At 49.6% G+C, this 72,089-nt stretch overlaps 1 protein-coding gene across 1 annotated transcript; it reads right to left on the minus strand.

Moving 5' to 3' along the window:
* Window positions 1–1,114: 1,114 nt before the first annotated feature.
* Window positions 1,115–37,359, minus strand: LOC116981272 (solute carrier family 2, facilitated glucose transporter member 5-like). Its single transcript, XM_033034170.1, has 12 exons — window positions 37,151–37,359; window positions 31,230–31,328; window positions 30,485–30,645; window positions 28,083–28,207; window positions 26,979–27,124; window positions 26,345–26,477; window positions 22,323–22,516; window positions 19,631–19,741; window positions 13,654–13,788; window positions 12,695–12,764; window positions 5,033–5,160; window positions 1,115–1,616 (listed from the first exon to the last, which is right to left on the minus strand). Exons 1-12 carry the CDS (start codon window positions 37,196–37,198, stop codon window positions 1,374–1,376), a joined length of 1,593 nt encoding a protein of 530 aa, XP_032890061.1. The 5' UTR covers window positions 37,199–37,359; the 3' UTR covers window positions 1,115–1,373.
* Between the last annotated feature and the right edge of the window lie 34,730 nt (window positions 37,360–72,089).

The following is a 72,089-nucleotide window of genomic DNA, read 5'->3' on the forward strand; positions in this document are numbered from 1 at the left end:
CACAACAATATTTTGTTAAAACTCCAGAAATCCTTTATGTAAAAGCAAAAGCCTTGCATTTATTGAGAAGCTTCCAACACCTCTGGATTGTCCAAGCATTAAACAGCTGGCACAGCTGTACAGCAGAGAGAGATCTGTGTCTCCAGGTGCGCTAAACGTGGCGAGTCTGGTGGACAGGGCGGTGAAGAACTCTTGTAACCATGTCGGTGCCAGAAACGTGACAACTCTTGTGTACTGCCTGGGTGAGGTCTGTATATGATTTTACCGAGTTGTATGCAAAACAAAGCATTTCACTGTACCTAGGTACATGTGATAATGCAGTATATTTGAATCCTTAAATTGAATAATTGAATCAATGATTGGGGAAGGAAGCGAGGGGGGTCTTGTCAAAATTACGTTTCATTGAGGGGGGACCTCATTGAAACGTACCGAATAGTGAAAGACTTGGATAGAGTGGATGTGGAGAGGATGTTTCCACTAGTGAGAGAGTCTAGGACTTGAGGTCAGAGCCTCAGAATTAAAGGACGTTCCTTTAGGAAGGAGATAAGAATGAATTTCTTTAGTCAGAGGGTGGTGAATCTGTGGAATTCTTTGCCACGCAAGGCTGTGGAGGCAAAGCCAATAGGTTTTTTTTAAGGCAGAGATAGATAGATTCTTGATTAGTACGGGTGCCAGGAGTTATGGGGAGAAGGCAGGAGAGTGGGGTTATGAGGGAGGGATATGTAAGAAGGAACTGCAGATGCTGGTTTAAACCAAAGATAGACACAAAAAGCTGGAGTAACTCAGCGGGACAGGCAGCAAATCTGGAGGGAAGGAATGGGTGATGTTTCGGGTCGAGACCCTTCTTCAGACTGGTTAAGGATAAGGGAAACGAGAGATATAGAGGTGATGTCGAGAGATAAAGAACAATGAATGAAAGATATGCAAAAAAATAACGATGAGAAAGGAAACGGGCTGTTTCTAGGGTGAAAATGAGAAGCTAGTGCGACTTGGGTGGGGGAGGGATAGAGAGAGAGGGGATACTGGGGCTACCTGGTGAGAGAAATCAAGATTCATATCACTGGGCTGTAAGCTGCCCAAGCGGAATATGAGATGCTGTTCCTCCAATTTAGGGTTAGCCTCACTCTGACAATGGAGGAGACTGAGGGCAGTAAGGTCTGTGTAGGAATGGGAAGGAGAATTAGAGTGTCCAGCTACCAGCAGGTCTGGTTGGTTCATGCGGACTGAGCTATGAGAGGGAGAGATCGGTCAGCCATGGCCTAATTCTGCTCCTATTACTTATGACCTTATGAAATTAACACCTCAACGACACGAAACAGAACAGCAGATGTGACCTGTCACAGTGCGTCCAATCTGCCCGTGGACGCCGCTTGCTAGAAAAACATGGAACTCTCGACAAGTGAAGAACTAGGTTCCAACGTTCCGTATCCATTGAACCTCTTCAGCTGCAGCTCATTGGGAGACCACTCAGGCACGGCGGGGAGTTCGGGGGAGAACATGTGGCTGATCTCCATGAAGGTCTTGTTCTTGGTTTCAGGAATGACCACGTACACGTAGATAGAGACGAGCCAGCAGATCCCGCAGAAGACCAGATAGCAGTAGGCACCCGCCGACATCTGGAACACAGAGGGGGATGCTGGGTCAGGAGTGGTACTGAAGGGGGAGTGGTACTGAGGGAGGGGGGGTGGGACTGAGGAGGGGTGGGTGGGACTGAGGAGGGGTGGGTGGGACTGAGGAGGGGGGTGGTACTGAGGGAGGGGGGGTGGGACTGGGGAAGGGGTGGGACAGGAGGTGGGGTGGTACTGAGGAGGGGGGTGGTACTGAGGAGGGGGGTGGTACTGAGGGTGGGGTGGTACTGAAGGGGGGTGGGACTGAGGGGGGGTGGGACTAAAGGGGGGTGGTACTGAAGGGGGGGTGGTACTGAAGAGGGGGGTGGTACTGAGGGAGGAGGGGTGGGACTGAGGGAGGGGTGGGTGGTACTGAAGAGTAGGACTGAGGGGGGGTGGGACTGAGGGAGGGGTGGGACTGAGGGGGGGTGGGACTGATGGGGGGTGGGACTGATGGGGGGTGGGACTGATGGGGGGGGTGGGACTGAGGGAGGGGTGGGTGGTACTGAAGAGTAGGACTGAGGGGGGGTGGGACTGAGGGAGGGGTGGGACTGAGGGGGGGTGGGACTGATGGGGGGGGTGGGACTGAGGAGGGGTGGGACTGGTGGGGGGGGGTGAGGAACTGAGTGAGCGCCACACTGTGGGAGGGGCAATACTAAGGGAGCGCCACACTGTGGGAGGGGCAGTACTGAGGGAGCAGTGTGCTGTGGGGGGGGGGGGGGGGTATGTGGGTTGAGAGCATAAAACACATCAGACCACAGGGCGCAACAAATAATGTAACAAAGATAATGTAACAAAACAGTGTAACCAGATATAATGATGTAGATGTAGACACGGAACTGCACTCAGACCATAACCCTCCATTCCTTTCCCATCCATATACCTATCCAATTTATTTTTAAATGATAAAATCGAACCTGCCTCCACCACTTCCACTGGGAGCTCATTCCACACAGCTACCACTCTCTGAGTAAAGAAGTTCCCCCTCATGTTACCCCTAAACTTCTGTCCATTAATTCTGAAATCATGTCCTCTTGTTTGAAACTTCCCTACTCTCAATGGGAAAAGCTTATCCACGTCAACTCTGTCTATCCCTCTCATCATTTTAAAGACCTCTATCAAGTCCCCCCTTAACCTACTGCGCTCCAAAGAATAAAGACCTAACTTATTCAACCTTTCTCTGTAACTTAGTTGCTGAAACCCAGGCAACATTCTAGTAAATCTCCTCTGTACTCTCTCTATTTTGTTGACATCCTTCCTATAATTGGGCGACCAAAATTGTACACCATACTCCAGAATTGGCCTCACCAATGCCTTGTACAATTTTAACATTACATCCCAACTTCTATACTCAGATTGATTGAATGGCAGAATAGATTGAAGGGCCGAATAGCCGAATTCTGTTCCTATAACACAAATTTATGAACATAATCTGGCCTCGAAATTGCCCCGAGTGTGTAGGGAATGGATGAGAAAGTGGGATTACATCGAACTAGTGTGAACGGGTGATCGATGGTCGGTGTGGACTTTGTGCCAAAGTGCCTGTTTCATGCTGTATCGCTAAACTAAAACTAAAAATGAACTAAAAAACACCGACACACCTGTATATATTATAAATGGAACTCTAGAAGTATAATCATAAGGTCATAAGGAATAGGAGTAGAATTAGACCATTCGACCCATCAAGTCCGCCAATCAATCATGGCTGATCTATCTCTCCCTCCTCACCCCATTCTCCTGCCAACTCTCCATGACCTCTGACACCTGTACTAATCAAGAATCTATCTATCTCTGCCTTAAAAATATCCACTGGCGGGCCTCCACAGCCTTCTGTGGCAAAGATTCGACATTCACCACCCTCTGACTAAGGGAATTTCTCCTCATCTCTTTCCTAAAAGAACGTCCTTTAAGAGGCTATGATCCTGTGGAATTCTGTGTCATTAGAAGGAAGACACATGTCCTATCAAACCTCTCCCTAGAACGTGTCTGTGAGTCCAGCTAACATCCTAGTAAATCTCTTCTGCGCCCTTTCCAACTTAATCACTGTAAAGGGGTGACCATAAGTGTACACAGAACTCCAAGTGTGGTCTCACTGACGACTTGTACAGTTGCATCATGATGTCCCAACATCTGTACTCAACACCCTTCACAATGAAGGCGAGCGTGCCAAACGCCTTCTTCACCACCCTGTCCACCTGACTCGCCACGTACAGGGAACCGTCAACCTAGACTCCCAGAGCAACATCTCCGGGCTGCGGGTCTGCGGAGCGGAGAGGCGGCGCCGACTTTAACATCGGGAGCCTGGGAACTCCAAACCGGCGCGGCCTTGTTCGGCTCCGGAAGCCGCGGTCTCCAACCAGGAAGCGGCCGTTCCAGGTGGCCCAGCCGCCGAGAGGACTCTCCCGACGCCGGGGCAAGACCACCCGGTGAGAATGGCCAGGAACATCGGGCCTCCGTAGAGGCAATTGCGGTGGCCCCAATAGGCCTGACTTTGGGGTGAACTTGGGGTGGGGACTGGACTTTGTGCCTTCCCCCACAGTGGTATCCATTGTGGGGGGATGATTTTTTTGTCTAATGTAATCCTGTAAGTCTGTGTCCAAGATGGCTGCCGTGAAGAGAGAGTGGACGCTGGCGCGCTTTGGCTGCCGCTGCTCTCTCTTCACATTGTGTTTTTGATTTTCTGTTTTTGGACTGAATTCTGTTTTTAATTTGTGTCTCTGTGATGTCTTTATTACTTATTTTATTCTGATTATATGTTTTTATTTCTATTAATCTATGTAAGGTGTCCTTGAGATGTCTGAAAAGCGCCCATTAAATAAAATGTATTATTATTATTATTATCTGTCCGTTCCTTCAACACTGTCCAGGGCCCGACTGTTCAATGTGCAAGTCATGGCCTGAGTTACAGGGAGAGGTTGGATAGGCTGGGAGTTTTTCTTCTGTAGACGTAGGAGGCTGGGGGGGGGGGGGGGGGGGGGGGGGGTGACCTTACTGAGGTGTACAAGATCATGAGGGGCACGGATAAAGTGAACACTCACAGTCTATTCCCCAGGGTAGAGCATTCTAAAACTAGAGGGCGCAGGCTTAAGGTGCGAGGGATGTGCGAGATTTAAGAGGGATCTCAGGGGGCACCTTTTTTCCACTCAGCGGGCAGTCCATATCTGGAACGAGCTGCAAGAGGAAGCTATAGAAGTGGATACAATCACAATGTTTAAAATACATTGGGACGGGTCCATGGATAGGAAGAGATTAGAGGGATATGGGTCAAGTGTAGGAAATGGGTCGAACCCAATATGTCAACTTGGTTAGCATGGGCTGTTAAAGCATGTAACAGTGCCGTACCCAACACGTGACCATGGCCAGGTCACGCGTGGGCCATGGACCGTGTGCTGCCCTGTGTCCCAGCCTGACACACCCATACACACCTGTAAAAACGGGAAGACAAAACCAATGGTGAAGTTGGAGAGCCAGTTGAGGGAACCTCCAACAATGTACGCGGCCGGTCGGTGGGACTGCATGAAGAGCTCTGCCATCATGAGGAAGGGAACACCCGCTGGAGGAGAGGGAAGGTGGGGAGAGAGAGGGGAGGTTGAGAGGGGAGGGGAGAGAGGGGGAGGGGAGAGAGGGGGAGGGGGAGGGTGGAGAGAGAGGGGAGAGAGGGGAGGGAGAGGGGGAAGGAGAGGGGGAAGGAGAGGGGGGGGAGGAGAGAGGGGGGGGAGGAGAGAGGGGGGGAGGAGAGAGGAGGGGGAGGAGAGAGGAGGGGGGAGAGAGGAGTGGGGAGAGAGGAGGGGGAGAGAGGAGTGGGGAGAGAGGAGGGGGGAGAGAGGAGGGGGGGAGAGAGGAGTGGGAATGAGGGAGGGTGGAGAGAGAGAGGGGAGAGAGAAAGGGAAGGGGAGAGAGGGGAGAGAGAAAGGGAAGACAGGGAAGACAGGGGAGAGAGGGGAGAGAGGGGAGAGAGGGGAGAGAGGGGAGAGAGGGGAGAGACAGGGGAGGACAGGGGAGGACAGGGGAGGACAGGGGAGGACAGGGGAGGACAGGGGAGGACAGGGGAGGACAGGAGAGGGGGAGAGAGGGGGAGAGAGGAGGGGGAGAGAAGGGGAGAGAGGAGGGGAGAGAGAGGAGGGGGAGAGAGTGAGGAGGGGGGAGAGGGGAGAGAGGGGAGAGAGGGGAGAGGAGGGGAGAGGAGGGGAGAGGGAGAGAAGGGCAGGTATTAAGGTTAATCAAAGTACGGCACAGGGTGATGTTTGAGGAGGCAGTTGGAGGGGATGGAGGGCCGGAGATGGCGAGGGTGGGGCAGAGAGGGATGTGGGAGGGGGAGGAGGGGACGAGAGAGCGAGGGTTGCAGGGGAGAGTGGACGGTCCTTGTGTGACCTTCTCACACAGCCCACAGGGCGGACACCAGAACAGCCGACCTCACACTGCAAACGTCACTCCCTCTACAGTATCCGGCCCTCACCAACCCCACAGAGTAGTACAGCACAGGGACAGGCCCTTCGGCCCACAATGTCCATGCCCAACATGATGCCAAGGCCAAATCTTATCTGCCTGCACAAGAGCCTCTTAAACGCCACTGTCGTGTCTGCCAGCGAGTAGTTGCTCCCAGCATCCAGCATGGTGGGCAGGGAGGGGGTTTACGGAAAGGAGATTGGAGTCCCCTCACACCCACTCCTCACTCGAGCATTCCTGAGAGGGGGAGAGAAAGAGAGAGAGGGGAAAGAAAGAGAGCGCGCAAGAGAGAGTGTGAGAGAGCGTGGGAGAGAGAGCAAGGGGAGAGAGAGCAAGGGGAGAGGGGGGGGAGAGCGAGAGGGGGGAGAGACAGTGAGAGGGAGAGAGAGGGAGAGAGCACGAGAGGGAGAGAGAGAGAGAGAGAGAGGGGGAGTGAGAGGAAGGGGGGGGGGGGGGGGGGGAGCAATGAGAGAGACAGAACCAGAGACACAGAGAGAGCAGGGTGAAAACACGAACTGTCCTCTGCATACATTGCTCCATCATTTGGCTCCCTCCCCATCGTCTGCAACCGCGATGGAGCCAGAGATGTGATCCAATACACAGAGGATGCGTTTAGCAACAATTTAGTCCAAATCTGCATCATTTTTGCATAATGACATGGCAGAAGCTAATGTGATAAAATGGAAGTACACCCAATGTTGAACGCGATTGTTCATTAAGAATAAAAGAGAGGATAGATACATCATTGTTTATAAACAATGATCCATGGAAAGGACTAATTAAAGATGTAATTACACTGAATACTTTCTCAATTGTAAATGTAATATATTCTTCATGGACAGCAGCAATACATCAAATACCTAAGACGCCAACATCCACATTTATCATCCTGAGGTGCTGCTGCTAATTTGCCTTCTCTGCTGCTTCCAGCGTTCAACTCCAGAGTTTAAGGGGATGTTGCCTGGACTGAGCTGCAGGGAGAGGTTGGGCAGGCTAGGTCCCTATTCCTTGGAGCACAGGAGGATGAGAGGTGATCTAGTGGAGGTGTATGAAATCATGAGGGGTACAGAAAACTAAGTGCACAGCCTTTTCCCCAGAGTGGGGGAATCTAGAACCAAAGCTCGTGGGTTTAAGGTGAGGGGGGAAAGATTTAATCGGAACACGATGGGGCAACTTTTACTCTCAGAGGGGGGTGGATGTATGAAACGAGCTGCCAGAGGAGGTATTCAAAAGGGAACTGCAGATGCTGGAATATCGAAGGTACACAAAATTGCTGGGGAAACTCAGCGGGTGCAGCAGCATCTATGGAGCGAAGGAAATAGGCGACGTGTTTGGGTTTCGGCCGGAACACGGGGGCCCCTATTCCTTTGCTCCATAGATGCTGCTGCACCCGCTGAGTTTCCCCAGCAATTTTGTGTACCTTTGCCAGAGGAGGTAGATGTGGCAGGTACTTTTAAAGGACATTTGGACAGGTACATGGATAAGAAAGGTTTAGAGGGATATGGGCCAAACCGGGCAGATGGGACTAGTATAGATGGGACATGGTGGCCGGCATGGACAAGCTGGGCCGAAGGGCCTGTTTCTGTACTGTTTCACACACAGAGGGTGGTGGGTGTATGGAACCAGATGCCAGAAGAGGTAGTTGAGGCAGGTACTATAGCAACAAGTAAAAGACATTTGATACACAAAAAGCTGGAGTAACTCAGCAGTTCTGGCAGCATCTCTGGAGAGAAGAAATGGGTGACGTTTTGGGTCAAGACCCTTCTTCAGACTTCTCTTCAAGACATTTGGACAGGCACATGAGAGGGTTGTGTTGAGCTTCTGCTGTTGGAATAACTTAAATAACACGCACTGTGATTAAGATCCAAAGCGTTTATCAGCGTTACAGCACAGGTAACTTCATCTTAGCACACAACTCCAAAGTGAGGGAGAAAGGGCAGAGAAGCTTTCTGTTAAACTAGTGGGCGTGGCTACAAAGTATGACTCACAACATGAGTGACACTGATCTACATCCTCCCTCTTAAAGAATTCAATGTCAGTACAAAACCATTGACTAAATAAGGCAAGCATAACAATTGATAATAAGCTGCAGGAAAGTCAAACATAACCCGGGTACTTCACGGTGGACTTGCAAACACGACCAGCACGACCAGCACATGTGCGATAAAGACCATCTCCGTTTTTCCCCACTGTGGATAGAGCCGGTGGCTTCATGGGTGACGGAGACTGAACCAGCATTCCCGGTGTTGAAACATGTGACTGCAGCGCAGGCGGAGGGGGCGTCACCACTGGCAAAGCAGCCGTTGCTGAAGCGGGTTATTGTGCTGGTGTAGGCGGATCAATTATGCTGGGCACGGACGACAGTACACTTGTACGGTCTGGATAATACGGAGGTGGAGTCGACTCATTCACAGACAGGATATGTTGTCCGTTACGCCTGTATGGGCTGCCATCGGCAACGACCAGATAAGAGCGTGGCTCAGAAGCAGTTCCAGAAATTACACCAATATGGTCATGGCCTTTGTCAGTCTGCAAACGAACCACCTGCCCCTTGGTTAATGGTGGCAGCAGCCTACTTGTTTTGTCATACCACCCGGACTGGACTTCCGATGGTGGAACTACCTGTGGGATCAATGCCCGATCCGCCACAGGCACCGTGGCTCGGGTCTGCCTCGACAATAAATGTTGAGCAGGTGAACCCAACATGGAGTCGCGGGAGAAGTTGTGTAAGTTGAGTAGATCCAGGAACACGTCGGAATTAGCTCTGTATGAATGTTCCATGAGCTGTCTGGCACTTTTGACAGCCCGCTCAGCCAGTCCATTCGACTGTGGATATTCAGGGCTGGTGGTGATGTGGCGAAAATCTCAGCGTGCAGCAAACTCCTTGAAGTGTTGACTGGTAAATTGACTGCCGTTATCAGGTAACAGTATGCACGGAGCTCTGTGGTCTGTAAAATGGTGAGCAAGCTTCGAAACTACCCTGCGAGAAGTGGGGCTGCTAAGAAAATCAATGTCAAACCATCCAGAATACGAATCGACAAGTACCAGGTATTGCTTGCCATGCCAATCAAATATGTCAGTTGCCACTGTAGACCACGGGAGGGCAGGAGCCGGATGTGGAAGAAGTGGTTGCTTTTGTTGATGAGGTGCCAGGCCAGTAAAACATGTTTCTTGCCCGTAGGACGGTGGCTTCAGTGCCTGGGTGCCCTGCGTGGACAGCATCAAAATACTTGCTGTGCAGTGAAACAGGGACCACAGCCTTGTGTCCTTTTACAATAATGATATCCTGCAGTACTAGCTCATCGCGGGCGGCAAAGAAAGGCCGAACTGGCAGCGGAACATTGTAATGACGGAGGCGAGTGACCGTAAAGTACTATCAGCAGCAGTGTGGGCAACCAAATCCTCCACACAGGACGAGGGAATAAAATACAATACAATACAATACGGTTTTATTCGTCACATTGCACATAAAGTGCAAGTGAAATGAATTTGCCAGCAGCGGTACAATGATAAAGAACACACAATACACAATAAAAATTTAACACCAACATCCACCACAGCATTCATCACTGTGGTGGAAGGCACAACATTTGGCCAGTCCTCCTCCATTTTCCTCCATCCTCCTCCAAAAGACACAGTCATTACGATAAAGTCATCATCCGGCGAGGACGGACCCTCATTGGTCTTCTGGGGAGTGTCGGCTGGGTGCATGTCCTTACCACATTTGTAGGTCAGAACAATGTGGTATTTTTGAAGCTGCAGCAACATCCACTGTAGGCGGGCTGGAGAGGCCTGAATCGGTTTGTTAAAGATGCTGACCAGAGGTTGGTGGTCAGTTTCAATCGTGACCGTATGTCCGAAGATAAAGTCGTTAAATTTCTTGCAGGCGAAAACAGCCGCCAACAGCTCTTTCTCCATTTGGGCATAGCATTGTTCTGTGTCAGGCATGGTGCGTGAGGCATAGGCAACAGGCTTATTGCCGCTACCGTCATTTTGAAGACATGTTGCGCCCAGTCCGTGTTGTGAAGCGTCACAAGTCAGTGTGACTGGTCGTTTAGGATCAAAATAAGCGAGAGTAGGAGCGCAAGACATCTGCTGATTAAGAGTGTCGAACGCCTTCTGCTGTTGCTCGTGCCAGGTCCAAGCAGCGTCTTTGTGTGTAAGCTGGCGTAATGGGGACGATCTGGAATAGATTTGCTCAAGTAGTTCACCATGCCAAGGAATCTCTGCAGACAGAGCACATCTGTGGGCTCGTTGATGGCACTGGTTTTCGCCGAATCAGTTTTTAGGCCATCCTTAGTGAACACATGGCCTATGTATTTCATCTCACTTACCCTGAATTTGCATTTTTTAGGGTTTAGCTTGAGGTTGATGGCCTTGGCGCGATCCAGGACCTTTGTCAGATTGGCATTGTGTTCTTCGACAGTTCGTCCAGCAACGAGGATGTCATCCATGACAATGGAGCATGGGTAACCTGCAAACAACTGCTCCATAGCTTGTTGCAATACTTCACTAGCAGAGCTTATGCCAAAGGGCATGCGAAGAAATCTGTAATGCCCGAACGGTGTGCTGAAGGTTGGAGGTTGTAGTTCCAGCAAAATCTGCCAGAATGAACTCTTGGCATCTAGAACAGTGAATACCGTTGCCTCAGCCAACTGCGCTGTAATATAGTCCACAGTGCGCATGGGATAGTGAGGTCGTTTAATGGCCGTGTTTAAGTCCTTAGGATTGATACAAATCCGTATTTCGTCCTTATTCTTCTTTGTTGCCACGACCATGGTGGAAACCCAATCCGAGGGGTCAGCGACGGGAGCAATCACATCGAGGGACACCATTCTGTTGAGTTCACTTTGAACACGGTCCCACATAGCATGGGGAATCTTGTGAACTGGACGGACAACTGGAATTACCTCAGGGTTAATAGTAATTGTGTATTTAACAGGCAACCTGCCCAGCTTGTCGTCAAACAAAGTTTTATATTGTGTCAGGATTTGTTGGCTAAAGTCACAGGTTGTAGTCAGATGACAAACAGAAGGGCTGAAAGAGACAAGCCCTAGATCGTGACATGGGTTGGCACCCAGCAGAGACGGCACATCCTCACGAACGACATAGGTTGTAGACACGTGAATTAAGACAGCAGCGTAGCTCAACTTGACCGATGGGTGCACTGGACCTCCTGCAAATGGGAGAAGGGAGGCAGCCGTAGGAGAGACAGTCTCTGTTTATCGCAACTTTTTGAACACAGCTAGACAAGTCACGTTACAACTGGCGCCCGTGTCAACTTTCAGATAAAAGTTCTTGCCATTAACGAGCAAAGCGACTTTGGGGTCTAGTTGTTTGTGCATTAAATCAGACAAGGAATGCACATCGATGTCAAAACCTTTGCTAGCAGCCTGCAAATCAGTGGGAGCTGGTTGAGAGCGTTCCGAGAGTAAGTTCTCATGGCCAAGTGAATTAACGGATTGCCTTGTTTGAAATCTGTTGCTACGCGAACGACAGCATCTGAAGAAATGATTCAGTTTGTTACAAAATCGACATAATTTTCTATACGCAGGGCAACGGTCGCGAGCAGCAGCAATGGAACCCCCACAGTTAAAACAATTGTCTATTAGTCTCACTTGAGGCGAACGGCGAGAGATTTGATAAGACATGCCGGCAACATTAATTTCACGACCAGCAGAGTGCCCTAAAACTTTTGTATGAGCGTCAGCCATTTCAGCAATGCGACAGTGGTTTTCAGCAGTCTCTAGAGTAAGCTCAGCATCCCGCAGTAACTCGTCGCGTAATTTATCATTGCGGGCACCATAGACCAAACGGTCACGGACTATGCTATCACATATATCCCTGAAATCGCATCGATTGGCAATGTGCTTCAACGCACTGACATACATCTCCACAGGTTCTCCCTGTCTCTGGCTTCGGGAAAAGAATAAATGCCTCTTCATGACCAAGTTAGTACGTAACTCACATAACTGTCGGAATTTTTGTAGTAGGCAGTCAGGGTCTCGGATAGACTGAGCGGGAGCGATCTAGATACCGGCCGGGTCAAATCTAGTCGATTCATAATGAAATCTCAAGGCACGTCGAGCAGCTTCTGTGCCTGCTAGACTAAGAAGAATTGACGCTCGAACACCGGGAGCAGCAGTAGAGTGAGCCGCTTCAATGTAAATTGAGAAGTCTTCTTCAAATACGCACCACAGTTCTGCGAGGTCCTCGTCAAAGACCAGGATCTCTGGTTTTCTGAGAGCGGAAGCCATAGTAATATATACCGGAGAAAACAACAAACTAAAATAAAAGCAATATCATTGAGCAAGGAGTGAGTCCGTTCACTCTGACACCATGTCAAACTTCTGCAGTTGGAATAACTTAAGTAACGTACAATGATTCAGATCCAAATACTTTATTGGCGTTACAGCGAAGGTAACTTCATCTTTGCACATAACTCCAAAGTGAGGGAGAAAGGGCAGAGAAGCTTTCTGTTGCATTAGTGGGCGTGGCTACAAAGTATGACTCATAACATGAGTGACACTGATCTATGGAGGGGGGGGGGGGGTCTAGCGGTGGGTGGGGGCTGCAGGCTGTGATGGGTTTGGGGTGGGACAGTGGCAGAGGCCAGGCCTTGTGCCCACAGCATTGCCTACCTGGTCCGATGCAGAAGCCAGCGATGATCCCCACCACACACGCAACACTGACATAGTGCATCCAGGGGACCTGAAACCAGGCAGAGGGAGGGTCAGTATTGGGGGGGGGGGGGTGGGGGGAGAGGGGGTAGAGAAGGGGGGAGAGAGAGGGGGTAGAGAAGGGGGGAGAGAGAGGGGGGAGAGAGAGGGGGGAGAGATAGAGGGGGGAGAGATAGAGGGGGGAGAGATAGAGGGGGGAGAGATAGAGGGGGGAGAGATAGAGGGGGGGAGAGATAGAGGGGGTAGAGATAGAGGGGGTAGAGATAGAGGGGGTAGAGATAGAGGGGGTAGAGATAGAGGGGGTAGAGAGAGAGGGTAGAGAGAGAGGGTAGAGAGAGACGGGGAGATGGGGAGATGGGAGAGAGAGGAGGAGGAGAGGGCAAGGGACGACGAAGGTGGGCTAAGGGAGAGAGGGGAGAAGGTGGAGAGTGAGATGAGAAGAGGAGGAAGAGGGGGGAGAGAGAGTGATGGAGTAGAGTGAGAGATGGGAGAGAGGAGAATGGAAAGGGAACGAGAGAGGGGAGACGAGAGAGAATGAGAGAGATGATGGAAGAGAGAGATGAGCAGATGAGAGAGGGGCCAGAGAGGGAGGATATTAGGGTGAAGGGGGTGATAGAGAGAGGAAGAAAGAGATGGATCGGGAGAGAATAAGAGAGAGCAGAGCGATAAAGAGAGAGAGAGAGAGAGAGGGGAAGAGAGGGAGGATATTAAGGGTGTGGGGGGTGATAGAGAGAGGAAGAAAGAGATGGATCGGGAGAGAATAAGAGAGAGCAGAGCGATAAAGAGAGAGGTGGGGTGGGGAGATATCTGTACCAGTAATGTGATCGTGGGGCATATTGAGCCGGGGTTACCCGCAGTACCATGTTGCGTGATGGAGGAACATGCGTTACCTGCAGTAACGTGTTGTGTGATGGAGGAACATGCGTTACCTGCAGTAACGTGTTGCGTGTTACCTGCAACAGTAGCGTGATCGTGATCCCAGCGCTCGACAGCCCCATGAAGCTGAATCCACCGATCAGTAGCGGCCTCCGCCCCACCCTCTCAATGATGAGGCTCTGGGACAGAGGAGGGAACGAGGGGACAAGAGTCAAGAATAGAAACAAGGAACTGCAGATGCTGGCCGACAAAAAGGAAAGCGACAAACTGCTGGAGTAACTAAGTGGGTCAGGCAGCAGAACACAGATCGGTGAAGTTTCGTGTTAGGACGCTCCTTCAGACTCTTTGAGACCCTTTCGATCAGCGTGGAGAAGGGTCCCAACCCGAAACGTCACCTATCCGTGCTCTCCACAGATGCTGCCTGACCCACTGACTAACTCCAGCACTCTGTATCCTTCAAGAGCGTTTTATTGTCATCTGTACCGAAACGATGAAAATGTTACTAGCAGCAGCAGCACAACAAGTTTGTAAACACCATACTCCATTGATCATAAAATGAACAAAAGAAAAAATGTTCAGTAAATTAAATACAGTGCAAAAAAATAATCAAAGACAATGAAAAATGGGCATCAACGTGGAGGAGAGGGAACAGTGTGCTAGGGGCAAGGCTGATGAAATTTAATCATTAAAGCTTTGCCCTCTGGCCTTAATGCCATGCCCTCTTAGTCTTTGCATTTCCAGCCTGGGGAAGAACGTTCTGATTGTCTATCTCCTATCTTGTCGTCGCCCCCCCCCCCCCCCCGGTCATGGCTGGAGACCAATGCGGGAGTAGTGACAAGTTTGTTGAAGTTGCGTCGCTCCCCTCTCTGCGTGCCCGCTTGTCTGTCGCTCCGGTCAACAGTTTCTCTTGCCCCGTTGTGAGATGTTGCTTCAGGGTACCTCTTCACCTCGTGCGGTCAGCTGCGAGGCTTTCCCCGGGACTCCACATCCATCCCCCTATCTACGCCTCTCATAATCGTATAGGTTTCTATCAGGTCTCCCTTCAACTTCCGACGCTGCAGAGAAAACAATCCAAGTCTGTCCAACTGTAGCTAATACCCCCAAATCCAGGCACCGTTCCGGTAAACCTCCTCTGCACCCTCTCCAAAGTCTCCACATCCTTCCTGGAAAAGGGGGGGGGGGGCCAGAACTGCATACGATACTCCAAGTAAATATATACAGGGATAACAGAATCCTGGGGTGAGGTACAGGCTGCTATCTAATTGAGGGGATAGACAAAAAAATGCTGGAGTAACTCAGCGGGACAGGCAGTATCTCTGGATATAGAAAGGTCGAGACCCTTGACCTGCAACGTCAGCCATTCCTTCCCCCCAGGGATGCTGCCTGTCCCGCCGAGTTACTCCAGCATTTTTGTGTCTATCTTCAGTGATAAAACCAGCATCTGCAGTTCCTTCCTACACATCTAATTGAGGGGGTTGGGGATGTTTACAGCGCTGGGTCAGTGTTCAGCTGCAAAGGATTTGTCCTGTGGGGAGGAATGGAGTTTGCTGATTGTGCAGAGTTTAATTGGGTCAGATAAAGTGGCAAAGAAGGCATACGTACGCTATGCTTGCCTTCATCGGTCAGGGCTTTGAGTATAGGAGTCATGATGCAGATTTGTAACATAGAGACATAGAAAATAGGTGCAGGAGGAGGCCAATAGGAGGCCAATAGGCCCTTCGAGCCAGCACCGCCATTCATTGTGATCATGGCTGATCGTCCCCTATCAATAACCCGTGCCTGCCTTCTCCCCATATCCCTTGACTCCACTAGCCCCTAGAGCTCTATCTAACTCTCTCTTAAATCCATCCAGTGACTTGGCCTCCACTGCCCTCTGTGGCAGGGAATTCCATAAATTCACGACTCCCTGGGTGAAAAAGTTTTTTCTCACCTCAGTCTTAAATGACCTCCCCTTTCATCTAAGACTGTGGCCCCCGGTTCTGGACTCGCCCAACATTGGGAACATGTTTCCCGCATCTAGCTTGTAGGAGTTTGGTTAGGCCGCATGTGGAGTATTCAGTGCTGTTCTGGTCGCACCCCATTACAGGAAGGACGGGGGAGGCTTTGGAGAGGGTGCAGAGGAGCTTTACTAGAATGGTGCCTGGTTCAGGGGGTATTAGCTACAGGGAGCAGTTGGACAGACCTGGATTGATTTTTTCTAGAACGTCAGAGGCTTGAGGGAAAACCTGATAGAAGGTATATCAAATTATGAGGCTTCGATAGGGCAGAGTCAGAGCCTTTTTTCCAGGATGGAAATGTCAAATACTAGAGGGCACGGCTTTTACACGTTTAAAGGAGAGGCTGGAGCAACTCAGCAGGTCCGGCAGCACCTTTGGAGAAATGGAATAGGTAACGTTTCGGGAAAGTTTTCTTTTTTAGAGAGAGTGGTGGGTGCCTCGAACATGAGCTGCTGGGGTGGTGGTGGAGGCAGATAAGATTGTGGTGTTTCAGAGGCATTTAGAAAGGCTGTTTGCTGGTCTGCTCCACACACGCAGGCTGCTGATGGACGCAGCCCCCAGCGATGCATGTTGGCGTTGAACCGGCCGACCCCTGTACGGAGCACGGTTGGCAGTGGTGGAGCAACATAAGATTGTGGTGTTGAAGAGGGATTTTGTAAAGGCAGGCGGATACGCACGGAATGGGAGGACGTGGATCACGCGCAGGCAGAGGAGAGGTTATATTGGCATCACGTTCGGCTGGGACAGACAGCGTGGGCCGAAGGGCCTGATCCTGTGCTGAACTGCTCCATGTTCCAATGTGGTGTGGAGAGGTGACTTGTTGTGGGCCGAAGGGCCTGTTCTCCGTGCTCTGTTCTCATGCCGGCTTGCCGGCAGTAATTCACCAGGACAGGCTCGGAACGTTAGTGGACCCCTACAGTTTATGTGAGATGAGTTTCAGCAGCAGGGGGGGAGAGGGGGAACCAGGAGTTGAGGGAGGGGGGAGGGGGGGGGAGGGGGGGGAGTGGTGGGGGGAGGAGGGCTGGAGAGAGAGCTGTAACAAATGGCTGTAATTTTACAACTAATCCTCCAACTCTGCTGGGGAAACATTGGATCGGACACCCCGGGCCGATAATGATGACAAGACTTCCAGTTTCCCTGAGTTACTGCGCAGACCGAGGTTAAAGCCCAGGCCATGTAAGGGGCTTCCATCTGCCAACACGTCAGGTCTGCAGTCTTAGCTCAGAGTGAGAGAGCTCTCCGGCCCAAGTCCACGCCCACTTTGGTTTATTAAACGCAAAATGCACCCGCCAATCTCACTCCCGGGATCCAGACCCCTGGCATCAGTCTCTTTAGCTGTCAGACGGCCTCATTCAGTGTTATATAGCGCGGCCTTGTGTCCCAGTTACTGCAGGGAACAGCGTGCAGGGAAGAGTCACCTTTTGGCCAAGCTAACCACTAGAGAGAGGGGCATCTACTGGGGGGGAGAGGGAGCGGGGGGGGGGGGGGGGCGGGGGGAGAGAGAGATGGTGGGGAGAGGTTGGGGAGAGATATATTGAGGGAGAGAGGGAGGGAGGGGGAGGGGGAGGGAGAGGGGGAGGGAGGGAGAGGGGAGAGGGAGGGAGGGTGGGTGAGAGGGAGGGAGATGGGGGGGAGAGAGAAAGGGGGTTGGGGAGAGATATGGAAGGAGAGAGGGGGAGAGGGGGAGGGGGGAGGAGGAGGAGAGAGAGGGGGAGGGGAGAGGGAGAGGGGGAGAGGGAGGGGGGAGGGAGGGAGATGGGGGGAGAGCGAAAGGGGGTTGGGGAGAGAGATATGGAAGGAGAGAGGGAGGGAGAGAGGGGGAGGGGGAGGGAGAGGGGTGAGAGGGAGGAAGCGATGAGAGAGGGAGGAAGAGATAGAGAGAAAGAAAAAGAGCAGGGTGAGTGAGAGAGAGGGGGGGTGTTGCTGTGGGAGAGAGAGGAAAGGGGGAGAGAGAGGGAGCAAAATAGGGAGAGAGGGTGAGAGAAAGGGGAGAGGATAAGGAAATAGAGAAAGATGAGAGAGAGGGAGAGAGAGAAAAAATGGAAGAAAGGAGGAGAGAGAATGGAAGGAAAAATGTTGAGCAATGAAAGGAAAAGGTGAAACCAAGGATGAAAACGAGAGGAAAAGCTGGGAGAAACGGAGGGAGAATATGTTGATGGGAGCAGAATTAGGCCATTCGGCCCGTCATGTTTACTCCGCCATTCAATCATGGCTGTTCTATCTCTCCCTCCCAACCCCATTCTTCTGCGTTCACCCCATAACCTCCGACACCCGCACTAATCAAGAAGTGATTCCAAGAAGGAGAGTGAGAAATGAAGGAAACAGAGGAAAAATAGAATGCAAGGGTGCTGGGTGTCTGGAACGCACTGCCAGGGGTGGTGGTGGTGGTGGAGGTAGATACGATAGCGGCGTTGAAGAGGCTTTTAGATAGACACATTGATATGCAGGGAATGGAGGGATGTGGGTCATGGTGCATTATGTTCGGCATGGACAATGTGGGCCGAAGGGCCTGCCCTGTGCTGTACAGTTCTGTGTCTTATGTTAACCCATTCAGCCTCTCCCCTTATTCTATCTCCCCAGAGGCTGCCAGACCCACTGAACAATGCCAGTGCTCTTGGGCATAGCTGCCTCCTCTCTGCCACCGATCTCTGGTCAGCGTTGGTGCCGTTACCTCCACATACAAGAACACTTTCTTCCCAACAACTATCAGGGTCTTGAACACCACAAGCCCGAGAAAACAATTTACCGGGATGCGTCACAGCTCGGTTTGGGAACAGCTCCATCCAAGACCGCAAGAAATTGCAGAGAATTGTGGACGCAGCCCAGACCATCGCGCAAACCAACCTCTTTTCCACAGACTCCATCTACACCTCACACTGACTTGGTGAGGCCACCAGCATAATCAAGGGCACAGTCTCACCCTGGCCACTCCCTCTTCTCCCCTCAGGCAAGAGGTACAGAAGTGTGAAAACGCACACCTCCAGATTCACGGATAGTTTCTTCCCAGCTGTTATCAGGCAACTGAACCATCCTATCACCAACTAGAGAGCGGTCCTGACCTCCCATCTAGCTCGCTGGAGACGCACGGACTCTCTTTATTCAGATTTTAGCTGACTTTATCTGCACTAAATGGTATTCCCTTTATTCTGTATCTGTACACTGTGGACGGCTCGATTGTAGCCATGACTGGTTAGCATGGAACAACAAGCTTTTCACTGTACCTCGGTACATGGGATGATAAACTACACTAAAACTAAACCACATGATCTAAACTATCAACTACAAACTCTCTTGCTTGCACTAAGGACTTTGGACTTTTTGTAATAATGTTGGTTTTTGGAATTTATTGAATTTTTTTTGGTTACTATATTATTTTTGAGTACTGTGTTTACAGATGCATGCAGTCTCTCGCCCAGAGCAGGTGAATCGAGGACCGGTGAACGTAGGTTTAAGGTGATGGGGAAAAGATTGAATAGGAATCTGAGGGGTGGGTCTGAGGTTAAAGGTGGTGGGTACTTGGATCGAGGTGCCTAAGGAGATAGAAACATAGAAACATAGAAAATAGGTGCAGGAGTAGGCCATTCGGCCCTTCGAGCCTGCACCGCCATTCAATATGATCATGGCTGATCATCCAACTCAGTATCCCGTACCTGCCTTCTCTCCATACCCCCTGATCCCCTTAGCCACAAGGGCCACATCTAACTCCCTCTTAAATATAGCCAATGAACTGGCCTCAACTACCTTCTGTGGCAGAGAGTTCCAGGTAGTTGAAGCACAGACTATCCCAATGTTTAAGAAACAGTTAGACGGGTTTGGAGGGATATTGGCCAAAACATGGGCAGGTGGAACTAGTGTAGTTGGGACATGTTGGCCGGTATGGGCAAGTTGGGCCCAAGGGTCTGTTTCCTCTGTGACCTGTTATGCTGCTGCAAGTAAGAATGTAATGAGTCTGTTTTTGGTCAGTGTGACCAGTGGACGGTCTTGCCCCTTGCTCAACCTGCCGTGGTCTGTGGACGTAACTCACCCCGACCAGCCCTGCCACGACCTCGATAGCCCCTGTGCCCACGGTGGTGTACTGGATGTACGGCTGGGGAATCCCCGAGTGCTCGAATATGATGCTGGTGTAGAACCAAATCTGAAAGGCAAGCACATCCGTCAGTCGCTCAAGCTGCTCAGAAAATGACGAGGCGTGGAGTCGTACAGCGCGGAAACAGGCCCTTCGGCCCAACTCGCCCGTGCTGACCCACCTAAACGGGCCCCATTTTCCACACAGATAGACACAAAGTGCTGGAGTAACTGAGATGATCAGCCATGATCATATTGAATGGAGGTGCTGGCTCGAAGGGCCGAATGGCCTACTCCTGCACCTATTTTTCTATGTTTTCAACTCAGCGGGTCAGGCGGCATCCTTGATGAATTTGGCAAGAGGAAAGATTCACCATGCTCTCCAGAGATGCTGCCTGACCCGCTGAGTTACTCCAGTACTTTGAATCTATCTTCGGTACTAACCAGCATCTGCAGTTCCTTGCTATGATGTTACACCATACAATGTTTGTTCCATATCCCTCTAAACCTTCCCATCCATGTACCTGTCCCAATGCCTTTTAAGCCTCCTAGAAACATAGAAACATAGAAAATAGGTGCAGGAGTAGGCCATTCGGCCCTTCGAGCCTGCACCGCCGTTCAATATGATCATGGCTGATCATTCAACTCAGTATCCTGTACCTGCCTTCTCTCCATACCCCCTGATACCTTTAGCCACAAGGGCCACATCTAACTCCCTCTTAAATATAGCCAATTAACTGGCCTCAGCTACCTTATGTGGCAGATAATTCCAGAGATTCACCACTCTCTGTGTGAAAAATGTTTTTCTCATCTCGGTTCTAAAATATTTCCCCCTTATCCTTAAACTGTGACCCCTTGTTCTGGACTTCCCCAACATCGGGAACAATCTTCCTGCATCTAGCCTGTCCAACCCCTTAAGAATTTTGTAAGTTTCTATAAGACCCCCCCTCAATCTTCTAAATTCTAGTGAGTTCATATACCCAAAACCCTCTATGTAAAACCGATGCCTCCTCAGGTTCCCACAACCATCCATGACATTCTCTCGTTCCTCCCTCTCTAAACTTGTCCTCACTATGTTCACCTCCATCAAACCTACCCACAACTCTCTTTCCTCTACAGAGAATAAACCCCGAGAGCCTGTCCAACCTCTCCCTGTAACTCAAGCCTGCAAGCCCAGGGAACATCCTTGTGAATCTCCTCTGTACCTTTTCCAACTCCATGACATCTTTCCTGTATCTGTGTGAACAGAACAACACACAGCGCTCCCGGTGTGTGATGGGACCACTGTTGGTGGACCCTTCAAGTAGGTCCTTCCCGCATCCTCTCTGGCACCTCCCACACCTTCCCGAGGTATGGTGACTGGAGTCAGAAAGTTATATAGCATGGAGGCAGGCCCTTCGGCCCAACTTGCCCTATGCTGACCAACAAGCCCCATCTACACTAGTCCCACCTGCCCATATCCCTCTAAGCCTTTCCAATCCGTGTACCCGTTTAAATGTTTGTTAAATGTTGTGATAGTACCTACCTTAACAACCTCCTCAATAACGCAGCTCGTTCAATATACCACTATCGTTTGTGCAAATAAGTTGCACCCCAGGTCTCTATTAAATCTTTCCGCCCTCACCTAAACCCATGCCGCCTGTCCCTTGATTCCCTTACTCCAGGTAAAAGACTCTGTGCATTCACCCTATCTATTCCCCTCATGATCTTATACACCTCGATAAAATCACCTCTCAGCCTCGTGTGCTCCAAAGAATAAACATAGAAACATAGAAAATAGGTGCAGGAGTAGGCCATTCGGCCCTTCGAGCCTGCACCGCCATTCAATATGATCATGGCTGATCATCCAACTCAGTATCCTGTACCTGCCTTCTCTCCATACCCCCTGATACCTTTAGCCACAAGGGCCACATCTAACTCCCTCTTAAATATAGCCAATGAACTGGCCTCAACTACCTTCTGTGGCAGAGAATTCCAGAGATTTACTACTCTCTGTGTGAAAAATGTTTTTCTCATCTCGGTCCTAAAAGATTTCCTCCTTATCCTTAAACTGTGACCCCTTGTTCTGGACTTCCCCAACATCGGGAACAATCTTCCTGCATCTAGCCTGTCCAACCCCTTAAGAATTTTGTAAGTTTCTATAAGATCCCCCCTCAATCTTCTAAATTCTAGCGAGTACAAGCCGAGTCTATACAATCTTTCTTCATATGAAAGTCCTGACATCCCAGGAATCAGTCTGGTTAGGGTTAGTCTGAGCTTGCAAAATCTCTCGCTGTAGATCAGGACCTTGTCCTGGAAACATCCTCGTAAATCATCTCTGCGCTCTTTCCAGCTTAATGACAGCTTCTCGAAAAATGAAATTAAAGCTAGGTGTCTTTTGAATGTTGTTAGTGTACCTTCCTTAACTACAACTTATTCCATAAGGTCACCCCTCAGCCTCCTGCGCTCCATGGCATAAAGCCCTAGCCTGCCCAACATCTCCCTGTAGCTCAGTCCCTCGCACACAACACCCTTGCTTTGGCCAAACCCGCCCCTCCGATAGATGGATGGACCTCCCTCATCTCCGAGCCTGCCCCTTCTACAGATCCCAGGGAAGCTCCCTCAATCCCCGGGCCTCCGTCGCTGTGCCACGGGACCTCCTGGCCACTCACCGCGTCGATCCCGGACAGCTGCATGCCAACGTTGACCACCATGATGGACACCAGCTGCCAGCGGACGGAGCGGTCGGCCATCAGCTGCCACACGCTGATGGCCTTAATGGAGGACAGGGAACGCTGCTCCTCCTGCATCTCCTCGATCTCCGCCTGCATGTTCGTGTTGTTCTTACTCCGGTACCAACTCAGGGCTAGAAGGATCACATAGGGTCTCAGAGCAGTACAGCATGGAAACAGGCCCTTCGGCCCAACTTGTCCATACTAACCAAGCTGCCAGACTGGGCTAGTCCCATTTGGCTGTATTATCGAGTCACAGAGCACCGAAACAGGCCCTTCTGCCCAACTTGTCCATACTAACCAAGTCGTCAGACTGGGCTAGTCCCATTTGCCTGTATTATCGAGTCATAGAGCACCGAAACAGGCCCTTCTGCCCAACTTACCCGAGCCGACCAACATGCCCCACCTCCACTGGACCCACCTGCACCTGCCTGCTTTTGGCCCATATCTCTCTAAACCTATCCTATCCATGTAACTGCCCCAATGTTACTTAAATATAGTGACAGTAATTACAGATACAGGCCCTTCGGCCCACCTTGTCCATACTAAAAATCAATCACCCGTTCACACAAGTTCTATGCTATCCCACTTGCTCAACCACTCAGTACACACTAGGGGCAATTTACAGAGTCTTTGGTACACCCTTAGTATGCGGGAGGAAACCAGAGCACTCGGAAGAGATCCAAGCAGCTGCAGGGAGAACGTGCAAACTCCACACAGACGGCACCCAAGGTCAAGATCGAACAGGGGTCTCTGGCACCGAGACAGCAACTCTACCACTGTGCTGCCATTTGTTCTATCTTTCTACCCCCTACTACAATGTCTGAAGGAGGGTCTCGTCCAGAAACATCATCTATCCATGTTCTCCAGTGATGCTGCCTGAGTTACTCCAGCACATTGTGCATTTTAATCCCCATGAAACCCTTCCTATTCATATATCTGTCCAAATGTCTTTTAACAGTTGCAATTGTATCCGCCTCTGTAGCTTCCTCTGGAAACTCGTTCCAGATACGGGCCACCCTCTGAATGAGAAAGTTCCCCCCGAGGTCCCTTTTAAATCTCTCCCCTCTCACCTAAAGCCTGTGCCCTCTTATTCTAGAATCCCGAACCCTGGAAAAAGACTGTGAGCGTTCACTTTATCCGTGCCACTCACGATCTTGTACACTTCAATGAGGTCACCCCTTAGCCTCCTAGGCTCCACAGTAACATGCCCCCGCCTATCCAACCTCTCCCTGTAACTCAAGCCGGCAAGCCCAGGTACTGGTGAATCACTTCTGCACCCATTCCAATTAGTGCCAATCTTCCTGTAGTTGGGTGACACATCTACTGTCCAAACTTGACCCTTCCATGTCCCAGATGACCAGAGCTATTTCTTCCCCCCCCCCCCCCACTCTGGCCTAGTTGGCCACTGGCCAGTCAATATCACCAGCCACACGTCCTGGACCAGCCATATCGAAGCAACGTCCAACAACGCACACCAACGCCTCTTCTTCCTTAGAAGGCATTGGAGATTTGGCATGTCACCAACAACTCTCACCAACTTCTGCAGATGCACTGTGGAAAGCATTTTATCGGGACGCATCACGGCACGGTTTGGGAACAGCTCCATCCAAGACCGCAATATATTGCAGAGAATTGTGGACGTAACCCAGACCATCACAAGAACCAACCTCCATTCCACTGACTGCATCTACACTTCCCGCTGCTTTGGAAAGGCCACCAGCGTAATCAAGGACCAGTCTCACCCCGGTTCACTCCCTCTTCTTCCTTCTCTCATCAGGCAATAGGTGCAGAAATGTGAAAACGCACACCTCCAGATTCAGGGACAGTTTTTTTCCCAGCTGTTATCAGGTGACGGAACCATCCTATGGTTGCAAGTGTTATTTTCTACGCTGTTGTCTGCTGGGGCAACAGCATTAGTGCAAAAAACAACAAGAAGCTGGTCAAACTGGTTAAACGAGCTAGCTCAGTGCTGGAGGGGAGAGTAGACTCTGGGGTGGATGTGCTTGAGAGGCGTATGAGGCACAAGGTGCAGGCCATCCTGAAAAACCCCGGGCATCCCCTCCATGTAATTCTGTAGAGTCAAAAGAGCACTCGGAACAACAACCGGCTCCTCTCCCTGCCCTGTAGAACGGAGCGGTTCAGGAGATCCTTCACCCCTGCAGCCATTAGATTTTATAATTCGGACCGCTAGGCTGTAGGGGGATGCATTTTGCAATTTTTTATTTTTTATTGTTAATTATTGGTCTTTTTAAGTATTTATTGCTCTCAGGTAGTGTCCACATTGTATTCTATGTATTTTTTGTCTGCGTTCATTTTGAATCTGTGGGTTTGTTGGTTGGGGGCTTCTGGAAATCTGAATTTCCCTGAGGGGATCAATAAAGTATTTATTATTATTATTATTATTATTATTATTATTATTATTATTATTATCCTATCACCAACTAGAGAGCGGTCCTGACCTCCCATCTACCCCATTGGAGACCCTCGGACTATCTTTAATCGGACGTTACTGGACTTTATCTTGCACTAAATGATATTCCTTTATCCTGTATCTGTACACTGTGGACGGTTTGATTGTAATCATGTATAGTCTGACTGGATAAGACACAACAAAAAGCTTTTCACTGTACCTCGGTACATGTGACGATAAACAAAACCATCCCATCACCAACTAGAGAGCGGCCCTGACCTCTCATCTACCTCATTGCAGACACTTGGACTACCTTCAATCGGGCTTTATCTAAATAATAGCTAATCGTTATTCCCTTTATACCATATCTGTACAAAGTGGACGGCTTGATTGTAATCATGTATAATATTTCTGCTTGCTAGATAGCACGCAACAAACACTTTTCACTGTACCTCGGTACATGTGACAATGAACTAAATTGAACTAGACCGATGGTACCGGCAGCCTCGGAAGACAAGTTGCTCTTGCTCGTGACCCTCACCCCCTCCATCACTATGGAGAGGTGTCGCTGAGGGTCAGAAAGCAGAGTTTAATATATAGTCATTTATAGTCACTCAGCAGGTCAAGCAGCATCTCTTGAGAACATGGATAGGTGACATAGAAACATAGAAAATAGGTGCAGGAGTAGGCCATTCGGCCCTTCGAGCCTGCACCGCCATTCAATATGATCATGGCTGATCATCCAACTCAGTATCCCATCCCTGCCTTCTCTCCATACCCCCTGATCCCTTTAGCCACAAGGGTCACATCTAACTCCCTCTTAAATATAGCCAATGAACTGGCCTCAACTACCTTCTGTGGCAGAGAATTCCACAGATTCACCACTCTCTGTGTAAAAAATGATTTTCTCATCTCGGTCCTAAAAGACTTCCCTCTTATCCTTAAACTGTGACCCCTAGTTCTGGACTTCCCCAACATCAGGAATAATCTTCCTGCATCTAGCCTGTCCAACCCCTTAAGAATTTTGTAAGTTTCTATAAGATCCCCCCTCAATCTTCTGAATTCTAGCGTGTATAAGCCGAGTCTATCCAGTCTTTCTTCATATGAAAGTCCTGACATCCCAGGAATCAGTCTGGTGAACCTTCTCTGTACTCTCTCTATGGCAAGAATGTCTTTCCTCAGATTGGGAGACCAAAACTGTACGCAATACTCCAGGTGTGGTCTCACCATGACCCTGTACAACTGCGTATCTAAAGAATGAAGAAGGGTTACCCATCCACGTTCTCCAGAGCTGCTGCCTGACCCACTAGATTACCCCAGCACTTTCTGTCCTATTGAGTATTAACCAGCATTTGTAGTTCATTGTTTATGAATGTATAAATATTTATCCCTGTAAAGTCATAAATGTCTCTGGAGTTTGAGAGCTCGATGTTCACTCTTGTGTCAGAGTGTGACAGAATCCCCCCCAGTCACTGTTTCACCCCTCGCCCTCCACCCCTCGCCCTTCGCCCCCCCACCCTGCCTCTACACTCCCGTCCCCATCTCCCACCTTGGACGGTGGCAGCGTAGTCCCCCTTCTGGATCATCAGGTGACGCGGGCTCTCCGGGAACCAGGGCAGGAAGCAGAGCTCCACCAGGGCTGGCAGCACGATCACCGACAGCAGCAGTGGCCAGTACTCCTCCTGGAGGCAGACACGGGCACACGTTACACCAGGGGCAGAGATAGAGGGAGGAGAGAGAGAGAGAGAGAGAGAGGGCAGAATAGGGCTTTATGCCTTGGAGCGCAAGAGGATGAGGAGTGATCCTATAGAGATGTATAAGGTCACAAGGGGAATAGATAAGCACAGAATCTTTTACTCAGCACAGTTAAATCAAGAACCATGAGACATAGGTTTAAGGTGAGAGGGGAAATATTTCATATGACCCTGAGGGGCAACAGTGTTGTGGGTGTATGGAATTAGCTGCCAGAGGGGGCAGTTAAAGCAGATACTGTAATAACATTTAAACAACATTGGGACAGGTACACAGATCGGAAAGGTTGAGAGGTTAAGGGCTAAAAGCAGGCAGGTGTGACGAGGGTAGATGGGGCAACTTTGGTGGGCATGGAGCAGTTGGGCCGAAGGGCCCGTTTCCATGCTGGATGACTCCATGACTCAATCCCCGTGGCCAGTGGAGTTGCTCACCTGTCCCAAGACCTCCTTCAGACCCAGCACCTGTGCAGCAAACACTCCCAGGCAGACGAAGATGGTTGGGATCAGGCCCAGGAACCCCCGCAGGTTTTTGGGGGCAATTTCGCCCAGGTACATGGGGACAACGCTGAGCGAGATACCTGGAGACAGAGAGAGAGAGAGAGAAATGGCCGTTAGCTGGCAGCGGGCCTGGTGTCACATCCACACTCCGCCCCCTTCGTCCTGTCACCTCCATCTCCCCTCTACCCACCTCCAACTCTCCCCAGGGACCAGCCAAACCACGGGTTAACTCTCCCCTCCGCCACCCTTCCCCGACCACCCAACCTGGCTCAGATGGGGTAGACAGTCTCAATCTTTTTCCTCAGGGTGGGAATATCAAATACTAGAGGGCATAGCGATAGGGTGAGAGAGACAACGTTTAATGGAGATGTGCGGGACAAGTTGTTTACACTTGGGGTGGTGGGTGCCTGGAACGCGCTGGCAGGGGTAGTGGTGGAGGAAGATACAATAGTGGTGTCTAAGAGGCTTTTGGATAGGCACATGGATATGCAAGGTATGGAGGGATATGGACCACATGCTGACAGATACGAGTCGGTCTTGGTAGAACGTTTGGCACAGAATTTGTACATCAATGCTGTTAAAGATCTTGCCATTAGTTGTGTACTTTCCCTTTTGATTTCCTAACTCGCCATCCCTCTGCACATCCATCCTTCCTCCCTTCATTCCTGCTTCCCCTTGTAATCAGGCTTCTGAACGATTCTTCCATAAGCGAGGGAACTGTCCGATTCACCTCTACCTCATTGTGGATATTGGACCGTGTCTGAAGCACTACAATGCTGAGAACTATATTCTGCACTCTGTGTCTTCCCTTTTGCTCTGCCTATTGTACTTAGCTTGATGTGTAGTATTATATAATTGGATAGCATGCAAAACAATGTGCCTCGGTGCACGCAGGTGACAATAATAAGGTGACAATAATAAAACTAAACCGAAAGCTCTCCTTCCTTGCCATGCTCCCTTGTCCTGGTGAAGAGGTGGTGTGTCCCCCCCCCCCCCCACCACCACCCCCCACCAGCGATCGTCGGACTCCCCGGTTACCTGAGTGGATGCCAGTCATGAAGCGGCCCAGTATCACCATCTCTGGGGAGCGGAGCATCCTGCTGAGGCCCATCAGTAGCCCGGCCAGGAACACCAGGAGGGTGCTGTACACCAGCGTGCTCTTCCTGACAATGAGAGGGAGACGTGGTCAATGGGAGACACAGGATCACACACGCACACACAGTGGCTCAATGAGTCACAATGGCCCGAACCCAACTCGCAATGTCTGAATCCCAGCTTCAATTACCTGAGCTCAACTCTCAACTCGATACACCATCAATCTTTTCCTCCCGAGATGCTGCCTGACCTGCCAAGTTATTCCAGCACTTGTGTCTATCTTCAATGACCAAACCCAACCCTAAATGACTAAACCCAACCCTTAAAAACCAAACCCAACTCCGAACAACCAACCCCAACTCCCAATGACCAAACCCAACTCCCAAACCCATCCCCCAATGACCAAACCCATCCCCCAATGACCAAACCCAACTCCCAAACCCATCCCCCAATGACCAAACCCATCCCCCAATGACCAAACCCATCGGGACGACAGATGGCACAATGGGCTAAGTGTTCGGCTGGCAACCGGAAGGTAGCCGGTTCGAATCCCGCTTGGAGTGCATACTGTCATTGTGTCCTTGGGCAAGACACTTCACCCACCTTTGCCTGTGTGTGAATGTGTGTGAATGTGTGTGAATGTGTGTGAGTGATTGGTGATGGTCGGAGGGGCCGTAGGCGCAGAATGGCAGCCATGCTTCCGCCAGTGTGCCCCAGGGCAGCTGTGGCTACAGAAGTAGCTTACCACCACCGAGTGTGACTGAGGAGTGAATGAATAATGCGATGTAAAGCGCCTTGAGTATTAGAAAGGCGCTATATAAATCCCATCCATTATTATTATTATTATTATTATTATTATCCCCCAATGACCAAACGCAACTCCCAATGACCAAACGCAACTCCCAAACCCAACAACCAAACCCAACTCCCAATGGCCAAACCCAACTCCCAATGGCTAAACCCAACTGTCAATGACCAAACCCATCCCCCAATGACCAAACCCATCCCCCAATGACCAAACCCATCCTCCAATGACCAAACGCCAATGGCAAAACCCAACCCCCAATGGCCAAACCCAACTCCCAATGGCCAAACCCAACTCTGAATGAGGAAGAACGAGGAGGAACTCCCTGCGCCCACCTTAACATCACCCATGGTTCTGATCTGATGGTTCTCCCACCTTTGACTGAGCTCTGAGGATTAGCCATAGTCCCCAAATCTGAAAAAAGGGAGGGAGAGAGGAAGGGAGGGAATGAAAGAGGAGGAGGAAGAGGGGGAGGTGAGATAGGAGAGAGTGAGAAATGGGAGAACAGTAGAAAGGGATCGATGCTGGGGTAACTCAGTGGGTCAGGCAGCACCCCTGGAGAACATGGTTAAAGTTGACAAAATGTGTTAGAAGAAGGGCCTTGACCCGAAATGTCACCCATTCCTTCTCTCCAGAGATGCTGCCTGTTCTGCTGAGTTACTCCAGTATTTTGTGTCTATCTTATGGATAGGTGATGTTTTGAGTCGAGACCCTTCTTCAGACGTATTCTCCCCCCTCTTCCCTGCGTCCCACCTGGATATGCACTCATTTCTCCCACAATTCCAGGTGAGACAGAGTGCACGTCATCTAACTTCATCTACTGCATCCACTGTTCCCCACCTTTCCTCTCTCAGCTTAACCTGATGTCCTCTGGTTCTCGATTTCTCCACTCTGGGTGAAAACCTGTGCATTCACCCTCTCTATTCCCTTCACGATTTTATACACTTCTATAAGGTCACCCCTGTTTATAACGTCTATACAGCCTCCTGTACAAGGTATAAGGTCCTAGGCTGCCCAACCTCTCCCTATAGCTCAGGCCCTCGAGTCCTGGCAACATCCTCATAAATCTTCACATTCTTTCCAGCTTTATGACACCCTCTGCCAAAACTAAAGCTAACACCATGTGTCGTTTAAATGTTGTTATAGTACCTGCCTCAATTACCTCCAATGGAAGCTCGTTCCCTATATATGCCACCCTCTGTGTGGAAATGTTACCCCTCAAGTTTCTATTAAATCCTTCCCCCACTCACCTTAAATCTACACCCTTGGTTCATCATTCCCCTGCCCTTGGTAAAACACCCTTGTGCATTCAGCCGATCTATTCCACTAATGATTTTATGGCCCCTCAGCTTCCTGCGCTCCAAGGACTAAAGGCCTACCCTGACCCAACCTCTCCCTGTTGCTCAGGCCCTCGAGTCTTGGCAACATCCTCATAGATCTTCTCTGAAGTCTTTCCATCTCTTTGGGAGTGTTTGCTGCAGGGAGTCTGTGCAAAGGTTCTGACTGTCACGGGCGAGGCAGCAGTGAGCCGGATACTTACTGACCAAACTTGGAGACCAGCAGCCCCACCAGCAGGGCCCCGAACATGCCCCCCACGGCGAAGATGGAGACGGTGACAGAGTACAGTAACACCAGGCCGTGGGTCGATATGGTGTGATTGTACCGTTCCTGGATGGTCTCGTTGTAGAAATCTTTAATGTACTGTGAACATACAACATGCGACAGGAGCGCTCAAGAGTAAAGACATTGGGACAGGTACATGGAGGGGACAGGTTTAGAGGGATATGGGTCAAGTGCAGGCAGGTGGGACGAGTGTAGATGGGACATGTTGGTCAAGTTGGGCCAAAGGGGCTGTTTCTATGCTGTATGACTATAAACTCCGACACCCACTGGCAGAGTTGTAGAGCTGTACAGTGCGGAAATCGGTCCTTCAGCTGGAGAGGGGGCACAGCTGGAGAGGGGGCACAGCTGGAGAGAGGGCAGCTGGAAAGACAGCACAGCTGGAGAGGGGGCGCAGCTGCATAGACGGCGTAGTTGGGGAGATGGCACAGTTAGAAAGGCAGCGCGGTCAGAGGGACAGCACAGCTGGAGGGGCGGCACAGTTGGAAGCGGCACAGCTGGAGGGGGTACAGCTGGAGGGGGCACAGCTGGAGAGAGGGCACAGCTGGAGAGAGGGCACAGCTGGAGAGAGGGCACAGCTGGTGAGAGGGCACAGCTGGAGAGAGGGCACAGCTGGAGGGGGGGCACAGCTGGAGGGAGTGGGTCGGGACGGAGCAGCCTCTTACCTGTGCCGGGGAGTTGATGACAGCAAGGTTATATCCATAGGGCATGGAGGAGCCGAAGCAGGCGAGGACGGCAGCCAGGAGCAGGGGCCAGGTCAGGTGCTGGGGGCAGAGCACAGGGGAAGGTCACTGCAGCATCGGCACACCAGAACCTTTCGGAAGGTCGCGTCGGCTTGGCAGAGACCCCCCCCCCACCCACCCGCACCCCAGCTGAAACAAGTGAGGCATTGACCGACCCCCAGAGGGGCAGGGAGAGGGGACAGCGGGGGTACAGGGGGGAGGGGTCACCATACTGTGGGAGAGGTCACCGTGCTGTGGGAGAGGCCACCGTGCTGTGGTCAGAGGTCGTAGTGCTGGGGGAGAGGTCGCCGTGGGGTGGGTGGGTTCACGGTGCGGGGGAGGGGTGGGTTGTGGGGGAGGGGTCACCGTGCTGTGGGAGAGGTCACCGTGCTGTGGTCAGAGGTCATAGTGGTGGGGGAGAGGTCGCCGTGGGGTGGGTGGGTTCACGGTGCGGGGGAGGGGTGGGTTGTGGGGGAGGGGTCACCGTGCTGTGGGAGAGGTCACCGTGCTGTGGTCAGAGGTCGTAGTGGTGGGGGAGAGGTCGCGGTGGGGTAGAGTCGCCATTGGGTGGGTGGGTTCACAGTGGGGGGGGGAAGGGGTGGGTTCACAGTGGGGGGGGGAGGGGTGGGTTCACAGTGGGGGGGAGGGGTGGGGGAGGGATCTCCCTGGGGTGGTTGGATTTGCGGTGGGGGGAGGGGTTGTTGGGTTGGGGGAGGGATCACCGAGATGTGGGAGCATCACACACAGGGAGCATTGATCTTTACTGCACACAATGTCTGTGCTAAACATGATGCTGTTAAACTAATCTCCTCAGCCTGCACGTGATCCACATCCCTCCATATCCATGTGCCTATCCAAAAGTCTCTTAAACACCACTATCGTACCTGTCCCCAACACCAGCTCTAGCAGTGTGTTCCTGGCACCCAGCACCCTCTGTGTAAAAAACTTGCCCTGCACATCTCCTCTAAACTGTGCCCCTCTCAACTTAAACCTGTGCCCTCTAGTCTTTGATATTTCCACCCTGAGGAAAAGGTTCTGACTGCCTACCCTATCTTTGCCTCTCATCATTTTATATACTTCTATCTTGTCTCACCAGAGAAAGCAACGCATCTGTCGCATCTCTCCTTGTAGCAATAATTCCTAATCCAGGCATCATTCTGGTAAACCTCCTCTGCAAAAATAGACACAAGACACTGGAGAAACTCAACAGGTCAGGCATAATCCCTGGAGAACATGGATAGGTGCCGTTTCGGGTCGGGACCCTTCTTCAGACTTCTTCATCACCTAGCCGTGTGTTCTCGCGAGATGCTACCTGACCTGCTGAGTTACTCCAGCACTTTGTGTCTTTTTTTTTTATAAACCAGCATCCGCAGTTCCTTGCTTCGACATTCTAAACCTCCTCTGCATTCTTACCCGAGTATTCGATTTTTCCATCTTGGTACTCTCTCCCCGACATAATGTTATATACTTCTATCAGGTCTCCCCGTATCCTCCAGCATTCAAGAGAAATTGATCCAAGTCTGTTCAACCTCTCCCTGTAGCTAATACCCTCTCATGCAGGCATCATTCTGGTGAACCTCCTCTGCACTCTTTCCAAAGCCTCTGTGTCCTTCCTGTAATGGGGCCACCAGAACTGATTTCAATATTCAAAATGCGAACTGGCCAAAGTCTTCCTGACTTCCTGACTCTTATACTCAATGCCCCGGCCAATAAAGGCAGGTATTTACCACTCAATCCATTTGTGCTGTTACTTTCAGGAAGTTATAGACTTTCTAGAATCTAAGTTTCTTCCAGTAAATCCAAGGAGGTAGTTGAGGCAGGTACGGTCACCATGTTTGGACAGGTACATGGATAGGGAAGATTTAGAGGGACATGGGCCAAACGCAGACAGGTGGGAATAGTGTAGATGGGGCATGTTGGTCGGCGTGGGCAAGTTGCATCGAAGGACCTTTATCCGTGCTGTGACTCTAGGACTGAAAATGACGTTGGTCATTGAAGGTTACAGAGCATGGTGATAACTGATAAAATGGATGGAGGGGCCGAGTGGCCTGCTGTTGCAGTAACGCGGGCGGGGGGTGGCGATGGGCGGCAACAGGCGGCTGTCTCCATTCACGCGGCCTCAAGGGTTTGCAGGGCTAGAGATCGTGACAAGGAAATTCAATTGTCCCATTTACAGTTTCCATAAGTATTTCCTCTGAATGCTTCGCAAACACAGCAGCAGTGTTTACACGTGGTTCCCGGAGCTGCTCGCCGCTAAACCTCACAGCAAGCATTAGCCTCCGACTACAGAACCACTCCACCAGGGAGGGTGGGGGGGAGAGGGGACATGGGGAGGCAAGAGGTAGGGCTCGGCCAGTGAGGAGGGAGCTGAGGGCGGGGTGGGAGAGAGTGTGTGAGAAAGAGGAAGAGAGGGGGAGAGGGGGAAGAGGGGAAGAGGGGAAGAGGGGGAGAGGGGAAGAGGGGAAGAGGGGGAGAGGGGGAGAGGGGGAGAGGGGGAGAGGAGGAGGGGAGGGAGGGGGTCAGCCCAAGGTTGCAACTAAACTCTTTGAAGTATTAATCATTGAGAGAGGGGGAGTGTGTGCGTGAGAGAGTGTGTAAGAGGGGAACAATGTGAGAGAGAGAGAGTGTGAGAGTGAGAGAGAAGTGAGGGAGAGAGAGAAGTGAGGGAGGGAGAGTGTGGGAGAGAGAGGGGGAGAGAGAGGGAGAGAGAGGAGGAGTGAGGAACACCAGAGGCTGAGGGGTGACCAAATAAAATTATATAAAATGGTGAGAGGCATAGATAGGGTAGCAAGTCAGAACCTTTTTCCCAGGATGGAAATGTCATAGACGAAGGGAAAGTTTAAAGGGGATATACGGGGCAGGTTCTTTCACACAGTGGGTGGTGGGTGCCTGGAACGCGCTGCCAGAGGTGGTAGTGGAGGCAGATACGGTAGTGCCTTTTAGCGCGGGAGACTGTGAGCTTTGTACATGGATATGCAGGGAATGGAGGGATATGGATCACGTGCAGAGGAGGTTAGTTTAACCCGACATCGTGTTCGACACAGATATTTTGGTCTGTTTCTGATTTTGTTCCCAACATGGATTGATTCTGCCTGCAGTGTGAAAATAGGCGCATTCCCATTGAAGGGTGCAAGCTACTCGACGGCCCGAATGGGTCTCTCCCTGTCCCATCAAAGCTTGTACACCCTCCACCAAGTTGGGAGATGAGGGCGATGGTGGGGACCGGGGGGCGAGGCGAGAGACAGCTAACATTCCTCGTGCCTCGTGACGGATGGTGAAAGTTGGAGGAGGGAGATAAGATGCCAGCTGTGTGTCACCATCAATCCCCCCACTGCAGATGTTTAACGCACTGAGTAACGCTTGCCAGATTCACGACTCAATCCAATTTTCCGAGTCTTGCGATTACAGAAGTCCCTCTCAGCCTGAGGTCGCGACTAAACTCTTTGAAGTATTAATCAGAGTTTCAGCGATTCCATATCTCCTCTCCGATAGGATTCTAGGGCGTTAAGGCATCTGCTCCCGACTCCCCGTAGTCATTTAGACTTCGCAGTTTCTTGTGTGACAGATGCTACATTGACCTACACATATGTTATCGGATTACACAACCTGACTTGATGTGATCAATTCACTTGCCACATCTGCCACTCCCCAAATCCTCTCATTCCTACACAATTCTCATTCGGAGAGGACCAATTGAGTCCTTGACAATCTGCAAATTGGGCTCGTTGCAAGAGCTACTGATGTGTACTTAACTATCGCAAGGAAAACTATTTATAACATTCTTGGAAATTGGGGGGGGATAGCACAGAACGGGAAGGACACGTAGAGGTCTCTCTGAGATGTTATTGGGGCGGGGGAGGGACGTGCTCAGACGTGGCATCGACAGGGCAGCACAAGGGAGCAAAGTGTAATAAGAAGTAACTGCAGCTGCTGGGTTATACCAAAGGCACAAAGTGCTGGAATGACTCAGTGGGTCAGGCAGCATCTCTGGAGGACATGGGCTGGTGAAGTTTTGGTTCAGGACCCTGACTCAGTCTGGGTCCCGATCTGACATGTCACCTGTCCATGTTCTTCAGACCGGCTACCTGACCCACTGAGTTACTCTTGCACTTTGTGCATATCTTTAGAAGTGAGGAGGAATTTCTTCACTCCGAGGGTGGTGAATCTTTGGAGCGGTGGAGAGGGAGTTGAAATCCCTGGAGAAGTGATAGGACATTGAGGCCGCCATCTCACTGAATGGAGATGCAGACAAAGTAATAGTCAAACAGCACGGAAACAGGCCCTTCGGCCCAACTCGTCCACCTGCCCGCATTTGACCCACAACCTTCTGGACCTTTCCTATCTGTGTACCTGTCCAAGTCGCCTCTAAACGATGAAACAAGGAACTGCAGATGCTGGTTTATACCAAAGAGAAGCACAAAGTACTGGAGTAACTCAACGGGTCAGGCAGCATCTCTGGAGAACATGGATGGGTAACTGCAGATGCTGGTTTATACCAAAGAAAGACACAAAGTGCTGGAGTAACTCAACGGGTCAGGCAGCATCTCTGGAGAACATGGATGGGTAACCGCAGATGCTGGTTTATACCAAAGATAACTGATCGTTTGAAGAAGGGTCATGACTCAAACCATCACCCATTGTTTTTCTCCAAAGATGTTGCCTGACCTGTGGAGTTACTCCAGCACTTTGAATCTTTCTTTTAAATGCTGTTGTTGCACCTGCCTCAACTACCTGCTCTGGCAAAATAGTATCCCTCTAAACCTTTCATATTCATGTACCTGCCCCGATTCCCAACTGAATTGTCCCAACCCAAAATGACATTTGTCCATTCCCTCCACATTGCTGGAGGAGCTCAGTGGGCCAGGCAGCATCTGTGGCGGGAAATAGACAGGCGACATTTTAGGTTGGGACCCTACTTCAGACTGTATAATCCCTTCCCCCTTTACATTTCACTCCTCCACCTCTCTTCACCTTACACCTTCTTGTCTCCTTATCACCTCCAGCATTTGACACTTACTCCAACCATCTGCCAACTACCCCCCCCCCCCCCCCCCCCCCCTTCACCTGTATCCACCTATCACTCGCCAGGCTTTGTCCCACCACCACCTTTCTTTTCCCCCCCCGAGCTTTCTCCCCCCGACATTAGTCTGAAGAAGGGTCCAGACCTGAAACGTCGTCTGTCCATTCCCTCCACCGTTGCTGCCCGGCCCGCCGAGTTCCTCCAGCACTGTGTTTTCGCTTCGGAATTTCATTTTCCCCTTGTTGTGGGAATAATTTATCTGGCGTTTGCACTCACAGTATTTGTGATATAATTCTTTCTACAAACAAGCGACCGCATGAAAGCGGCAGCAGCACTGCCACGTATCTTAAGGAACTCCTGAATTTACAAAAGTCACCTTGTAAACAAGAAATATTTTAGCGTGCAGTTTGTATATTACTGTCACGTGCAACGCGATACCGCGAAAAACTTGTTCAAGAAGGAACTGCAGATGCTGGAAAATCGAAGGTACACAAAAAAGCTGGAGAAACTCAGCGGGTGCAGCAGCTTCGATGGAGCGAAGGAAATAGGCAACGTTTCGGGCCGAAACGTTGCCTGTTTCCTTCGCTCCATCGATGCTGCTGCACCCGCTGAGTTTCACCAGCTTTTTTGTGTACCGCGAAAAACTTCCTCGTTTTGACCGGCACGGGAGAAAGCTGTGTGATATTTAACATGTTTCCCCATGCATAGTCTTGTCATAGTTTAGGGAATTCCATAAAGATAACGCGACCCAATGCAGCTCTTCCAAAGAGTTTTGAAACATTTAAAGAACTTTAAGAAGTAGGAAATAAAAAAATAAAAAATTCTTTCCAGAAAGACGGCTTACCCCGATGATTTTCCCGTCGGAGTTCGAGAGGTAAGACTCCTCGACCATGATCACAGCCAGATGTTCCCAGCGAGTCCAGGTGTTTTAAGGAGATGTTTCCAAAGATCATTTCATTCCCCTGGACTGAGACCGGTGCAGGCTGCAAGGATGACTGACGGACCCGCTGGACAATGAGCGGAGAGAATGCTGGGTCACACAAAGTAGCCCCACGGGTTGCGGGCGGGAGTTGCCAGAGATGAAGAGATCCTCGCAGCGATCACATGAACAGAATTAAGCCTGCGAATATAATGAGTACATTTAGTTCTTATTTGGAAGTGCAGCGGTTTAATTTACGAGAAGGAGCGATGACCCTCCCCCCCTCTCTCCACCCTACCTTCTGCTGACGAACTGACCCAGAAAATTGGAATAGGGCCTCGCACAAGGAGCTGCAGACGCTGCAATCCTGAGCGAAAGTCCTGGGAGAACTCTTGCGGGTCAGGCAGCACCTGTGGAGGGGATGGACAGAGGGAGAACTTCTTCAACGTAGGTGTAAGAAAGAACTGCAGATGCTGGTTTAAATCGAAGGTAGACACAAAATACTGGAGTAACTCAGCGGGTGAGGCAGCATCTCTGGAGAAAAGGAATGGGCGACGTTTCGGGTCGAGACCCTTCTTCAGACCTTCTTCAATGTAGGCATGTTCAGGAGATAGGCAATGCCAGGAGATAGCTCTGGCGGGTAGCATTGAGGACAATCCCAAAAGATTTTATAAATACATAAGGGGGAAAAGGGTAACTAAAGAGAGAGTGGGACCCCTCAGGAATCAAAGTGGTCAGCTCTGTGCCACAGGAGATGGGCAAGGTCCTCAATGAGTATTTCTCCTCTGTATTTACCGAGGAGAAAGACAGTAGGACGGCGGAACTTGGGGCAGTCAATGGACGTGTCTTGAGAGCAGTCAGCGTTACTGTCGATGAAGTACTGAAGGCACTGTCGTGTATGAAGGTAGACAAATCTTCAGGGCCTGATCAGATATATCTGAGGACATTGTGGGAAACTGGAGAGGAAATTGCGGGAGCCCTGGTTGAAATTTACGAGTCATCCTTAAATTCTGGAGAGGTGCCGGAAGACTGGAGGGTGGCAAATGTTATGCCTCTTTTCAAGAAGGGTTGCAGGGAAAATGCTGGGAACTATAGGCCAGTGAGCTTAACATCTGTAGTTGGAAAGTTACTGGAGAGTATTCTGAGGGATAAGTTATACAGGCATTTGGATGGGCTAGGGCTGATTAGGGATAGTCAGCATGGTTTTGTACGTGGGAGGTCGTGTCTCTAAATCTGATTGATTTTTTTGAAGATGTGACCAAAAAGGTCGATGAGGGCAGAGGTGTAGATGTTGTACACATGGATTTCAGTAAGGCATTCGACAAGGTCTGGAAGGTTAGATTACATGGGATCCAAGGAGAGATAGCTGAATGGACAGCAAATTGGCTCCATGGAAGGAAGCTGAGGGTTGATGGTTGCTTCTCTGACTGGAGGCCTGTGATGATTAGTGGTATGCCTTAGGCTTCAGTGCTGGGCCCGTTACTGCTTGTCATCGACATCAATTAATTAGATGAGAAAATACAGGGCAAGATTAGCAAGTTTTCTGATGACACAAAAGTGAGTGGTTTTGCAGATAGTGAAGATGGTTGTGAAAGATTGCAGCAGGAACTGGATCGATTGGCCAGGTGGGCGGGGGAATGGTTGATGGAATTTAATACAGAGAAGTGTGAGGTGTTGCAATTTTGCATATCGAACAAGGGCAGGACCTACACAGTAAATGGTAAGCATCTGGGTAGTGTTGTAGAGGAGAGGGATCTAGGAGTACAAGTGCATGGTTCCTTGAATGTCAAGTCGCAGGTAGATAAGGTGGTCAAAAAGGCTTTTGGCACTTTTGCCTCCATCAGCCAGGGTATTGAGTATACAGTAGAAGTTGGGAGGTCATGTTACAGTTGTATAAGACGTTGGTGAGACAGCATTTAGAATATTGTGTTCAGTTCTGGGCACCATGTTATAGGAAAGATATTGTCAAGCTTGAAAGGGTTCAGAAAAGATTTACGAGGATGTTGCCAGGACTAGAGGGTGTGCGCTATAGGGAGAGGTTGAGTAGGCTGGGTCTCTATTGCATGGAGCGCAGGAGGATGAGGGGGATCTTATAGAGGCGTATAAAATCATGAGAGGAATAGATTGGGTAGATGCACAGAGTCTCTTGCCCAGAGTAAGGGAATCGAGGACCAGAGGGCATAGGTTCAAGGTGAAGGGGAAAAGATTTAATAGGAATCCGAGGGGTAACGTTTTCACACAAAGGGTGGTGGGTGTATGGAGCAAGCTGCCAGAGGAGGTAGTTGAGGCTGGGACTATCCCATCATTTAAGAAACATTTAGATAGGTACATGGATAGGACAGGTTTGGAGGAAAATGGACCAAGCACAGGCAAGTGGGACTGGTGTAGCTGGGACATTGTTGGCCGGTGTGGGCAAGTTGGGCTGAAGAGCCTGTTTCCACACTGTATCACTCTATGACTATATTGGTTTGTAGGTTAATTGGCATCGGTAAGTTGTAATAATAATATGTAGGATAATGTTAGTGTTTAGTTTAGTTTATTGTCACAATTACCAAGGTACAGTGAAAAGCTTTTGTTGCGTGCTAGCTAGTCAGCAGAAAGACAATACATGATTACAATCAATCCATTTACAGTGTATGATACATGATAAGGGAATAACATTTAGTGCAAGATAAAGCCAGCAATGTCCGATCAAGGATAGTCCGAGGGTCACCAAAGAGGTAGATAGTAGTTCAGCACCGCTCTCTGGTTGTGGTAGCATGATTCAATTGCCTGATAACAGCTGGGAAGAAACTGTCCCTGAATCTGATGGTGTGCATATTCACACTTCTATACCTTTTGCCTGATGGGAGAAGGGAGAAGAGGAAGTGGCCAGGGTGCGACTCGTCCTTGATTATGCTGCTGGCCTTGCTGAGGCAGCATGAGGTATAAATGGGAGACAATGGAAGGGAGGTTGGTTTGTGTGATAGCCTGGGCTGTGTCCACAATTTGCTGCAATTTCATGGGGTCTTGGGTGGAGCTGTTCCCAAACCAAGCTGTGATGTATCCTGATAAAAAGCTTTCTATGGTGCATCTGTAGAGGTTGGTGAGAGTTGTAGGGGACATGCCAAAACTTCCTAAGCCTTCTAAGGAAGTAGTGTCATGGTGTGCTTTCTTGGCCGTTGTTTCAATATGGGTGGTCCAGGAGAAGTTGTTGGTGATATTGACTCCTAGGAATGAAGTTTTCAACCATCTCTACTTTGGCACCATCAATGTAAACTAGGCTCTGTGTACCGCTTCACTTCCTGAAGTCGATGACTATCTCCTTCATCTTGCTGACATTGAGAGAATGGTTGTTGTCTCGACACCAGGACACGAGGTTCTCTATCTCCTTCCTGTACTCCGTCTCATCATTATTTGATATCCGGCCCACTATGATGGTGTCGTCTGGGAATTTGACAATTGAATTAGATCTGTACATGGATGCATGGTCGTGGGTGTACAAGGAGTAAAGAAGGAGGCTGAGAATGCATCCTTGTGGAGCCCCCGTGCTGAGGATTATCGTGGAGGATGATTTGTCCCCAACCCTCACTGATTGGGGTCTGTTGGTCAGGAAGTCGAGGATCCAGTTGCAGAGATGAATGCTGACACCAAGTCCCGCTAGTTTGGTGATGAGCTTGGATGGTATAATGGTATAAGAGGCAGAGCTGTAGTCTGTGAATAGGAGTCTGATGTGTGTGTCTCTCTTATCCAGGTGTTCTAGGGATGAGTGTAGGGCTCGGGCTCGGGTATCGTCCGTGGACCTGTTGTGGTGTATGGGGTGATTGCTGCTTGGTGCGGACTCGGTGGGCCGAAGGGCCTGTTTCTGCACTGCATCTCTAAAGTCTAACAAGAGGGAAAGCCGGGACAGAGTGGATGTGGAGAGGATGTTTCCACTAGTGGGAGAGTCTAGGACCAGAGGCCACAGCATCAGAATTAAAGCACGTACCTTTTGAAAGGAGATGAGGGACAATTTATTTCATCAGACGGTGGTGAATCTGTGGAATTCATTCCCACAGATGGCTGTGGAGGCCAAGTCCATGGATATTTTAAAAGATATTCATAGATGCTTGGTTTGCATGGGAGTCGGGGGTTATGAGGAGAAGGCAGGAAAATGGCGCTGAGAGAGAAAGATAGATCAGCCATGATTGAATGCTGGAGTAGATTTGATGGGCCGAATGTCCTAATTCTGTTCTTATGATTTATGAGCTTATGAAGCAGAAAGATATTTTTGGTGACACACTGCTACTCCCTTCTGTAAAGGATAACAAACTGCAGAACATACCAATGCATTTTATTGCCCGACACGTGATCTCGAAGACAATTTATTTTGATTGAAATTAATTAGGAGTGGATCTAATTAAATTATTTGGGATTATCACTGTGGATCAATTTATATAATATCAGCAAATGCCGGTGGCTAACTGTTTCTCTTTTTTTAACCAGAGCTTTTTGTGATAAATCACGTTGCATAACACATATTTTGTGGGAAAACTTAATTAGAGTCGCAAGTAAAACAAATTAAATTGGATTATAACTCTTAGATCAATTTGTTTTAATACAAGACAGCAGTATAGTTTGCCAGCATTCCTGTGCATTAAGTTAGAAAGTAATTAACTAGAGTAAAGCTCGAAGCTGATGCGTATTGTTGTAAATGTTGATTACCACGCCAACTTCTGTTACTACAGATAGCCGCTCATCTGTTACGGCACAACATGTGGTCGCTAGGTGCTCAGCGTTTCACACAGCATGTGGATTCCGTCAAATTCACTGCTAACATGGTTGGAGCAGAAATCATTTCACAAGGACCTCATCGGCACCTCCTCCTTCCCTCCCAGCGTGGGAGGTGGATTAGAGTCATACAGCACGGAAACAGGCCCCTCGGCCCAACTTGCCCGCATCGACCAACATGCCCCATCTACACCAGTCCCACCTGCCTACGCTGGCCCAAATCCCTCTAAACTTATCATATCCATGTACCTGTCTAAATGTTCCTTAAACGTTGTGATAGTACCTGGCTCAACTACAGCTCAATCCACAGGCCGACAACCCTTTATGTAAAAAAAAGTTGCTCCTCAGGTTCCTATTAAATCTTTTCCCTCTCACCTTAAACCTATGTCCTCTGGTTCTTGATTCCCTTACTCTGGGTAAAAGAGTCTGCACATTGACCCTATCCATTCCTCTCATTACCTTGTGCATCTCTATATGATCACCCCTCATTCACCTGCACTCCAAGGAATCGAGTCCTAACCTGCCCGACCTCTCCCTATAGCCCAGGCCCGTGAATCCTGGCAACATCCTCGTAAATTGTTCATAGATTGTCGATCGTTTGGGCCCATCTCATTCCATCACAGAGTACAGGAGGGAAATTAATAATCTGATTTAATGGTGCCAGAACTACAAGCTTGCTCTAGAAAGCTTTGCTCCGAAGAAAGCATTTTATCATGGTGTATCTGAGCATGGTTTGGGAACAGCTCCATCGAAGGTCGCAAGAAATTGCAGAGAATTGTGGGCGCAGCCCAGACCATCACACAAACCGACCTATCTTCCATTGACTCCATTTACACCTCACGCTGCCTCAGCAAGGCCACCAGCCTAATCAAGGACGAGTCGCACCCTGGCCACTCCCTCTTCTCCCCTCTGGCCAAGGGTATAGAAGTGTGAAAACGCACACCTGCAGATTCAGGGGCGGCTTCTTCCCAGTTGTTATCAAGCAAATGAACCATCCTATCACCAAGTAGTGAGCAGTCCTGAACGACTATCTATCTCACTGGAGACCCTTGGTTTATCTTTGATCGGACTTTGCTGGCTTTATCTTGCACTAAATGTTATTCCAGTTATCATGTATCTATCTGTACGCTGTGGACCGCTTGATTGTAACCATATATTGTCTTTCTGCTGATAGGTTAGCACGCAGCGAACATTTTTTACTGTACCTCTATACACGTGACAATAAACTAAACTCATTCGCTCAACACCAGCAAGACCAAGGAGATGATTGTTGACTTTAGAACATGAAGGCCATTGACCCACGAGGGGGGCCAGTGGAGGGTGGAGCAGAGGTTGGGCAGTGGAGGGTGGGGCAGTGGGCAGTGGAGGGAGGGGCAGTGGGCAGTGGAGGGAGGGGGGGGGGTTGAGCAGTGTAGGGGGGTAGTGAGCTGGGGAGGGGGGGGGCATTGGGCAGAGGAGGGGTAGGCAGTGGGGCAAGTGAACAGAGGAGAGAGAGTGATGAGGAGGAGGGGAGGGGAGGGAGGAGGCTGGATGAGACTCCAGGGATAGGTAACAAGTGGGGCCTGATTAGAGCAGAGAGCAGAGGAATCCTCTGCTGGGTAATGAGACTAATGACTAGCTTGCCGAGCTCACCCTGCGGAACTCACCCGCAGTGCACTCTTCATTAACCCAATGAAACCACACAGACAGCCGGCAGAGAAGGCAGCAGCAACTTAGTGCAGGGACCGAGAGTCTGTGCTCTCACAATCCTGAAGGCATCTTCACAGTCAATAGGCCCTTCGGCCCAACTTGCCCAGGCTGACCAAGATGCCCCATCTACGCAAGTCCCACTCTCCAGCCTTTTGGCTCCTATCTGTGTAAACCTTAGGGAGACACCAAGTGCTGGAGTAGCTCAGTGGGTCAGGCAGCATCTACGGAGACAAAGGTGGGGGTGGAACTGGAGGTAGGAAAAGGCCAGAACAAATCAGGGCTGGCAACAGATGACCAAGGAAGAGTGGAGCCCACAATGGCCCATTGTTGGCTGGGGAAGAGGTGATAACGAGAGGACTACGGGGATGTGAACAATTGTCGGCGCAGTGGGAGAGTTGTTGCCAGTGACCAGGCTTCGATCCCGACCACGGGTGCTTTTCTGTACGGAGTTTGCTCGCTCTCCCCGTGTCCACGTGCGTGCGCCCTCTCCGATTTCTTTAGTTTCCTCCCACACTCCAAAGGCGTACAGGTTTGTAGGTTGATTGGTTTGGTAATTGTTCCTAGTGTGTGTAGGATAGTATTAATGTGTAGGGATCGCGGGTCAGTGCGGACTTGGTGGGCCGAAGGGCCTGTTTCCGTATTGTATCTAAACTACACTAAACTAAACTAAACTGCAGATTATACCAAACATAGACACAACGTGCTGGAGTAACACAGCGGGTCAGGGTAACATCACTGGAGAAAATGGAGAGGTGACGTTTCGGGTCGGGACCCTTCTTCAGATTTATTCTTAAGACTTTGCCTATCCATGTTCTCCATAGATGATGCCTGATCCGCCAGTGTCTACCTCCTCTGGCAGCTCATTCCATATATTCACCCACCATCTGAGTGGAAAAGTTGCCCCTCAGGTTCCTATTAAATCTTTCCCTTGTCACCTTAAACCTATGCCTTCTGGTTCTTGATTCCGCCACTCTGGATAAAAGATTCCGTGCATTCACCCTATCCATTCCCCTCATGATTTTACACAACCTTTATAAGATTACCCCTCATCCTCCTGAGCTCCAATGGACAAAGTCCGAGCCTGCCCCAACCTCTCCCTGTAGCTCAGGCCCTAGAGTCCTGGCAACTTCCTCGTAAATCCACTCAACACCTTTTCCAGTTTAACAACATGTTTCCAATAACAGGGTGATCAAAACTGAACACAATAGTGGTCCCAATAATGTCTTGTACAACGGCAAGACCTCCCAACTTCTACTCGGCTATCTCCGTCCCATCATAGCCTTGGGGAATTTAAGTGAATTACTGGTGTGTCCACAGACCCGTGACTATTTACAAATGCTTCAGTTTTTTTGGTTATTAAATGACATTTCATCAGCTCGTGCTGGGGTTGAACTGGTCACAGCGTGTCCCAGGGCGGGGCTGACTCACTGTGGAAACGGCGGGAGGGGCGAAGTGTGAGAAGCCATTCAGCCCCTCTCTCTTGTCCTACAATAACAGTTGGACAGGTTCGTGGACAAGAAAGGTTTAGAGGGATATGGGGCAAATACAGGAAAATGCGACGAGCCTCGATGAGGCTTCTTGGTATGAGTTGGGACGAAGGACCTGTTTCCGTGCTGTATGACTCTGTAACTCTAAGTGATTGGGACTAGATTTTAGAGATAGTGTGGAGACAGGCCCTTCGGCCCACCGAGTCCGTGTCGACCAGCCATCCACTAGCACTATCCTACACTCTTGGGATAATTTACAATTTACCAAAGCCAATTAACCCACAAACCTGTATGTCTTTGGTAGTGTGGGTGGAAACCCATAGGGTCACAAGGAGAATATACAAACTCTGTGCCGGCAGCACCTGTGGTCAGGATTGAACCCGAGTCTCTGGTGCTGTGAGGCAGCAGCACTACCCGCTGTGCCACTGTCTGCAGAGTCACTGCCGAAGTGACTTTCTAGGCTTTATTCACTGCGTTACTAAGTGACATCAGCGAAGTGGGTTGAATCCGTATTAATGGCAAGTTAGTCATAATGAGTTTTAAATCCAGCCCTCTGGTATGCCGCCCCATTAGAACCACTCGCAGCAAAACGTTCAATGAATTATTTGCCCATCGGAAAACTCCATGACAGCACTAATTACGAATCAGGTTCCCTCGGCTTGGATAAAATATGAGATCGGCTTGCCCAGGGAGTGGGAAATGTCTTGTAATTTTCACACCGAGGCTGCCAAAGTGACTGCCTCTTCTTTTCTCAAAGCTTCCAAGCAAAATGTAACTCTCCCCTTTACTTAATTATTGTACAATCCATCCAATGCAAGATCCCAGGCCTGTGCGCTAACTTGCGTACGGCTGATGGATGGTTGCGGCAAAAATCTAATAACCTCAGCCCCCCAGCAGCAAGCAAGATAAATATGAGGGGCTAGGGGGCAGTCAGTTGGTGTTGGTGAGCAATGCCCCTGGTGGGGTAAAGTGGACCAAGTCAGGAGGCAGTCACTTAGCTGTCTGTGTCGCTCAGGGTAGTCAGGATACAGGCACCTATCCCTGGCAGAGTGTGACAAAGGTGGCCAACTGACTCCCCAAAAAAGGCAGTACGTCGCAGTCCCTGGCCCTATGAACACATCACCCTGGCCGCGCTCTCATCTCGCTGCAACCATCGGGAAGAAGGTGCAGGAGCCTGAAAGCCCTGACCTCCAGGTTCAAAGAACAGCTTCTTCCCAGCAACCATCTTGAACGCTAACCTCAGCAACTGTGATCTTCCATGGACTGTGTCTTTTTTTTTTAATTAAAAAATGTATTCAATTATTTAAAAAGAATATTTACACTACAATTAAACAAGCCAGAACCCACCACCATAATATAATACAAACAAATATCCATAATAAACTACTATGCGACTATGTTACAATCCTTATCGAGGATACATTCAACCCCCTGCGGTGTCCAGCGGTCCCGGAACTCCCTCAGGGTGCCCGTGGACAGGGCGTATTCCCTTTCTAACCCCACCGGGTGCATGGACGTATCCCCGGAAAAGGGGCAGGCAGCCGGCTCGGGTAGAGCCCTCCACCGCCTGGCGCCGTGACTCGCGGATGGCCAGCTTGGCCAGGCCCAGGAGCAACCCAACCAGGACATCTTCAGCCCTACCCTCTCCCCTACGCACAGGGTGACCAAAGATGAGGATGGTGGGTGGAAAATGCAGCCAGAAGGCAAGGAGCAGCCCCTTTAGGTATTCAAACAGTGGCTGCAGTCTCACGCACTCCATGTACACGTGGTACACAGATTATGGACTGTGTCTTTGGTTGCACTACAGACTTCTGTTTTGCATTATTATGGTTACCCTGTACTGCAGTAATCAATTTATTGTCCAGGGACTCCCCAACTTACATAAGGCTTACGTTCCGTGAACACTTGCGTAAGTCAGATTTTAAGTAAGGCGGAATCACCATCCACATGCCCTCCCCGAAATCGCTCACAGAATCCGAAGAAGGGTCTGGACCCAAAACGTTACCTGCCCTTGTTCTTCAGAGATGCTGCCTAGCCTGCTGAGTTGCTCCAGCACTTTGTGAAACGTCATCTATCCATGTTCTCCACAGATGCTGCCTGGCCCGCAGAGTTACTCCAGCACTTTGTGAAACGTCATCTATCCATGTTCTCCAGAGATGCTGCCTGGCCCGCAGAGTTGCTCCAGCACTTTGTGTGTCTGCCACAGAGAGCGTTACCTGGCTCAGCAGCATCCGGCTGCATCCAGAGCACTTTCTGTGGCCTTTGGGTAAACATTGCCGCCACGGCTGGTATGTTTCCGGCGTAAACCTGAGTGAAACCAGAACAAGGGGTCACAGTTTAAGGATAACGGGGAAATCTTTTAGGACCGAGATGAGAAAAACATTTTTCACACAGAGAGTGGTGAATCTCTGGAATTCTCTGCCACAGAAGGTAGTTGAGGCCAGTTCAATGGCTATATTTAAGAGGGAGTTAGATGTGGCCATTGTGGCTAAAGGGATCAGGGGGTATGGAGAGAAGGCAGGGAATGGGATACTGAGTTGGATGATCAGCCATGATCATATTGAATGGCGGTGCAGGCTCGAAGGGCCGAATGGCCTACTCCTGCACCTATTTTCTATGTTTCTATGTTTTTACGATTGTACAGCGGTGTGGAAATTACAAACTGCCTGAATTACTCACGTAATTATGCGAGCTTACGCGTCACCTATTGCTTAAGTCTGTGAGGGGGGTGGGGGGGGGGGTGTCTGTATCATTGATTATTGTATATCAATCTGTGTCATCATCGGTGGTCACTCGAAATGAGTATGACTTTCCTCTCGTGGAGGACGCCTGTGCGTGACTTTGTTTTGTAATGAGTCGAGTCGTACACACGTCAAGATACAACACATATTTATTAAAGTCCGCTTACAGCTTTGGTCTGCAGGACGTTACAGTAACCAGCAGCTACTCAGACTGAATTACGCAAGCAAGATCTTGGTCATGTAAATCGCATTTTAGGCAAAGCTACTACTAACAAGCACTACAATTGGTTAGTAGGAAATAAACAATCTACACCAGACTGAAGCAGGGTTTCGGCTCGAAACGTTGCCTATTTCCTTCGCTCCATAGATGCTGTTGCACCCAGCTGAGTTTCTCCGGCACTTTTGTCTACAAACAATCTCCATCTTTCCTTGTAGAAACAAAATAAAGCATTGATACGTGGATATATGGTGGCGAAACAATACAGCAGCTGAAACGCTAATAATGCATATGGAGAAGTATAGATGGTTACACACAATCTCCGTATCTAATGGGTGGCCTGCTGACCCGTCCGGCGCGTGTGTGGTACGAATCCGCATCTGCTCCTTTCACCGGTGAAGTGACTGGGGAATGACTGGGGATGTGTCCGGGGAGGGCACTGAAGACCCGTCAGGTGGAGGTGGTGAAGTAGGCGAGCTGGGCACTGAACGCCGTGGAGAGGCCGCGGGGGACACAGTCTCTGGCAGTGGAGCAGTCAGCCCGATAGTGGGAGGGTGTACAAAACGCAAGACCTCTGGATACGGAGTGGCAGGATGTGGTTCCTTCACAGGAAGGAGATGTTGACGGTTGCGTCTGTAAATGGCCCCGCATTCGCTAACCAGGTAGGAGCGCGGTTTTTTGGCAGGGCTGTGGATGTGACCCAGACAGTCATAACCCTTGTTGGTCTGGAGGCGAACAACCTGTCCACTGGAGAGAGGTTTAAGTGGCTTACTGGACTTGTCAAAAAACGTTTTTGCGCATCGCGCTTGTATTGCAGTTGTTTCTGGACTGCGGGCGGAGAACGGACCCGTGGCTGCAGAAGCTGCTGGGGTACAGGCAGGGCAGCATGGGTTTAATGAGACATCAGTGGTTGGGCTGGGGAACCCAGTATGGGATCACGGTCAATGTTCCATAAATTGAGCAGGTCCAGGTAGATGTCAGATTTAGCAATGTAAGAATGCTCCATTAGTTGTTTTACGTTTCGGACGGCCCGTTTGGCGAGTCCGTTGGACTGCAGAAACTCAGGGCTGCTGGTGATATGTCGAAAGTCAGGCTTTTGCAGATGGTGCAGACTTCAGTTTTGTCACCTATGTACTTCATCATACCAGGCCAGTAATATATGCTCCCCGCCCGTTGTAGGGTTGCCTCCACACCGGGGTGGCCCCTGTGGACGGCAACCCTACAACAGACTGGTGCACAGACGGCCACCACACGGTCCTTGACAGATCTGGGTCAGGAACCAGTGGCATGGAATCCAAGACGACCGGGGACCCTTTTCTGCTGCAGCCTTCATCCGCCTTCCCAGCCGTTGTGACGCTCGAATAAAGTCAGCCATCATCCTCTGCCTGTTCCACCGTTGAGGTCTTGGCTGGATTGCTCTTTGTCAGGGACCTCCCCCTCGACCTTACCGCCGTGGGTGACCCTATCAGGAGGAATAGCATCACACGGCATCGCTCTCAGGATCTCAGGACCACAGAAGCTTCTCCACCACGACAAGGTGACAACCCACGTAGAAGTGTGTTGCTGCATTGAAGGGCCTGTTAAACTGTGGCAAGTAACAGTTTCATTGTCTTCTTGTCCTGCCTGTATGACAATTCAACACTCTTGTCCCTAGACGCTTGCCGGGAAAATGTTGCTCTTGAACCTGGAGGTCACGGCTTTCTGGCTCCCGTACCTTCTTCCCAATGAGATGAGAGCGTAGCCAGGGTGGTGTGGGTCTTTGATGATTTTGGCTGCCTTTTTGAGGCAGCATCTCCTGTAGATCCCTTCAATGATGGGGAGGTCTGTACCTGTGATGGGCAGTACCGGGCAGTGTCTACCACTAAGGAAGACAATTTTGCTATTAAAGACTTCAAATAGTTGTCTGTAGATGGGGGAGAAGGGGGGGTCAGTGTTTGACGTTGGGCCTGGTCACTTATCCCAGTCCCACTTGGGGAAGCAGCAGATCTGTTGCAAGTATTAGAACATAGAACATAGTAGGCAGCATCTGTGGAGAGAAGGAATGGGTGACGTTTCGGGTCCAGAACCTTCTTCAGACTGAAAGTCATGGGAAAGGTAAACGGGAGATATAGACGATGATATAGAGAGATATAGAACAATGAATGAAAGATGTGCACACTTCTCCTACATAAAACAGTACAGCACAGGAAGAAGCCCTTCGGACCACAATGTTCATGACAAACATGATTACTAGTTAAACTGATCCCATCTGCCTGCATGAGATTTAAATCTCTCTATTTCCATGTACCTATTTCCATGTGCCTATTTCTATGTACTTTAAATCACTTCCCTCTGGAAGGTGACTCCGGACTGTCAAAGCTGCCACAGCCAGACATAAAAAAAGCTTTTTTTCCACGAGTAGTAGCTCTACTCAATAACCAAAAATCTGTAGCCTCCTTTTGCTCTGGTATTTCATTTAATTCACATGTTTAATCAATAATGTTTCATTATTAATGTTTAATGTTTTATGTGTCATTCCGAACTGTCACTGTATATCATGTTGTCACTTGCGGGCGGAGCACCAAGGCAAATTCCTTGTATGTGAATACTTGGCCAATAAACGTATTCATTCATTCATTTCCATGTGCCTATTTAATCACATTCTAATCTAAACTAAATTAAACTAAGCATTCATTCACAAATCAACTACCCATGGGCGTTCCTACACTGGCTAGACAGTCAGCATCTTTTCCGCCATGGTGGAATTGTCCAAAATTCTAAAATGCCATTATCATATCTGCCTCCACCGGTAGCTCGTTCCTTCTGTGTGAAAAGCACTTGCTCCATACATCTGTTTTCATGTTTCCTCCTCTCACCTTATAGGTCTGCCCTCTAGTGTTAGAAATTTCCACTCTGGGGAAAAGTCCTGAGTGGGGAGTTCCCGAGGCAGCAAATCTGTGAATGAATGAGGTTAGCATTCCCCTCCTTCCCCCAGCCTTGTACATCCAGTCATTGCATCAAACCTCTCTTGAACATCTGTGCAATTCATTAAATATTACAGCTGCACATTGTCATGTTCGCCGCTTACATCCTGGGGCATTGTCCGCTTTCCCGATTTCTCCTCAGCCAGTAATGAGTTTGCGTCCGGTCTGACCCAGGACACACACACATGCATGCACACACATCCATGCACACACAGACATGCATGCACACACACATGCGGACACACACACGAACGCACACACACACGAACGCACACACACACGAACGCACTCACAAATACATGCACACACACACATACAGACACACACACGTTCAGTACAGGGTCCATCCAAGACCACAAGAAATTGCAGAGTTGTGGACGTAGCCCAGACCATCACACAAACCAACCTCTCTTCCATTAACACCATCTACACTTCACGCTGCCTCGGCAAAGCCACCAGCCTCACCCCGGTCACTGACTCTTCTCCCTCTCCTATCAGGCAAGAGGTACAGAAATGTGAAAATGCACACCTCCAGAAACAGGAACAGTTTCTTCCCAGCTCTATCAGGCAACTGAACCATCGATCACCAACTAGAGAGCGGTCCTGACCTGCCATCTACCTCATTAGAGACCCTCGGACTATCTTTAATCGGACTTTACTGGACTTTATCTTGCACTAAACATTATTCACTTTATCCTGTATCTGTACATTGTGGGCAGCTTGATTGTAATTATGGATAGACTTTTCGCTGACTGGATAACACACAAGAAAAAGATTTTCACTGTAGCTCAGTACACGTGACAATAATGAACTAAACTAAACTATAGGAACTAACGTTGGTTGGAGATGTCTGGGAGGGGACTGGGAAATAGTAGAACTTATCATTGAATAAGGAGAGGTATTAGATGTCTCTTGGTGGTCATCATTTTGGCCAAATTCTCAGGAACCACAAGGAACTGCGGATGCTGGAATTTTGAACAAAACACAAATTGTTGGAGTAACTCAGTGGGTCAGACAGCATCTTTAGTTTAGTTTAGAGATACAGTGCGGAAACAGTAACACTAACACTATACTACACACACGAGGGGCGTTACAATTTTCTCAAGCCAATAGTGTCATAGAATGATACAGTGTGGAAACAGGCTCATCGGCCCAACTTGCCCACACCGGCCAACATGTCCCAGCTACATTAGTCCTACCTGCCTGCGTTTGGTCCATATCCTTCCAAACTTGTCCTTTCCATGTACCTGTCCAACTGTTCCTTAAACGCTGGGATAGTCCCAGCCCCAACTACCTCCTCTGGCAGCTTGTTCCATACACCCACCACCTTTTGTGTGAAAAAATTAACCCTCAGATTCCTATTAAATCTTTTCCCCTTGACCTTGAACCTATGTCCTCTGGTCCTCGATTCCCCTACTCTGGGTAAGAGATTCTGTGCATCTACCCGATTTATCCTCTCATGATTGTATACACCTCTATAAGATCACCCCTCATCCTCCTGCTCTCCAAGGAATAGAGACCTAGCCTACTCAACCTCTCCCCATAGCTCAGATCCTCTAGTGCTGGCAACATCCTCGTAAATCTTCTCTGAACCCTTTCAAGCTTGACGATACCTTTCCTATAGCGTAGTGCCCAGAACTGAACAGAATACTCTAAATGCGGTCTCACCAACGTCTTAACATGACCTCTTCGATACTCAATACTCTGACTGGAGTGTGTCTTTGGAGTGTGGGAAGAAACTGGAGAAAACCGAGTACCCGTAGTCAGGATTGAACCCAGGTCTCCAGAGCTGTGAGGCAGCAACTCTACCGCTGCACCACTGTGCAGCCCTGTGGAGGGAGCAGACAGAGAAACGAATAAATGCCCAGGGCTTCCAAGCATAGGCTTGGCGATCGTTTCGCCGAACACCTCTGCTTGGTCCGCATTAACTAACCTGACCTCCCGGTAGCTCAGCAATTCAACTCCCCCTCCCATTCTGTACCGACCTCTCTGTCCTGGGCCTTCTCCACGGCCAGAGTGAGCAACACCGGAAATTGGAGGAACAGCACCTCAAATTCCGCTTTGGTAGTCTGCATCCTGGTGTCATGAACATTGAATTCTCACTCCTCCCCTTACTACCTCTCCCTCAGCCCTCGGGCTCCTCCCGCTCCCTTTTCCTTTCTTCTCTCCCCCCATCAGTCTGAAGAAGGGTTTCGGCCCGAAACGTTGCCTGTTTCCTTCGCTCCATAGATGCTGCTGCACCCGCTGAGTTTCTCCAGTACCTTTGTGTACCTATGCCAGGATGATATAGGGGGCTAGAAGAGATTGCCCTTTCAGAGATGTTTAAATCTTCACTGACCACAGGTGGTTCAATGGTTCAAATATGGTTCCTTTATTTAATTAAGGCAGCAGAAATAATAATGGGCCTGCATCTTTAATGCCAAGGTTTGGGATGTTATTGGAAATAACCTGTGGGACACGATAAAAGTACCCTGTGAAAAGCTGGGATTGTCTTTGTTGGAGGGAGATTCTATCTGACTGGACTTTTTGAAGAGGTAACAATATATATTAAGGAGAGCAGCGAGGTTGGTGGAATCTGGTTCAGTTTGTTGCATACTATCCAGTCAGTGAAAAGACTAGACATGATTACAGTCAAGCCATCCACAGTGTACAGATACAGGATAAAGGGAATAACGTTTAATGCAAGATAAAGTCCAGTTAAGTCCGATTAAAGATAGTCCTAGGGTCTCCAATGAGGTTAGATGGTAGCTCAGGACAGCTCTCTAGTTGTTGATAGGATGGTTCAATTGCCTGATAACAATTGGGAAGAAACTGTCCCTGAATCTGGAATTATGCGTTCTCACACATCTGTACCTCTTGCCTGATGGGAGAGGGGAGAAGGAGGGGTGATTGGGGTGCGACTAGTCCTTGATTATGCTGGTGGTCTTTCTTGCTGAGGCAGCATGAAGTGTAGATGGAGTCAATGGAAGGGATGATCTTGGATGCGCCCGCAACTCTCTGCAATTTCTTGCAGTCTTGGATGGAGCCGTTTCCAAACCATGCTGTGATGCATCCCGATAAAATGCTTTCTACCGCTATTTTTTTGTATTTTCTTTTTGGTGGCGAGGGGAGGAGGGGAGGGGGGGGGGGCCTGCCCGGATGCTTGGTGCCTGACTGGATTTGAGGGGAGCACAGGGCTTCTCCATCGAGCTCTGAGCCCGCTGCAGCGGTCAGGAACAAAGAACGGGCCTTCCCGTAAGCAGGCAGCTGGAGCCGAGAGGCAGCTTGGTGGAGGGAAGAGAGAAAAAAAACAGGGCAGAGAACAGGCAAGAAATAAAAAATGCAAATGCATGGCTTTGGAGTGCCTTTGCTTCGCTAATCTTTCCTCTGGGACAGCACTGCTGTTGTAATCCAATTATACCAACATAAGCAATTTGTTAGACACTCTACATAATGTAGCAATTTCCCAATGAGCTCCGACTTGTAATAACAGCACCGAGTTCCTGCATAAATCTGCCTGAATCAAGGCGCTTTTCAGACAAGCGACTGGGGGACTGGAGCGTTGGCTCAGCATTTCTTTGGCTGATTGTGTGCCGAGCACGACCACGCCTCCTGCCCGATGCTTCTGTACAGTCTTCAGTTATCGACGTGCACACACACACACACGCACTCACACAGGCGCGCACATGTACACGTACGTACACACACACACACACAGTGCTGGAGGAACTCAGCCGGCCAGCTAGCATCGTCGAGCGAAATGACCTGGTGACATTAGGGGTCGGGACCCTTCTTCAGATTGATTGGGGTAGGGATGGAGAAAGCTGGAAAAGAGGGGTGGGATTGAGACAATGCCTGGCGAGCGATACTGTTGTGTGGGAAGGAACCGCAGATGCTAGTATTTACCGAAGATAGACACAACATGCTGGCGTAACTCAGCGGGTCAGGCAGCATCTCTGACGATCATGGATGGGTGATGTTTAGGGTCTGCGTAGAGTCCCGACCCAAAGCATCAGCTATTCTTTTCCTCCATAGATACTGCTTGACCCACTGTTGCTCCAGCATTTTGCATCGATTTAAGTGATGCCCTTCAGCCCAACTCTCCATGCTAACCAAGGGCATAATCATAGAGCTAAACAAGGAAACAGGCCCTTCAGCCCAACTTTCCATGCTAACCAAGGCCATAGTCATAACGCTACACTGCATGGAAATAGGCCCTTCAGCCGAATTCCCCATTCCAACAAAGGGCAGTCACAGAGCTAAAGATACTGGAGTAACTTGGCGGCTCAGGAAGCATTTCTGGAGAAAAGGAATAGGTGACGTTTCGGGCCGAGACCCTTCTTTAGACTGAGAGTCAAGGGAGAGGGAAACTAGAGATATGAAAAGGTTCACAACACAGAAACAGGCCTTTCAGCCCAACTTTCCATGCTAACCAAGGGTCTAGTCATAGAGATATACAGCAGAGAAACAGCCCTTCAGCCCATCGTGTCAATGCCAGCCTAGTTGGCATACTGGGTTTGTCCCTTTTCCCTGCATTTGGCCGAGAGCCCTCGAAACCCTCCCTATCCAGATGTCTGTCCAGGTCAGAATTATATGAAAGAACACCAAGGAACAGCATGGCATCAGTCATACCACACGTCTGCCTTCGGACTTGAGGACGGAGAGAGAGAGGGGATATTTGAGTTACTGGAAGTTTCTGGAGTGAGCTATAGAGTCATAGAATCATCTAGCACGGAAACAGGCCCTTCAGCCCAATTCGTCCGTGCTAACCAAGATGCTCCACTTAAGCGAGTCCCATTTGTCTGCATTTGGCCCACATCCCTCTGAACGTTTCCTATCCATGCACCTGTCCAAGTGTATTTTAAATGTTGGTATAGTACCTGCCTCTAGTACCTCCTCTGGCAGCTAAACACAATGTGCTGGAGTAACTCAGCGGGTCAGGCAGCATCTCTGGAGCAAAGGAATAGGTGATGTTTCAGGTTGGAACCCTTCAAACCTCCTCTGGCAGTCAGTTCCATTTGCCTGCATTTGGCCCATAGCCCTCGAACCCTTCCGATCCGTACATCTGTACCAATGGCTTTTAAATGTCATAATTGTAATCGCTTGTATACATTCTGACAGCTCATTCCTGATACGGACTACCCTCTGAATGAAAAAGCTGCCCTTGAGATCCCTCTTAAATCTCTCCCCTCTCACGTTAAGCATGTGGGTCTAGACCCTTTCCTTTTCATGTCCCCGTCCGTGTCTTTTCAATTTGGGCGGCACAGTGGTGCAGCTGGTAGAGCTGCTGCCTCACAGCATCAGAGATACGGGTTCGATCCTGATGTCCGGTTCTGTTTGTGCGGAGTTTGCACGATCTCCCCTTGAATACATCGGTTTCCTCCGGGTGCTCCAGTTTCCTCCAATATCGCAAAGACACACGGGTTAGTAGGTTAATCGGCCCTCTGTAGTATATGGGGAGTGGATGCGAAAGTGGACCAACATAGAACTAGTATTAAAGGGTGATACTTCTTCGTGCGTATGGCGTGCACGGCCTAAAGTTGCAGGACAACTTGTTCTATTTGATCTTATTTGAGTATGCACGCCAGGTTGATTGCATTCGTCGAAACAGGGCGGACCACGTGAAGGTTGTAATCTTCCACCCCAAAAGGGTGATTGATGGCTAGTATGGACTCGATGGGCCGAAGACCCGTTCTCCATGCTATATCTCTAAACTAAACAAACTAAAACGCTATCCATGATCTCCAATGCCTGACCCACTGAGTTACTCCAGTATTTTCGTTTATAAATCAGCACCTGCCGTTCCTTGAATCTACATGGAACTAGTGTGTGAACCGGTGTTTGCTGGCCAGCGTTGACTCGGTGGGCTGAAGGGCCTGTTTCCATGCTGTGTCTCTTAAAAACTAACTGTTGTTATTGTGGCTGCCTGAACCATGGCGTTAGGTTGGAGACTGCAGGACGGGGTGGGGACAATGAGAGGTCCCTGGTGCGAGTGGGTGGGGCTTTGGATGAGGGTTATCAATCATGGGCCGGTGTCAAATTAAGTCAGTGCCACAGAGAGCTGGGGGCAGGAGCCGGACTGCAGCTAATCGCAGTGCTGTAAAATCAATGCGGAGGATATTATTCTGTGCTCGACCGTGTAATGAGAGGGAGCCGGGCTGATGTACGAGCCCTACAGCTGCTCCCTGCCCCCCGCCCGCACTCCGCACTGCCCTGACACACACCTGGCCGAAGAGGAAGGGTGCCGAGACGCGGGCGGGGGACACGGGGTGCTGAGTTCCGCGCTACCCCTTCGCCCCATAAGGGCGCTCCATGAGGGTAGCGCCAGAGACCCGGGTTCCATCCTGCCCTCGGGCTCTGTCTGTAGGGTGTTTACATGTTCTCCCTGTGACCGCGTGGGTTTCCTCCGGGTGCTCCGGTTTCCTTCCTCATTCCAAACATGTGCGGGTATGTAGGGTGATTGGCCCTTTGTAAATTGTCCCTAGTGCCCACTAGGATGTGGATGAGAAAGTGGGATAACGTAGAACTAGATTGAACAGGTGATCAATGGTCTTGGTGGGCCGAAGGGCCTGTTTCCATGCTGTATTTCTATTCTAAACTAAAAAGCTATTCATCTGCAGAGATGCTGCCTGATTCGATGAGTTGCTCCAGCACTTTGTGTCATTTCTTAGTAAACCAGTACCGGTTGTTCCTTGTATCTACATAGAACTAATGTCTGAGAAGATCGTTGGTTGACACGGACTAGGTGGGCTGAAGGGCTGTTTCTCTAAACAAGACCATAAGACATAGGAGCAGAATCAGGCCATTTGGTCCATCCAGCCTGCTCCACCATTCAATGACGACTGATCAATCTTTCCCTTTCAACTCTATTCTCCTGCCGTCTCCAATCTCCGCCTTGAAAATACCCAATGACTTGGCCTCCACAGCGTTCTGTGGCAATGAATTCCACAGATTCACCACCCTCTGACTAAATAAATCCTTCCTCATCTCCTTTCTAAAGGTACGTCCCTTAGACTCTCCCACTACTAGTAACATCCTCTCCACATCCACTCTATCCAGGCCATTCATTATTTGGTAGGTTTCAATAAGGTTCCCCCTTACCCGGGACTGCTGAAATACCCCGGCTGGTGTTGAGGAGGTGCAGTATGGTTAAAGTACAGGCGGAGGCCATGCGACCCATCAAGTGTGTACTGACCCTTTGTAGCAGCAGTCCAATAATCCCACTCCCCACAATCCTGCACATTACACAGAACATAGAAGAGTACAGCACAGGCACAGGCCCTTCGGCCTACAATGTCCGTGCTGAACATGATGGTGGAGGCAGATATGATAGTGGCGTTTAAGAGACTGTTAATTAGACACATGAATATGCAGGGATTGGAGGGATATGGATCTTGTGCATGCTGATTAGATTATTTTAATTTGGCATCATGTTCGTCATGGACATTGTGGGCCGAAGGGCCTGTTCCTGTGCTGTACTGTTCTGTTCTATGTGAGAAGGGGTAAGGTTTCGGGATCTAATACAAGGGTCTGTAGAGTTTATATATGTGTGTGTGTGTGTGTGTGTGTGTATATACATATATATAATATGTGTGTGTGTGTGTCTACGTGCCGTGTTCAATTAAAGTTCAGGGGGGTTTATATAAAGAACTAGACAAAGTGGGACCCGTTGGGTCCCAACATCACACGGGAGGGTTGGTTCCCCAACGCAATATTGTGCCTATCCACCAATTCCAATATTGGTGGCCAGTGGGGGGTTTTCTGGAGTGCTAGTATGGGTGTTGTGGGCTGAAGGGACTGATTTCCAGAGGGCTAGTGTGAACATTGTGGGCCGAATGGATTATTGGGCTGGCAGCTCAGTCACTCAAGCCTGTTATGCTGGCAGCTCACTCACTCACGGCTGGTGGGCTGGCAGTTGAGTCGCGGCTATTCCTTGAAATTCCATTTCGCAGGGTGCAAGGCCACCAAATTCAAGTGCAGTTTCTTACCACTTCAAACAGGGTGCAAAGCCACCAAATTCAAGTGCAGTTTCATACCATTTCAAGCAGGGTGCAAGGCCACTAAAGACAGCAAGTCGTGACCACTCCCTCCTCCATCTTGCAGAGACTGAGCCACGCCCACACTTCTGGGCTTTATAGTCCCTCCCTCCCTCCCACCAGAAGGGGTATGGCCTTCATGGCGTGATTGACAGGAAAGAGAATCTCAACATTTTTAAAACACTAATAACTTATATTTTTCATCGATGGGAAAAATCCTCAGCACCTGATGAGCGGAGGGGGACTCTGAATAAGATGGCCAAAAATCACAGCCATATGTGGTAGCGTTTTTTCTAAAATCAATATAAAGCGCAAACAGGAAGTGGTCAAGATTAGACTTTTAATTATAGAGAAGGCAAGGCAACTTTAATTAGGCAAGGAAACTTTAATTAGGCAAGGCAACTTTAATTAGGTACAATACAATACAATTTATTGTCACAGCTACACAGCTTCAGCATTTCCAAACCATAGGCAACACAGCTTTAGCATTTCCAAACCAAAGGCAACTCAGCTTTAGCATTTCCAAACCAAAGGCAACTCAGCTTTAGCATTTCCAAAGCAAAGGCAACACAGCTTTAGCATTTCCAAACCAAAGGCAACACAGCTTTAGTATTTCCAAACTATATTTTCAAACCACATTAAGGGCACTGCAGGTCAGTAAAACCACTCACAGTTTAGTGGAGATGTGTTCAGTGTTATTCACAGCTCAGACTGAGAGATGTGACCCTCTCGCTCCCCCATCTTGCAGAGACTGACTGCGGCACTCAAAACTTCCGGGTTTTATATTCCCTCCGGAAGGGGCGTGTCCTTCAGGAGAGAGAATCTCAACATTTTTTAAACACTAATAACTCTTTCATTTTTCATCAATGGGAAAAATCCTGTTGTCCTGCGCAGCGGAGGGGGACTCTGAGTAAGATGGCCAAAAATCACAGCTGTAAGTGGCAGCGTTTTTTCTAAAATCAATATACAAAACAACAGGAATTGGTCAAGATCAGACTTTTAGTAATATAGATAACAGGCCCCCTGGAGTGGGGAGTGGGTTGCACCCTGGGATCTAATCCAGGGCTTCGGGGGGGGGGGGGGGGGGTTATATACAGAATAACAGATCCCCAGGAATGGGTTACAGGCTGGGATCTAATCCAGGAGTTTGGGAACTGTTCTTTGGGAATGTGGAACCGGGAGCCTCCTGCAGCTTGACCCTGAAGACCGGGAACCGGTGAGGAGGGTTGAGGGAGTCGGCGACAGCAGCGGACGCTGGTCAAAGGGCGGCGATGGAGGAAAGGATTGGTGCCGGCAGGGCAACAGGCCTTGAAGGCCAAGATAAGACTGCACTCTTAACAACTTTGAAACTTTCTGGTCACCAGAAACGTGGCAACTCTCTGTGTACTGTCTGCCATTACACTACATTACACGACCATTACACTACATTACACGACCATTACACTACATTACACGACCATCACACCACAATCTACCGTCTACCATTACACTACAACCGTGGCACTTTTGTACGTATCTATGATTGTGCTTATCTATAGTATGATTTTACTGGATTGTTTGCAAAACAAACATTTTCACTGTGCCTAGAAACATGTGACAATAAAGTATCATCATAGTAAAGATTCAGGAATAAAGTCCGAGTGTTGTGAATCGGCCACAAATCTGCAGCAACAGTCAAGCTGGTGACAGTGTCTGAAGATACATCTTCAGCCTGAAACACAACATCACTTTCCACAGAGGCTGCCTGTGTTTGCAGCCTGTCACTGAAATTGGATATGAACATGTTGAACCATGTCAACCAGCAGAGGGGCACGGTGAGCTGCATTGCACCACACTCACTGAGGCATGGGCAAGTTGTATTGTACTACACTGAGTCACTGGGTAGTGTGATATATTTACTGAGGTAATGGTGAGCCATGGCACTCTGCATTGGGGCAATGCACAGCTGCGGTACACTGCACTAGGGCACTGGTGCGTTATGACATGCTGCATCGAGGCATGGGTGAGTTGCAACACACTGCCCAGGGGTACTGGTGGGGTGCATCAGACTGCAATGGAGCTCGGTGAGTTGCAATACACTTTCCTGGGACCCGGTGGGTTGCAACGCACTGCACTGGGACACCATTTAGTTGCGACACATTGCAGTGGAGTGTGAGTGAGTTGCACCACACTGCACTGGAGTGCGGGTGAGTTGCAACACACTGCACTGGAGCACTGACGAGCCATGACACATTGCACTGGAGCACTGGTGAACTGCATCACCCTGCAATGGAGCGCGGCTGAGTGGAGACACACTGCACTGGAGCACTGGTGAGCTACAACACACTACACTGGGGCACTGGTGAATGGCGACATGCTGCACTGGGGCCCCAGAGCTGCTCGCAGGACAAAGGGAAGTGTGGGAAAGGGCTGCCGATTCCGTGATGAAGCGCAGCAGAAGCAGCCTCGGCTCCGCACGGTGGGAGCCGATGACAGGGTTTATCCATCACCGCTCGAGAAAGCAAGCCTTCCAATTACCTCAGCCACTTGGGGACATCATCAGGCAGAATGATCAGTAGTTCAGGTAATGGAAGATTGCCGTTACAATTACCATACATCAGAGGTTAACCTCGAGTTAAACTAAAAAGCAGATTTGGCAGATTTGAACTTGGCTCCAGTGATAGCAGAATGTGATAACCGGGCAGGCGCCTGCCTGACTGCCTGTGGGAGAAAGGCGCTCACAATGGCAAGGCTGGCTCGGATGGAGGGTGGTCCCGGTCCCAGCTCCCTGACCGAGCACTCCCTAAAAAACGAGGTCCAGGGTCTCCACAAAAGGGACACTGTTTAAAAGAGATGTGCGGGACAAGTTTAATTACAGAGGGTGGTGGAGGTCTGGAACGGGTGGTGGAGGCATATACGATAGTGGTGATTACGATGCTTTTAGATAGGCACATGGAGATGCAAGGAATGGAGGAATATGGATCGAGTCCAGGTTTTGGTATCATGTTCAGCACAGTGTGGGCAAAGGGCCTGTTCCACTGCTGTATTTTTCTGTGTTCTGTGCTGATATCGAGTACAGAAGTTGAGACATTAGGTTACAAGACATTGGTGAGGCTGCACTTGGGAGTATTGTGTTCAGTTTTGGTGACCCTACCTTGGGAAAGATGCCTTTAAGCAGGAAAGAGTGCAGAGAAGATTTATGAAGTCTCAATGGTTGAGCTATAGGGAGAGCATGGCAGACAGATAAGAGTTGGTCTTCATATCATGTTCAGCACACAGCTGTATGGCCTGTTCCTGCTGTACTGTTATTTGTTCCTTATAGTAAGGATGTTAAGTTGTAAAGGGTGTCGCGAAGATTTACGAGGATGTTATCAGGACTCAAGGCCCTGAGCTACAGAGCTCTAGGCAGGTTGGGACTTTATTCCTTGGAGCGCAGGAGGCTGAAGGGTGATCTTAGACAATAGACAACAGACAATAGGTGCAGGAGTAGGCCATTCGGCCCTTCGAGCCAGCACCGCCATTCAATGTGATCATGGCTGATCATCCACAATCAGTTCCCCGTTCCTGCCTTCTCCCCATATCCCCTGACTCTGCTATCTTTAAGAGCCCTATCTAGCTCTCTCTTGAAATTATCCAGAGAACTGGCCTCCACTGCCCTTTGAGGCAGAGAGTTCCACAGACTCACAACTCTCTGTGAGGAAAAAGTGTTTCCTCATCAAACTTCTAAATGGCTTACCCCTTATTCTTAAACTGTGGCCCCTGGTTCTGGACTCCCCCAACATCGGGAACATGTTTCCTGCCTCTAGCGTGTCCAAACCCTTAATAATCTTATATGTTTCAATAGGACCCCCTCTTATTCTTCTAAATTCCAGAGTATACAAACCCAGTCGCACCATTCTTTCAGCATATGACAGTCCCGCCATCCTGGGACTTTACCTTGTGAACTCCCTCAATAGCAAGAATTGTCCTTCCTCACACTTGGAGACCAAATCTGCACACAATACTCCAGGTGTGGTTATGAGGTGTCTTATGAGGGGAATAGATAGGGTCAATGCAGTGTATTTTACCCAGGGCAGGGGAATCAAAAATCAGAGCACATAGGTTTAGGGTAAGAGGGAAAAGATTTAATAGAAATCCAAGGGGCAACCTTTTCCACACAGAGAGGGGTGGGTTATATTACAACAACATTTGCAAGACATTTGGGCGAGTATATGGGTAGGAAAGATTTAGAGGAATATGCTCCAAATGCTGGCAAATGGGATTAGCTTAGATGGGGTTCGGATGAGTAGAATTGTAGATGGAGTCGATGGTGGGGAGTCTGGTCTGTTTGATGGACTGGGCTACATCCATAACTCTCTGCAATTTCTTGCGGCCTTGGGCAATGCTGTTCCAAAACCAAGCTGTGATGCGACCCGACAGTTAGCTTTCTACGGTGCATCTGTAGAGAAATTACGAAAACTCGCTGTGAAGCAGACTTTTGTTTTCTTTCCTGAATTCCCATTCGTTGGGTTTGAATAAGGTCTGATTCAAATCTTTCTCATCACATTTTCAAACTCAATAGGTTAGCCCTCCAGGATAGTTGTCAAACTTAATTACTTCTCAAAGAAAAGATCAGAACTTGGTATTTTTGTGACATTTTCCAATCTACTGTTGGCCACAGGGAGGTGGAGAACGGAGCATTCGATATATTTCAGGTGGACACGGAGGAATATTTGATCGAGGTATTGGGGGGTGTCGGGGAAGTGGTGCAGAAGAGGAGTGCAGGCCAGCAGAGAGCATGATCATAGTGAACGGTGGGACAGGACGAGCTCAAGGGGCCGACTGGCTTTGAGTTTAGTTCATTTTATAGATATAGCATAGAAATAGGCCATTCGGCCCACCAAGTCTGCACCGACCAGCGATCCCTGCACATTAACAATATCATACACACTCTATGGACAATTTATATGTACACCAAGCCAATTAACCTACAAACCTGTACATCTTTGGAGTGTGGAGGAAACCGAAGATCTTTGATGAAAACAAATGCGGTCACGGGGAGAACGTACAAACTCCGTACAGACAGCAGCCGTAGTCGGGATCGAACCCAGGTCCCTGGCGCTGTAAGGCACCGTGTCACCTTCACCCGTCTACTGCTCTGTCCTGTTTTGGTGCTGGTCAGAGATGTACACGTGAGGCGATGGATCCATCTCCCATGGAACAGGCCCTTCGGCCCATGTTTGTGTGCAACATGATGCCGTTCAACGATTCTCCGCTGCCTGCACGTGGTCCATATCCATCCATTCCCTGTACACGATACGATAAAACGTTTGTTCATCCCTGGAGGGAAATTGGTCACAATATACAGCAAGGTACATGAAAAAGTTGAAATAAAAATTAAATGAAAAGTAAACAAAAAAAGAAAAAGACAAGCTGGGTGCCGTGTGCACAGCTCCTTAACTGGAACGAACGAACAAACAACCACAACAAACGCAGGCTTATCCCCTGGGCAGAGGATTCTAAAACTAGAGCGCCCTCACCTCCCTCACAATGGGGTCCTCCTTTGTTCTCCCACCGTCCCTCACGGAGGTTCCCTCCACGGCGGGTCCCCATTGTTCTTCATGGCGGTCCCCCCATGCCGGGCCCCATTGTCTTCCCCTCCCCCCCCTCATGCTCATCGACTGTGGGTCGATCGCGAGGCCCCACCGCCACCGAGGCTCCCACTGCCGCCGAGGCTCCTGTTGCCGCCAAGGCTCCTGATGCCGCCAAACATGGATCAAGAGTCAAGAGTGTTTTATTGTCATATGTCCGGGACGGGACAATGACATTCTTACTTGCTGCAGCACAACAGAATATGTGAATATGTAAACATTGTACATAACGGGAAAAAATATAAAAAGTTCAATAAATAACAAATATAGGGCCTATTTGCTGCTGGCAAAATGACGCATGCGTCCATGTGTCTGTCTAAAAGCCTCGTAAACACCACTATCATATCTGCCTCCACCACCACCACCCCTGGCAGCACGTTCCAGGCACCACCACCATCTGTCTAAAAAAGTTGTCATGCGCATCTCCTTTAAACTTTGCCTCTCACACAGGGCCCCGTGTTCAATCCTTACCTCGGATGCTGTCTGTGCAGAAAATGTGTATGGTCTCCCTATGACGACATGGGTTTTCTTCAGGAGCTCCGGTTTCCTCCCACATTCCAAAGACGTGCGGGTTTGTAGGTTCATTGGTTTCTGTAAATGGCCCCGAGTGTGTGGGACCTGGAACTAGTGTGAATTGGTGATCGATGGTCGGCGTGGACTCGGTGTGGCAAAGGGTCTGTCTCCATGCTGCATCTCTAAACGAAACGAAACTAAACCTAGTTATTCACAAGGCCTTTCATAGCATCATCGTCAAATGATTCTCTGGTGTGATGTAGAATAGAGAGGCAATGAGCATACAGGTACTTGGTTGCATGAAAGTGGCGTCACGGTGGATAGGGTGGTGAAGAGTAGCCCAGCGGGTCAGCACCATCCCTGGAGACATTTCAGGTCAGGACCCTTCTTCAGAGATACATAATTTGTCATGCTTGCCTTTATCAGACAGGGTATTGAGTACAGGAGTTGGTAGATAATGTTACGGATGTGCAAGACGTTGGTGAGGCTCCATTTAGAAACATAGAAAATAGGTGCAGGAGTAGGCCATTCGGCCCTTCGAGCCTGCACCGCCATTCAATATGATCATGGCTGATCATCCAACTCAGTATCCTGTACCTGCCTTCTCTCCATACCCCCTGATCCCTTTAGCCACAAGGGCCACATCTAACTCCCTCTTAAATATAGCCAATGAACTGGCCTCAACTACCTTCTGTGGCAGAGAATTCCCGAGATTCACCACTCTCTGTGTGAAAAATGTTTTCCTCATCTCGGTCCTAAAAGATTTCCCCCTTATCCTTAAACTGTGACCCCTTGTTCTGGACTTCCCCAACATCGGGAACAATCTTCCTGCATCTAGCCTGTCCAACCCCTTAAGAATTTTGTAAGTTTCTATAAGATCCCCCCTCAATCTTCTAAATTCTAGCGAGTACAAACCGAGTCTATCCAGTCTTTCTTCATATGAAAGTCCTGACATCCCAGGAATCAGTCTGGTGAACCTTCTCTGTACTCCCTCTATGGCAAGAAGAATGTCTTTCCTCAGATTAGGAGACCAAAACTGTACGCTCTGGGCCAGGTTACTGGAGTACTTATAGGGGTGATTTTATTGAGGTGTACAAATTCATGAGAGGAATGGATCTGGCAAATGCACTGAGTCTTTTGCCCAAAGTAGGGGAATCGAGAACCAGAGGGCATATGTTTAAGGTGAGAGGAAAAATAATTACTAGGAACCTGAGGGGTAACATCTTTACACAAAAGGTGTTGGTGGATAGGATAGGTTGAGGGGGATATAGGCCAAACATAGGCATGTGGGACTGGTGCAGGTGGGGCATGTTGGCTGGTGTGGGCAAATTGGGCCGAAGGGCCTGTTTCCATGCTGTTTTCACTCTATGACTCTTCTGTGCACAGTCTGGTTCCCCTGCTGTAGGAAAGATGTCATTAAGCTAGAAAGGGTAAAATCAAAGATTTCTGGGGATGTAGGTCTGGGGGTGGAGAGGCTGGACGGGGTGAGTCTTCTTTACAGGAGATACAGCTCTGTGCTATCCACACGCCACTGTCCACAGCTGGGATTGGTCGAGTCCCCACTAAGAGCCAACTTCATCTGGCCAGATGTTGACTAACCCACATGGTGGTGAGGGGAGTGTCTAGCATGGACGCAAGTGATCAGTAGACAGTGGCCACGATTAACCAGAACTGCTGCTTGCGCTGGTTCAGGTGTTGCAGTGATGTCCATTGGCAGTGCCTGGTGGACACACAAGGCCACGTCCCACCACCACTGGGAGGCCCCAGTAACTCCAGAGACTGCAGCAACCACAGGAAGCAGTTATCTTTAATTATCTTTAATTATCCTGTGTGTGGCGTGCCCAGTTAAACGCGACCTTCGCTGTGAGTGTAATGGGAATCTGCTGGAGATACTAATGTCCAATTTGCTTTTGCCGTCATTGGATCTTGCAGAATTATATTTAAAGAGGTCTCGAGGCTTTCCCTATACCAGGTCTCGAGGCTCCCCCCAATACTCAGTAACATGGCTTCTCCAATACAAGGTCTCGAGGCTCCCCCAAAACCAGGTTTCCCAAGGCCACCCCAAAACCAGGTCTCAAGGATTACACAATCCCAGGTTTCAAGGCTCCCCCCCCCAATGTCAGGTCTGCAGGCGCCCTCTAATATCAGGTCTCCAGGCTCCCCCAAGCCAGGTCTCAAGCCCCCGATGCCAGGTTTCGAGGCTACCCCAATACTAAGTCTCCAGGCTCCCCCAATACCAGGTCTCCAGGCTGCACCAATACCAGGTCTCAAGGCTCCCCCAATACCAGGTCTCGAGGCTCCCCCAATATCAGGTCTCGAGACTCACCCCAATACCAGGTCTCAAGGCTCCCCGAATACCAGGTCTCGAGGCTGCCCCCAACGCCAGGTGTCGAGGTTTCTCATTAATCTTCTTGGTCATCCCTTCACAAAATGCCAATACATTCATGGGACACGATTCTCCATGCACAAACATACGCTGACTATCCCTAATCAATCCTTGGCTCTACAAATGCCTGTTCAAAATCCTGTCTAATTACTTATCTAGTACTGATGTTCGGCTCACCAGTCCATAGTTCCTTAGGTTTGACATGTAGTCTTTCTTAAATGGACGTACAGACACTGGCCAATCTGATTTGACAGGATAGCACGCAAACAAAAGATATTCACTATATCTCGGTAAACATGACAATATTAAGCTAATAATATTGGCTGCTTTCCTGAGGCGCGTGAAGTGTAGATCGAGTCAATGATTTAGACAGTGCGTCTTGGTTGGCATGGGCGAGCAGGGCCGAAGGGCCTGTTTCCGTGCTGTACCACTCTATGATGGACTGGGCTGTGTCAACAACACTGCAATTTCTTGCACTCATTCACCACCTTGGTCCGTGGTCTAGCTGGCTTTTGGAATGTTCTACCTCCAGACACAGCTGTCTTTTTTTAGGGGGGGGGGGGGGGGGGGGGGGAGCTCTCTTTGTATGAGGTGGTTACTCATGTCACTAGCCTCTATATTTAAGGCGATATCTCACAGAGGGCACCAATTATCCATGGGAACCAGAGCCTAACCTGGCCCAGAGCCCTGACGAGAGGCTGAGATGTAATGAATCAACGCACACAATTGTCCATGGACGGTGAGCTCCATCAATCAGCCCGCCACACATCGCTCTTTACTGCACTCTCTCCTTCTGTCAAGACCTATCTGTCTTTGTTTGCCTGCTCCTGACACGTTTCCAAATGGACACAAGATGGTTGGAATATGGCAGCTGTAGTTCCAGAATGGGCTCTGTCTCCACAGCACATTGTTGACAGCTTAAACAAGTCGACCCCGGCCACTTAACTTGCATCCCCTGTGGAGCATTGTGTGTGTGTGTGTCAGTGAGAGAGAGGGGGGGGGGGGGAGGAGGGAGGGCGAGAGAGAGAGAGAGAGAAAAGGAGAGGGAAAGGGAAGGAGAGAGAGGGAAATAGGAGAGAAAGAGGGAGAGGCAGCAGGAGAGAATGAGTGCGTTAGAGAGGGAGAGGGAGAAAGAAAGAGATAAAGTGTGTGTTAGAGAGAGGAGAGGGAGAGAGAGAGAAAGAGAGAGTGTGTGTGTGTTAGAGATAGAGGGAGAGAGCAAGAGAGAGAGAGAGAAAGAGTTTTCCCCGCTCCTGTGTGCCATATCTGGAGCCCATGGAGGGGTGGGGGTGGTTTGAATAAGGAGCTGGGGGTGTGATTAGTGTCGGGGTGGTTTGTGGGGTTAGTGTAGGGGGTTGTTTATGGGGTGAATGTGGGACTGGTGGGTGGTTTGTGGGGTTCGTGTGGGGGCTGGGGGTGAGTTGTGGGGTTAGAGTTCATGTAGGGGGGGGGGGGGGGCGGCTGGTCTGTGGGATGAGTGTGGAGGTAGGGGCATAAGAGGGAGCCGGGCTGCTTCTCCTTGGCCTTTGCTGCTGTCAGCCAGCAGGGGTTGAGTGAAACAACAGAGTCGGTGCGGCGCTCACACTTTGAACAGGCCACACATTAGCGGCTGCACTTCAGAGGCCGCGAGCCGCTGACTTTATCCGTCACCGACCACTTCTGTGCAGCAACAAAGACCTTGCGTTGGACACACTGTGACCCTGGGTCAATCGGTGCGGACATAAAGTGTCCCTCTCAGTGACCGTCCATTAGTGCTACATCCCCCTCGTGCCATTGTCCTGCTGAAACAGTGGGGCACAGGCAGCAAACTGTCGGCAAACACCTCTCCACCTCACCCTTTAACCCCGCCGTGAAAAGACATGCGGTGTTTACATTAGCAGCTGCACGCGTGTGTGTGGGTGTGTACAGATGAGTGTATGTGTGTAGGTGTATGTGTATAGCTGTGTCTATGTGTATAGGTGAGTGTATGTGTGCGTATGTATGTAGGTATGTGTATGTGTATAGGTGTATGTGGGTGTGTGTGTGTGTAGGTGTGTGTGTGGGTGTGTGTGTATGTAGGTATGTGTATGTGTATAGGTGTATGTGGGTGTGTGTGTGTGTGTAGGTGTGTGTGTGGGTGTGTGTGTGTGTGTGTGTGTGTGTGTGTGTGTGTGTGTGTGTGTGTGTGTGTGTGTGTGTGTGTGTGTGTGTGTGTGTGTGTATAGGTGTGTGGGCGTATGTGTACAGGTGTGAGTAGGTGAGTGTATGTGTGTAGATGTGTGTGGGTGTATCTATGTGTGTAGGTGAGTGTGGGTATGTATGTAGGTGTATGTGGGTGTTTGTATAGGTGTGTGTGGGCGTATGTGAAAAGGTGTGAGTTTGTGTGTATAGGTGCGTGTGTATAAGTTGTGTGTGGGTAGGTGTGTGTATAGGTGTATGCATAGGTGAGTGTGTGTCTGTAGGTGTGTGAGGCAACTTTTTCACACAGAAGGTGGTGGGTAAGTGGAACGAGCTACCAGAGGAGGTAGTTGAGGTAGGTACAATAACAACATTGAAAGGACATTTGGACAGGCACATGGATAGGAAAGGTTTAGGATATGGGCCAAGTGCGGGCAGGTGGGACTAATGTAGGGACAGGTTGGTCGGCATGGGCAAGTTGGGCCACGTTTCCACGGAGCTTTGTAAATATTTCTTAAACATTGCGATAGTACCTGCCTCAATTACCTCCTCCATCAAGTTCCTATTAAATTTTCCCCCCTCACCTCAAACCTATGACCTCAAGAGCCGTGCTAATGAATATTAAGGTGCAATAGCAGAATAACTGGATGACATAGAGTTATGAGTGAGAATGTGCGCCAGCACCTCTGGAGAGGTGGTGAGAGAGGGGTAATTAGTTCAGGAGTCAGAAGCAATCATCTCTAACTGGGCAGACAAGGAACTGCAGATGCTGTAATCTTGAGCAAAACACAAAGTGCAGGAGGAACTCTGCGGTTCAGGCAGCATCTGTGGAAGGAAATGGTCAGATGACATGGTCCATCAGTCCCGACCTGAAATGTTGTCTGCCCATTCCCTCCACAGAAGCTGCCTGACCCGCTGGGTTCCTCCAGCACTGTGTGTTTTGCCTCTAACGAGAATGAGAGGGGTAAAGGTTCGGAGTAAAGGGACATCCGCTTCATGGAGATGTGGAGTCTCATCTTTCAGAGGATGTTCGAGGTGGAGATGGGTAGATGTCTGGTCTGTAGGGGAGTCGTGAGGGGAACAGGCAGGAAGAGGACCTGAAGCCAAGGACACATCAACCACAGTCTCCACCTGAGAGGTCATCCGCATCCACATATTACCTATATTTGTTTTTTAGTTTGGTTTCGAGTTTAGCGATAGTGTCAGTGTGGAAACAGGCCCTTTGGCCGACCGAATGCGTGCTGACCAGCGTTCCCCGCACACTAACACTATCCTACACATCCAAGGGACAATTTTACATTTACACCAAGCCAATCAACCTCCAAGCCTGTATGTCTTTGGAGTGTGGGAGGAAACCTAAGATCTCGGAGAAAACCCACGCAGGTCACGGGGAGAACGTACAAACTCCGTACAGACAAGCATCCGTAATCAGGATTGAACCTTGGTGTCTGACACTGTAAGGCAGTGGCTCTACCACCACGCCAACAGTGCTGCCCCTCCTTCCAGCTTTCTTTCCCTCCACCTACAACCAGTTTGATGAAAGATCCCGACCTGATCATGTGTCACTTAAACATGTTCTCCAGAGATGCTGCCTGCTATCTGGTCACATCATATCCTAGATGATACAATCCAACTGAGTTACTCCAGCACTTTGTGCCTTTTTTGTTGTTGTAAACCAGCACCTGCAGTTCCTTGCTTCTATGTTTCCTTGTCCATGGTCTTGTTGGATGGAGGAGCAGGTTCAAGAGGTAAGGCATGTTCCTGCTCCGAGGCGTTTGTGGAGCTGGGTCTGGGGGACAGGGCAAGGTAAGTGTGGGGGGGGGGGGGGGGGGGGGGGCAGGGGGCATTTGAAGTCTTACAGCACGGAAACAGGCCCCTCAGCCCAACTCATCCATGCCGATCAAGATGCCCCATCTAAGCTAGTCCCACCATGTCAGGGATTCCCACATATCCCTTGAAACCTTCCCTCCCCATGTACCTGTCCAAATATCTTTTAAATGTTATTACACCTGCCTCAACTACCTTCTCTGGCAGCTTGTTTCATCTACCTACCGCCCTCTGTTTGGAAAAAGTTGCCCCTCAGGTTTCTATTAAATCTATTCCCTCCCACCTTAAATCTATGTCCTCTGATTCTTATTTCTTCTACTCAATTGCAGTTTGGTTTATTGTCACATGTACCGAGGTACAGTGAAAAGCTTTTGTTGCATGCTAACCAGTCAGCAGATAGACAATACATGATTACAATCAATCCATTTACAGTCTATAGATACATGATAAGGGAATAACGTTTAGTGTAAGGCAAAGCCAGCAAAGCCAGTCTGATCAAGGGTGGTCCGAG

The sequence above is a fragment of the Amblyraja radiata genome, chromosome 15 (genome assembly GCF_010909765.2).
Source record: "Amblyraja radiata isolate CabotCenter1 chromosome 15, sAmbRad1.1.pri, whole genome shotgun sequence".
NCBI lineage: Eukaryota > Metazoa > Chordata > Chondrichthyes > Rajiformes > Rajidae > Amblyraja > Amblyraja radiata.

Bases quoted from the DNA above. Each gene is read 5' to 3' on its own strand.
- LOC116981272 (XM_033034170.1), bottom strand. From the start codon at position 37,198: ATGGTCGAGGAGTCTTACCTCTCGAACTCCGACGGGAAAATCATCGGG. The intron at 26,478-26,978 runs GTGAGCAACTCC...GTCTGCCTCCAG, and splicing joins TGAAGGAGGTCTTGGGACAG to GAGGAGTACTGGCCACTGCT. The intron at 1,617-5,032 runs GTGTGTATGGGT...TCTGTGTTCCAG, and splicing joins TTGTCTTCCCGTTTTTACAG to ATGTCGGCGGGTGCCTACTG.